This window comes from Sinohyriopsis cumingii, chromosome 2, assembly GCF_028554795.1.
Source record: "Sinohyriopsis cumingii isolate HCF-2022 chromosome 2, ASM2855479v2, whole genome shotgun sequence".
NCBI lineage: Eukaryota > Metazoa > Mollusca > Bivalvia > Unionida > Unionidae > Sinohyriopsis > Sinohyriopsis cumingii.
This window is the reverse complement of record NC_142962.1, coordinates 121,162,133-121,234,221: the sequence shown is the minus strand read 5'-3', so window position 1 is coordinate 121,234,221 and position 72,089 is coordinate 121,162,133. Positions and strand designations below refer to the sequence as shown.

Below are 72,089 nucleotides of genomic sequence, written 5' to 3'. Positions count from 1 at the left end.
TTATAACTATCGTTGTTCTGATGTGATCGTCACTTCCCAGGTAACACTCCCACAGACAGAAGGCTTGGTAAACATGTTTCTTCCTGCATATGTTGTCTTAATCATGTCCACAGGTTATATAACTAACGACGACTTCGTAAATTGTAAACTACATATAAGAAAATATTTTTTATGGAATCCTTGAACAATGTCAATTATCTATTTCGGGAAAAAAAATCTTTGTAAAACTGAAGCGTAAACAAACATTTTGGAAAATAAATTTATTTCGAAAATGACACTCTGAATTGTGCAACGAAACCGTAATTACCTAAGAGTATTCAGATTCAATGGATTACTTTAAAATGTGCGTAGTTTGAAAAGCTTCGTGTGTAACCAATTTATGTAAATGTATGATTTTCATTTCCTGTATTGGATATAAAGTTAGTTGTAAAAATGAATCAGTCTAATTAAGTACAACTTCAGAAAATCTGCGATCTCTTACGAAACAGGATCGTGACCTAGATCTGACAGTGGAAGAAAAAACGTCAAATTCGAATATATGTACAAATTAAAAGAACTAAAGTTATCAGGCTACATCGTTTGAAAAAAGTTTCAGATGCTGGCAAAGCTCAACACGGAAGACTAAAATAACACCCAGTACATTTATTTAAATTTTTTTAATATAATTTCTGGATATGTATTTAATCTCGTTTTCCTCAAAAAGACTGACTGACATACGTTCTTGAATATGTCTTTTCACCAGTTTCTTGTTTCTTTCTTTATATCTTTTTTTTGCGGGAGGGGGAGGGGTTACATAACAAAAATGCTGGATAAAGTGAACAGTCAGTCAGTGGATATATGGATTAGACTTCCTATTTAAAAAAGAGACGTAAAAATATCGAGAAAATATTTTCGAGAAAGTATTGTGATGAGTGCGATGTATACATAGGAACAATTATCAAAGCTAACGTTTCTTCCGGAAATGGCACTGGTTTTAATTAGTACCAGCTCACAGAAAATCATACAGATGATTACAGTCTGAAATGTCGTCATTTATGTCTGTCTGGTCAGCGTCAGACTAGTGGCGAGGACTGTAGTATGTATGTAAGGACAGTCTGGTCAGCGTCAGACTAGTGGCGAGGACTGTGTTATGTATGTAATTATATTGGTTGTTCGATGTCAGACTTGTTTCGAGGACTGTAGTGTGTATGTAAGTATACTGGTTTTAACATTGCAAAAAAAAAAAAAAATCAGCTGCTATCAATTCAATATATGCATGCTTAAGTAATGTCCTTCCGAATAAGTAAACCTTCACATTCTTCTTAAATAAATAAATAAAGTAAATAAAAGATATAAATAAATAAATATAAATAAAAGATATAAATAAATATAAATAAAAGATAAATAAATATAAATAAAATAAATAAATAAGTAAACACGTGCACAACTTAAGTAAATAAGGAAAAAAAGTTATTTTATAGTAGAACATGATATGCCAAGCTTACCTTATTTTATAGTAGAACATGATATGCCAAGCTTACCTCACATCTCATAATCTATATCAATAATAATATATCTAATCCTAAGAAATGAATAAAAACATTTACATTTCATCATCGAGATTGCCATTCTTTCATGGCAATTTGCTTTACTAGAAGACGCTGAGCAACTTTTATTTATTGAGGTGCAAGAGTACTTCTACCCAAAAGGGGCACAATGACTCGAGGTTTCTTAGGAAAAGGTTCATTAGTGGCGCCTCTTCTTTGTGTATAGAACAGTTTTATGTCAGTTACCACTCCCTCCTAAATATAAGTTTGTGAAGAATTTACCCCGTTTGACTACGACGAAGGTGAAATAGGATGAAAAGTGCAGCTGCAACACAACCCCACCACCACATAACACGACGGCACCATCCGCTTGTCTCTTTATTGAAATGTCGTTTTAAATTTTATCATCATGCAGGAAAAGTTTACAATAGGATCAGACTCGGGTACTTGGCACTTCGAAAGGCAGCCATGTGCCCGACAATACTGGATGTCATTCTAAGTTTGGAAAAGTAGAAAGGCATTCGTATGATCCTGCTTTTTTCTGCGATAAAAAAACATGCCTGCTATGTAAGTCGGAAATTTATTCGCCACCGAAATCTATTCGGGCTAGCTCGGCAATTTCTAGGATTTGATTGACCATAGGATTGACTGATAAGTTGCGAATGAAAAAATAGTTCGATACATTTGTAACATTTTTTTTTTTTGTTGTCAATTATTGTTTTGTAAATAACCGAGTTGGTCAGAACGGCAGCTAATACATACATTCTTGAACTATCGGAGCTAAGTAAGCTCGTCAGCAATTTGGCGATTTACTATTCCATTTTGGATATTATCCGTGGTGTACGTAGCTGTTGTACAGTGACAAGCTCTTCAGGTTAGAAGGAAAGTAAATCTTGCATGTAGTCTGCAATCATAATGTCTAAATTTGAATGATAGGAACTTATGATGATTGCAAATACATCCATTCGTGGCAATATCTGTAGGATTGATCTGGAAGTTGCGAATGAATGGGAATGTTGACTATTGTAAGAGATGGTGTACTCGACAAGCGTGATAAAAAGAGAATGGTTGTGCGCGACAGGAACCTATTTTATTGATAATATCATGTCCCTTTTCATATTTCTTTGCAAGCGTAATAAAAAAGGGGATGGGTGAGAATGGGATAGACTAAATAATGTTAAATATCGGTTTTTAAACATAATTAGCAAGAAAATAATAATTAGCTTCAATTAATTGATATTCGTTTCTCCTTGGGCACCCTTCTCTAGTCGTAACAGTTTTATCGTGCCAGTGCAGATACATAAACGAAATATAACTTTTAAACATATTGTAGTTACATTTGTCCAGCGATCATAAATGATGGCGCAAATAGCGTCAGAAACACTTGGGTGAAATTAGAGGACTGTGCCCACATTTTAAATCATCACGTGCTGGAAGTACATGTAGGTGAAAGAGAAATATATGTGCCTGGTGTGTTCCATTACTTATTTTCATTTTTTAAAATTTATATCCAGCCTAATTTCCATGACAATGCTGCATGGTCATAAAACTTGATGTGTGTACTCGCCTTTATCACTTATGATAAAAAAGAAAATTGTAGTTACTGACCTAATTATTTTGCTAACTCTAATGAATATGTTTCGGAGAAGCATACGAGAAATATCGTTCTAAAGAATTTACTATTGGTTCATTCTTAGCACACGCATTCGGTTTGTAACTATAATAGTGAAATAAACGAACTCTGGTATGTATAAAAGGTCCGGAGTGCATCCCCTCTCCAAAATCCTAAGAGGCAATCTGTTTTCCGATGGATGGTATGTTCCAAATGAAAGTGGTTGTTGATGAAATTTATTCGAAAAAGGACCTGACTTTGTCTTTTAATCGAGCATTTTTGCCCTTATCTTGTTGTCTTTGAGATAATGTTTGCAAAATTTTCATCTTCATCTTTCGTATCATGGTGCATATTTACATTTAAAGGGAAGAGTTTTTTCTTCCTGGGGATGCCGGCAGAGATTTTGCTTTTACCGTTATACCATTTCCCACCCTGCTTTTACTAGAATTCCGCTGATGCGCTGTTAAGTCATGTGTACACACACACACACACACACAGGCAGATAGAAATGAATAAATTAGGATGGGGATGAGCAGGTTGACCACATATTCGGGTTTCCTTTGAGTGATGAATATATGAACCAGTAATGCAGAAGTGACGATTTTGTTCATCTTCCAAATGTATATTTCTAAAATGACATTTTGAATCTCTGCATCTGCTGATTAAATATCTGTTGGAAAATATGTTTGGTATTTGAAATTATTTAAAGCTGGACAGATGAGTTCCTTAACCGCGGATAAGAGCAAGGATTTGTTTTAGCGACATTTGGGGCAGAAAGGTTGCTTGACATTCTTAGTGGAACTAAATCGATGACAAACACCATACGTCATGAAGTACATAAGTTTGTTAATGCGCAGGTCGACTGAGGATATCGTTAGTTCAAATAAGGTAAGCCGGGTTCAGCTAGCGGCCACTGTGTTATTTATAACCGCCTATCGAACAGTCAAGCAGTCCTTGCTCTCCAGCTGGCATGTCCCGATGACCAGTCAGTGACACGAAGTGTCAAACGTATAGGCCTAGGCTGTTACCATTAACTTGTTTGCTCAGCTATGCGTACAGGAGTATCGACTTTTCCCCCACTGTTAGTAATATAGCTGGAACTATTAGTAATATAGCTGGAACTAACATCTTAGCCCTAGCTAATATAATAAGTACACGATAATGGGGTGGCGAGGGATGACATACTAGCTTCGTTAGATGGTAAACTCTTGATTCAGATAAATTTTTTAAATCAGTTTTCGTTCAGTTACTTTCTCATTTTGTTTAAATCAAAGTTTGTTGAATACATGTTGCGGAGATTTTGGACATTTCTGCATCTGTTAGTCGCCTTTTGCGGCAGGGAGCGTATTCTAAATCATCCCGGAGCAGCACCGAATTTTATTTATGTAGGGCCTAACCCCTCCCCCAACCCCCCAACCCCCACCCCAATCGCATGTTGAGAATAGAAAGACGTTATTTACGCGTGAATATTTTGTTACATTTCGGGAAAGCATCTTTAAGAACCTACTACATTATAATTGCAATCGTTGAGAAAAAATTTAATTCTTGTTATAAATTTTACTCTGTTTAGTTTCTGAACAACGAATATTGTTAAACTATCGAACACGTTATCAAAAAATAAACAGTAATACGCATTATGCTTTATTAACAAAAAGTACTGACGGTTAAATTAGATGAGTGTGGCCATATTTTTAAATCATTACCTGTAGGTAGCAGTGAAATACATGTACCTAGTGTGTTTCATTAAATGAATTTAATTTTTTAAAAATTTACATCTAGTTTAGTTTCCTTGAATATGCTGCATGTATGGTCATAAAACTTGACCTAATTGTTTAAATACATATTATGATTATGCATCGGGAAGCAGACGAGAACTATCGTTCCAAAGATTTTTTGTGGTTATTCTTATTAAAATTAAGACTTTTACTCTATCGTTGGATTAAAATTGTGAAATCTACGTTAATGATCCAAATCAACGATACACACTCTATTATTGGAATCCTTTTGTATGTTTCTTAAAATTATTTTGTTAGAGGACAAAACTATTGAAATCGATATAATATTTTTTTTAAAAATTAAAAAAACGCACGCATATCCACACCATTTCTTTTAAGAAAACTTTCTGCTTTTTCACCTCTCACATGACTTTTCTATTCTGGTTATATATATTATCAAAAGTCGATTTTCATGGGTAAATGGTACACTGATAATTTATGATGAATGTATGAGTATTTTTAAATAGAGGTCTTGTTTTTAATGATTCCTCGTTAAATTTAATCATTTATATGCCTTAGTATAATTTATTAATGTAAATTTTAAATTTTGTAACTGTTAAATAGTATTTGTTTGTTCATTACACTCTTTTTTCATTCACTTCAAAATTATATCAAAGAAATTAGTCCGTGTACTGACAACTGTGCGAACCGAACATGCCCGTTATGTATCTATGTAACATTTTGTATGATTTAAGATTGCGCTTTAGAGTTTCGTCCTTTTTTACAGTGCTTAAGTTTTAAAGAAAAATAATTTCTTAGGCTTTCTTCACTGGTTATCCTGTCTATTTAAAAATACTTTCGATATCTTATGTGTTGTTTAAAAAAAAAAAAAAAACTTTTAATTTCTTTTATTTTGTTGGGTGTATGATTCATAGGTGTAATTTGGTTTATGGAGTATAGGGTTTGGCCCTACTTAAGATGTGCACCCCTCAAAAATCTGCTAGCTCCGCTTGGTCAGTTTCGCTTCCTAGACTCATTGGTAAATTGTATTTTTTTGAAAAGCGAGCCGATAACTTGTATTACATACTTTTTATAATATTTTGTGATACATCCGTTGCACTTTCAGAAGTTGGTTTTGCTTACACGGACAAAATTCGTTTTCAGAATTTTAATAAATGCTTAATTTAGTGTACTTTGGACTAGTTTCGGGTAGAATTTTCGAGCACATGGGGCCATCCATTTTGGTCACCTTTGTGCCCAGATCATGTAAAATTTCCACATGTACAATATGAAAAGAAATGTCAGCCACCCAGTTCATAAAATAACAATAAGGCATGCAACATTATCTCCACATTGCAATCTGTCAATATGTACAATCCGTAGGACACCACCTGAATGCACGTAAAAACGTTGTAGTTGTGACGTCATAATGTTTAACTATATTTCGTACACAATCGGAATGTCTTCTGCCTTTTTCATTATATGTTAGCAAAAGACTCAGATGTAAATAATAGCCCTTTGTAACTGCCCTCAAGCTCTTAGTCGCTTCAGGTCATAACAGCTTCATGCTGACGTACCATCACTAACAGGAACGTAGGCATACGTTTCAGATTTTGTAAACCGAAGATTTCTTTAATATTTCATTAAAAAGTTGCAGAAATAACATTAAAACATTTTACGTGCGGGTATTGTATCGATTCTTGAAACATCATTGAATATAATTTCCAACATTTGTTAATTCATAAAAGTCTTTTCTTCTCAAATCTAGTCGGATATTCGCTCGCTAAAAACTCGCAAACTTCGTAAGTATCTCTACGATTATCTCAGTCTCTTTCAACGAGCAAAAGTTATTCGACTCCATGGGAAAAGGATAATGATCTTCCAAATGACGTCTTACACCGAGCTTTTACGTAGATAGAATAAAAAAATTAGCTGAAATAGATAGGGAAAGACAAGCAAACAACACAGCACAGCAACAATGGTCGAAGTAAAATTCAATTTAAAGGAAATAAATGAAATCACTGAATTCTCATAAAATGCGAACAAAATCCTTTCACTGCAATAAAATACAATTTTTTAAAAGCAATGTGTGTATGTCTTTTAAATAAGAAAGGTATTAAAGGGGAGTAAATCTAGTTGGAATAAATGTATAAGGTATTATTAATAAAAAGGAATAGAAGAAAAAGAAAAGAAACGAAAAATACCAAGCAAAACACGACAAATAACAGAAACTACTAAACCAGGAAGACCGTTATGTGAATCAAGGTACTATTTATATGGAAGAAAAGGAACCGGTCTTGAAATGGGTTTATGTATATTTTTGTGTTTGGAGGGCTAGGACTGGTTGATAATAAAAAAAAATTAAAATCATCTTTAGTGAGTTTATCAAGTTTAAAATGAATAAGAAGATAAATGTTTTACTGATGGAATTTAAGTTCTTTTACAGACTTGAAATTAGTACCAGATTCTTATGGTGCAGAATATTGAAAAAACATGTTTCAGGCACACGAAACATGGTTTTCTCCACACGGATGCTTGCACCACTGATGGGCCGATAATAAGAAAAATAGGTTTGATCACGAGCGTTTAGAAACGTTAAAGCTTTTGAATTTTCAATATCATGGTGTTCCACAGGCATACTATAGGAGCCGGATTAGTACCGTTGGTTATATAATTTCATTCAGTCTCGTTCGAGTCACCCGTAATGATCTCTATTATGATGTGTGCACATGTCGTAATGAGAGTATTTGTGTCGTAAACTGCGTATCCTGTACTACTTTTCGAAGGCAGGACTTAGTTCAGCCACTTCCATACTAGTCTTATCCTGGCCTTGTACTTGGCATCCGTCCGTCAACGGGAGACAATAGTGTAGTTTCAGAGTAAGTTGTTTTTTCGCCTTCTTCCTGGTTCTATTTTCAGCGTGCTTTAATGTTCCTTTCTTCCTCGGCTTCTGGAACACCCTATCTGACAGCTAGGCGCCAGGTGGAGCGGTCGTTTGTACAGCTCTCCCAGTCGTTGACGTTGATGTTGGCCGTCTTCATGTCCTTCTTGCAGACATCTTTGTAACTCAGGCGTGGCCGTCTAGTTGTTCGTGCGCCTTCTGCTAACTCCCCGCATAGCAGATCCCTGGGAATGCGGCCTGGGTCGGTTCTCTTGACGTGGCGGAGCCAGTGAAGGCGCCTCTAACTGAAAATGGAGAACATGCTGTTTATGTTGGTGCGTTCCAGAATCTGTGTTGGGTACTTTGTCCTGCGACTGTATGTGTAGAATGCTCCGCAGGCATCTCAGGTGGAAGCTGTTGGGTTTCCCCTCGTGTCTCGCATAAGTGGTCTATGTTTCGCTGCTGTAGAGGAGTGTTCAGAGCACGCAGGCCTGATAGACGCGCATTTTGGTCTTCTCAGTGAGATTGGGGTTCTTCCAGACCCTCTGGTTCGGTCTGGCCATCACGGCTGTTGCCTTGGCAATTCTGCCGTTAACCTCAGAGTCAAAGGAGAGGGAGCTAGAGATGGTGGACCCGAGGTATGCAAAGTTCTCAATAACTTCCAAGTTGTACCCATCGACGGTGACGGAGGGAGAGGAGTCTGCGTCCTGCGCCATGGCGTTAGTTTTCTTCAAATTGATGTCAAGGCTGAATCGTCGGCGAAGAGCAATTCACGGACGAGGACATCTGTGACTTTAATACTAGCACGGAGACAGGCGATGTTGAATAGCTTGCCGTCAGCCCTGGTATGGATGTACGCTATCTCTCTGCACTCCTTGAAGGCGTACTGGCGAAGCATAGAGAAGAAGATGGCTAAGAGTGTCGGCGCTAGGTTGCAGACTTGCTTCACTCCGCTGCTAACTGGAAAGGCCTCCGAGGTTGCGTCACTGAAGCACACACCGTACTAGTCACAAGTTGAGAAGTAACGTCGGAAATAGCTGTATGAATGCACATAAATTTGATATGTTTGCTGATTTGCCTATGGCGAAGTTCACCACGTATGTGGGAATAGAAAAGACTGACAATGGCCAGAGCTTAACATTTGCCTCCTTCCGACGATATGTCGTGTCACATGAACACATGTAATCCGAAAAATAAATCTAAATGATGGCGAATTACAGCATGGTTTACAGCATGGTTTCTTATCGACTTAATTAAGGGAGAGAATGTTCCAACTAGTATTTACAATGTACATTTCTTGTCTTTGGCGTGTTACGATTGGTGAATAAGGTTTAGTCTAACGACCGTGTCTACTAATTGAATAAGTTTCATAAGCTAAACAGGTCAACAAAAATAGGTTGCTAGAGCTAATACATTCATATAAATTAGTTGTTGTTATGGGGTTTAACGCCATTTTCAGCACAAGATAGGCTATACATGGCGACCAGTGTAAATGGTGGAGGAAGAACCCGGGAAACCCCGGAAAGAACCACCGACCCACGAGAAGCTACTAGTAAGCTTTCTCACGTACCCACACTGGCTGAGCCGTAGACTCGAACCCATGCAGACAGAGGTGAGATGGCAGTGATCCGTAACGGTGAGCGCTTTAGACCACTCGGCCACTCATATATATTAGAATGATTTTTAAAAAAGTATACCGTAAAAAGGATACATAGTATTTTTCAATCATTTATTTTCAACAGATTATCAGGATTTACTGCTCATAAATTTGTAATTTCTACACGTAAGATGCATTTTTTTAATTGACATTTTTGGATATCATGTATCAATACGCACAATAAACACACCTGACCTGTCATTTTACGCAAAATATATGAAACAGATAAGCTTTAGATATACGAGTTGGTTCATATATGACCATCAGTGAAACGTTAACGGGGACAAACAAAAACATAATTTCGGGCTGAGATGAGGTATGTGGAAAAGGTTTTCCTGCTATTTTGATTGAATCCAAGACAGTCGGAGTTTTACGTATGTAAAAAGTCTTCATTATGTAGGGTACTAATTCTTGACACAAAATTAAGGCATTTGGCCAGAATGAGTTCAAGCGAAATTTCCATTGTGCTTTCATTATCGGAAGAAAATATATCGACGTCATATTTCTTCAGATTACAGTATTACTACATAAATAATAAAGAAGCTGATAACTAGAGTCACAATAAGGTCACAACCACGCCTTTTAGTGAATCAAATGTTTGTGTTTGTTTGACCGATCACACCGACATCCCGGTGAGGCGTATGAATAATAGTATTTACTTGACCGGACTTTTCGTTCGTCAATAATGATAATTCACTTTCCCACAAACTACAGACTTGACAAGCTGACCTGATGCAAGATACCTTGCTCAGATATACACGAGAGAACTGCACGAGAGAGAGGGCGTATGAGAATAGAGTCGAACTCTCAACCCATCAGCTACGAGTCGAAAGCTGTACCGACTTAACCATGTAGTCCCCCTTTTCGTTAACAATTATTTTCGATAAATCTGACTTTCATTGTTTCAAAGGATCATTAGCAGAATATATTATTTGAGGGAATCGTCAAACGAACATTATCGGACATGTGATTCAAGGGACTCGTTGTCAAACGAACATTAACTGACATGTGATTCAAGGGATTCTTGTTCAAAAGAACGTCAGTTGCAAAGCAGTTCGAGGGACTCTTGCTAAAAGGAACATCAGTTCAATACTTACTTACATGGACACTTGTTCAAAAGGTGCATAGCTGAAGATGTAATTTGGGGGACTCAAGCTGAAAGAATCATTACCTTAATATGTAATATAAATTCTGAAGAAAAAAAGTTACTTTATTTAATTTTTCAAGCCACTGTAGCACATTTCGTAGTGCGTCAGACTCGTAATCCATGGCTCGCTGGTTTGATAACCGCACAGGCCAGCCTAGGTTGGCTGTATTAATATATCTTTGGGTTAGGGTCTTAGCTCTCATTGCCACGGCATGATATGTCCAATACTATGTTAAAAGTGTCCTTATAACCAACAACCAGCTTACCAAAATGTTTAACGACCAATAAGATCGTTTAAAAATGTTGTTCACTAAAAATGCTGCTGTACAGTTTATACGAGACAATTCTTCAAAACTTTCCATGTCTCTCTCTCTCTCTCTCTCTCTCTCTCTCTCTCTCTCTCTCTCTCTCTCTCTCTATATATATATATATATATATATATATATATATATATATATATATATATATATATATATATATATATATATATATAAAAGCAGTTTTGCACCCCAAATATCTCATTATCTATACATTGTATGCGTATTTCCTCTCGTCTTCTTTCTTCATATTCATATATTCTGTATGTAAATAGTATATCCTGGAATCTGTCATGGAGGGTTGCGTACGTTTCAAGAAGTCGGAAGAACTATTGACAAGGCACCATGAACGCACAAACGTACTGAACAATTTGACCTTGTTCAGTGAGAACTTGGCTTCTTAGCGCGAAGAATTCGGTGAAAGACGAAATAATAACGAGACTGTAGAACTGTTCACGTGACACTGATTTCTATGCAAATGTTTAACACTTCTGGTTATTTGTTTATATATGTATTTATGATATACAAAACCAGAAGAATGTACTTTTGATAATCTCACAGTGACCAGGGAGGTAATCTATTGCATCTAACATGGAAAAGATTGCGAGAGTTGTTTATCTTAGACCACCCTATTAAAACTCTCGGCCATCCTTCGAGTAACCACCATAACTGATTGTCATTACACACACACAAAAAGACAAAACTGGTAAAGTAAATTTGCACAAAAAAATGTTCACATAGACACGCTTTAAACTATGTTATTCTATCTTTATCTTTTCTTTTCTGTCTTCACATTTTGTAAAGGAAATATTATAAAAATTATATTCGTGAGACAATTATGGAATTTTTTCTCACTCTTCTGTTTTTCGATGGTTCCTAAATGAATGAATAGTTTTCAGTAAATCATAGCCACTCAGACGCTTGAAAACGAGATATTGGAAAATGCTAATACATGCTCGTAATGTGAGCTTCAGTTTTAAAGGAAGTCACCACTACATTATTACAGACATAATTATGTATGGATATAACAAAAGCAAAACATGACCCAGAAAACTGAATTTCCTAATTAGTACTAAGGAAGAAATAACAAAAAATTGAATAACTATACCGTTGGAGGCATTACCTTATTACGACATGTAACCTGCTCCTTTGTTGAATTTCGTGACGTCAATTAACATTGCTAAACTAGTTTATTCGATAATTTTTTTTTAAAACCCATGCTTAAATGTTACTAGATAGAGTACGTCACGGCTTCGGTATAAACGTTTTCCCTAAATTAAATATACACATTTCTTAACACTTAGCAGAGAACAATTTCAATTTTCATTAGCATAATTTTGGCACTTTATGATAATAGTAATCGGGTATGTTCGTGATGACTACCTTGTTGTGTAACTCGGCTAAACACCTAAGAACCATGACCACCAAGTTGTTGTCTGACACTTTTAATTAGTTTCGAATAGTTAATCACCCCTGCAGTCGCTGTCAATAAAGTTTTTGTTTTTTTAAAAATAGGTAGCGGAGAACACTTTGTTTTGGAGACCCAGGAGTGACTGCTTCCGTTATTCTCAGTTAATCGGCTCATGGGTTTCATAAATATTTGAGAACATGGACGCAAAATTGTATATTAAGACAGTTTTTTCTCTCCAGTTGTTGCTGTTTTGTTTTTGTTTTTAATTAAAATCGTTTGTAGAAGTTTTATGGCATACTTTGGGTGATCATGACACCTTAGTTGCATTTCTCATTTACTTAATCGAGCAGCTAACCGACTGACTAACAAAGGTATGACTTTGTTGAGCAATGTGGCTTCTACGTACTGAACAAATTTCCTTATTGTTTGATGGAGTGAGTGACTGGATAATTGATTGACAATTGGATTGATTGATTGATAATGAGCAACGATCTATGAGTCGTTATTTGCCCAATACTTACACAGGTATGAAATAACTTCATTTTTTTAAAAGCTCAAATATTAATCTTGTCACTGGTTGATAATTTTAAAGTTAGCGGAATAAATACATGAAAATAACTAACTTTGCACATCTTTACGACTTTGGGGTAGGCAGAACACAACGAATTTTTCGCAATCCAATATCACTATTGAGAATCATGAGCTTATAATGGTAACATTTAATTGTTGTCGTTGCAAATTATTCATTGATCACCCTTTCGTTTTCTCCCGCACGACCTACACCTTCGAAAACTTATATAAAAACTACGACGGTTTCAGGGTATTTCAAATCTATCCATACATTATAGTGACATATATTTATTTTCCATCATTTATTTGCAGACATGATCCATGAGTGTTCTCCACTGGTACCTGATTAATATACCGACACTGAGAGTAAGATGCCTCCACCAAAGAAACCTAAAACAGGACGGACATCCTGGGAGCAGTTTCTTTCTGAGGAGGAGCTCCGTCGCTTGTCCGTTGGCCCGCAGAGATTGTCACCTACAGATGAATCTGAGAACGAAGAACCGCGAATGCACAGGAAGGACGAGTCGGGGGATCAGCTAGATGGCAACCGAAAAATTATAGAAAAACTGATCGCCTCCGCAAACACGGAGGACCAGCGCGTACCAGGGACATCGGATGGTGAGTCGCCTCCAAATAGTGCATCACCATCTGAACTTTCTGCCAGCAGTGAAAATTCATTCGATCTGGAAACGAACTCAAAATCTCATTCTCCTCTGTCTTCATCACCCCTGTCCGCGCAGGGTGAAATCTCTATTAAAACCAATGCTAATAGCCCTCCACCAGTGTCAGAAGACAATGAAACGCCCAGAGACAAAATTGTGGAGAGGCAAGTGTCAAGCCCTATAGAGACAGCCTTGTCAACAGGAGACCGCATATTTGACACTCTTGTGGCTTCGAGTTTGGCTAGTCGAATTCCCTGTAGTAGCATAACATCGTTAGTTACCTCTGTGCCCCCATTTATGTCTCATTATATGTTTCGTCACCCTTTAACACTGGGTCCCATCATGATGAAAGAATTTGATTCAGAGCCCCATGACCTTTCTAAACGACAGGAAGCGGTTCGTGTACTTCCCGGTTGCATGGACGGTATACAGCCGGGGGACACGTTCCCAGACTTTTCTAGTGGCTTGCGAACGAACAGACACTTGGACAACAAAAGTTTCTTAGATTCTCATAAGCATATTCTTGGCATTTTATCAGAAAAGGAACATGCACGAACCAGCCAAATGGACGTCCAAGCAATGCACATCCTTGAAAAGGAGAACATTCTCCATCCGTCTCCACGACTCCTTACAGGGCTTTACCCCGATGTAAATGGGCTCACAAGATCTGCAGACAGCGCATTTACCAGGTTTCAGGATGCCCATAGGTAAATTAATATCTGCAATGTGTTTTACTCTCTCTCTCTCTCTCTCTCTCAATAAACAGCAAATTGATGCAGAAATATCACGGTTCATATAAACTGTTATGCAGCGCCCATCTTAACGACATTCCATTCAATTTAAAAACCAAATGATGGTTGTGTTTCGGGATACGATATCACACACACACACACACAAATATATATGTGTGTGTGTGTGTCTTCAGCCAAAAGCATAATTAACAGTTATTTAAAAGAATATATTTTCATACCAAGCTAAGTGCTCTTTCATCGACTTCATGGGCGCCCGCACATAGAGGCAAGGGAAGGGAGAGCACTTGCCCACCCCACTCCCATTTCACCTCTTAACATGTTTTAAAAACACATCCGTAAAACTCAACAGCTGGCCACTACATGTTTGCCCCCACCCCAATAGTAATTCAGTGGGCGCTCCTGCTAAACTTTTCTGTCTATTCCTCCAAATGCTTTTCAAGCGTTTGTCGAGGTTGTCTGCGTAATGCATGACCGTAACATTTTAAAAGTCCTAGGTCGTTGGAACGAAACTTAAATGCATTTTGACTCCATACTGTCTAGTCTACCTTCAATATATTCACAGAGAGAGAGAGAGAGAGAGAGAGAGAGAGAGAGAGAGAGAGAGAGATGATTATAATAAACCCACGTTTTTGTGACAAAAACGCATCGTTTTGTTGGGTTAGGACGAAAGATTCACTTCTCGTGCGAATTAGACATTTGACTTATTTTTAAATCTGATGATGAGGATTATGAACGATGACGATCAATGCGGGTGTTTTAGAGAGAGAGAGAGAGAGAGTTTTGTGTGTAGGCTGCAAATAGTAAGGGACACAACTCTTCGGAGAGTAATTTCAGTTGCGCGGGGGGGGGGGATTATAATCTGATGGCGTGTGGCATGCAAATAAAATTATCATTAATTGCAAATATTATTTTTTTTATTTAGAAAAAAGAAAGATAAAATCCCACAAACTCAATGAGTGTTTGATGTCCATGATAAGCATAGATTAAAACTGAATTTATAACTCTTTAATAATGCTTATTTTTATTATGCAGCTGGCTTGATACTATTGGAACAACCTCCCGTTTGTTTGTACTCCCCACCTCCGATCTTAAAATTTAAAAGCATCAGAGATTACATTTTTTAAATACAAAACTTAGGGGCCCCGAGTGGCTGAGTGGACTACATCGCTCTCCGTTACGGATCACTGTCATCTCACCTTTGTCTGCGTGGGTTCGAGTCTCAGATTCGGCCAATGTGGGTATGTGAGAAAGCTTGTCAGTAGCTTCTCGTGGGTCGGTGGTTCTTTCCGGGGTTTTCCCGGGTTCTTCCGCCACCATTAATACTGGCTGCCATGTATTGCCTATCGTGTGCTGAAAAATGGCGTTAAACCCCAAAACAACAACAAAACTTAGTCGTATCATTCACCAGTTAATGTTTCTAACCTGACTGTAGCCATGGGTCTGCTTCACCGTCAGCTTATGGGGATATTTCTCCATGTATACAAGCTGACACTGTTCTCTGTCCTCTTCTGCCGAGTGGTCTAAAGCGCTCGCCGTTCCGGATCACTGCCATCTCACCTCTGTCTGCGTGGGTTCGAGTCCAAGTCTCGGCTAGCGTGGGTACGTGGGAAAGCCTGCCAGTAGCTTTTCGTGGGTCGGTGGTTCTTCCCTGGGTTTTCCAGGGTTCTTCCTCCACCAGTTATACTGGCCGCCATGTATAGCCTATCTTGTGCTGAAAAATGGCGAAAAAACCCTAGAACAACAACAACAACTGTCCTCTTCTGGTTTCTAGAACATTCCATTTAATTAAAAACTATTTCGTTTCTTGTATACATATATCCGTTGAGTTGTGGCTCCAGAATTTATGAAATTGTTGAAATGTTCAAAGATTGTGAAATAAATAAATCTGTTGCTTGAAAAACATCGACTAGTCCATGCAAATATGGCAACCGTATTTTCGAAGAAGCTCCAGTTTGATTGGAAACTGTAATAAAATTTAGTGTTTGAGACTCCTGGCGACAATCAATTTACAAAATTTAATTGCCGAATAGAACAACAATTTTTGTTTGTTTGTATTTTTAAGTATCTATTTTTAAACGATTTTGGAATACAAACAAACGGAGGGTGTGTGAATACTATATTGTACTCTCCCGTTTAATGCACAAAACCGTAGTTATTTCATTGATCGTTTCGGGGCCCCGAGTGGCCTAAAGCGCTCTCCGTTACAGATTAATGGCATCTCACCTTGTCTGCGCCGGTTCGAGTCTCGGGTTCAGCCAGTGTGGTTATGTGAGAAGGCTTGCCGGTAGCTTCTCATGGGTCGGTGGTTCTTACCAGGGTTCTTCCTTCACCATTAATACTGGCCGCCATGTATAGCCTATCGTGTGCTGAAAAATGGCGTTAAACCCCACAACAACATTCATCGTTTTAGAACTTTGATCGTCGTCAGGAGATCCTTAACACTGTCAATTTACTCGTGTTTCGAATGAAACGGAAACTGTGCAAACATGACGACAGACTGCTCACTGTACTTTTCTATAACTGGAAGAGTCTATATCAGTAAAACTGTCGCCTGCGTAAAATATTTGCGATGTCTGCTTGTAATATTTCGAAAACAAACTTGATAAATAAAACGCAGAGTTTCTTGTACATGTTTTCCAATATATTAACTCAAAAATGTACGGAATTATTGAGATTATTAAAGACCGTGAATAATGTCACATCTGTTGCTTGACAACATAGATCCGCCCATGCGAATATGGCGTCCATATTATTACAGAAACTCCCGTAGACAATGTTTGCGACCCCATGTCGACACTTAGAAATGAAAACTTGGCGAATGAAATTGCTAAGTTGTTTTGGGCACTTTTTATACTCTTGATACCGTACGATTTGTTTTGGGTTTTATTTTAAAATCGGTAGGGGTACAAACAAACGGAAAAGTGATGCAAATACTATAGTTACTCCAAGTTGACTATGTTACGTAATACTTGAAGGCCTATGATCTATAGCTGTTGGTGCATGTAACTCTTCCATCTCCGGATAAAGATGGAGACAATAACAGCGACGGTATACCAAAATTTTAAAATGTTAATTTCATTCTTAGATTTACAACCGTTTAGGAAAGAATGTTTTGGAGCTATTCGTCCACGATACTTCTCTTCCTTGTCTACGACATAGCCGTCTGCTTGTGTAACCTTAGACCGGTTGGTGTATGGTAATGGTCAGCAGTGGACACTGGTCAGTGTCACGTGACCTAGTGGCCAGACATTACTCTTCAGGCTATACGGAATAGTCAGTGGAGCGTTTCAACTGATGGTCAGTTGTATGGAACACATCGTGTACTTAATGGGTTTTATGTACATGTACAGCAGAACAATACACTGGCCACTGGACATTTATTAGGGATTGTTATGAAATTTATCAGCACATGTATATTGGCTATCAGCAGGATTTTGTGCTCAGAAACGAAGTGGATTGAACAATGTTGCCGTTAATAGAATAACTCGAGCGTGAGAATATTGCTGAAAAAACAATGTTTTGATGGCGTATATTTCCAGGATAACAACTTGTATGTTAATAGTGATAATGTTGACGTGCATTTGTTGCTACTTCGAGCAAACGAGGCCTTGATTTTTCATCCATCACAACTATTTTCGTGAATGGAGAACTATTATTGACAACATTCTGAATTCGTGTTTGTGATGGCTGAAGTAACAGCCATTCCGGATGAAGATATTGAAGATGCCATATCCATTCTTAGGCGTTTGACAGATGGCTGTCATAACAACGTTCTAACAAAAAAAATCCTTAGAGAAAACGGGAGTGCAACAAACATGTTTTCCACGGGGTAGGTAATCGATTGAAACATGGACCAATGATACGAGTGACCAATTTCGATCATTAAAACGGGGTATGGAGTCTACTTGCATAAATATATATGGTCTGGGTTTTTCGTATGGAAAGCCAAAATCAGTATATCTCTCCATCTGTCTTTCTTCCATTTCACTTAGTGATGCTCTCGTCTCAAACTCATTAGATATAAGTTGATTGCAGTTGGTGTAACTCTTATGTTACTGGTTATGCATAGGTGTACGTCTGCGGTCGTTCAGTGAATGCATCAGTTTACATGTGTGTCATATATTCGTTTTATTACGTAGCCATTTATATGTTACATATCCACCCTAACTCCATTTCTTTCAGAATTTACCAGTATTTATCTAGATACTTAGCAACATCCATGCTATTTCCCTACCGTATGTACTTGCTTATAAGGTAAGTCCAACTGCAAACTGCACAGTCCCAGATCTGCCATCGCAGAAGGTGCTGACAGATCTGGTTCTGTTCAGTTTGTTAGGAGTAATCAGTAGAACAATCAGCATAGACCCTTATATAGAGGTACAGTATGATATGGCAGATCAAGATCTTTGTTGTTTGCAGTTTGACTAGACTTATAAGTGAGTGATTGGTATTTGCTTACCTGTCAATCTTCCTTTGTAACTGTTCTTCTGACAGTTCTGGCCAGAATGAAGAAAAAAAAGGAGGAAATTTTGTAATCCCCAAAAAAAGTTTATCTTACAAGCCCAATTGTTGATCATGGCTGAATTTTCTTCAGTTTTGAATGCCCAATAGACAGGTGTCAAATGACACAAGGCTTTCAAAATTAACTCCCTTGAAAGTGTTGTCTGGGGTTTGAATTAAGGTACAATGTAATGGATTTGTAGGTACATTAGTACCATTCAGGTTATATTGTGCCAATAAAGTTTAGATAGTATCCACATAATGGCAAGCATAACAAAGTCAAATGGGTAAAATCTTCAAAATATAGTCAGATTTTTATTTAAAATAATAACAACACCCATTGAGAAAGTCTAGTATTTTCTCAGCTGAAATGTCATCATGAGATATTGCCTTTACTAATCAGCCTATTACATGCATGACAATACATTGGGTCAATACCATAGCCCACAGAGGACTTTGGTAATTACTGGCTAATGGAAAAACACTCCATTATCTGTTACTTCTATTTTCAGGCAACTGATACTTGGTGCATTAAAAATCAAATGGGGTGAAGCTAATGATTGGAAGGGAGAGAATCCTAATGTTACAATAATGTATGGTCCAATCCCATTGATAGTTTGTACAGGTAATTATATCATTAGTGGGCCCTAAACAACTTCCCATAATGAATAAAATGTTTTGGGAAATAAAATACAGCAAGAAGATACTGTGATATATGTGTCTTCATTCTGTCTGCTAGGTGTTTAGTATCAGACTTTTTACCACTTGTGCAAGTTTTTTTTTTATATTTACTTGATAAATAGGGATAGACTATATTGCTTCTGTTTTAAATGCAGTGAAAAAGACTGTGTTAATTATATCCTGAGGCAGTTTTCCACACAATTTCTTGAATAAAAACTCACAGGTTACTGCATACAAATCTATATGAAACGAAAATGAATCATATTTTCAAGAAATAACCTGGTTAAATAGTATTTTCTTTGTCTATGTAGATGGACAATTGGGTGCTCTTGTTTATTTTAAATGTGGGTCCAAGTAGTTTCTTCCCTTGAATCCTATGGGGTGACATTCAGAAAAGTCAGTCCAATAATTATGTCTTTTATTTACTTTCACAAGTCTTTTGTCACTATAATACTTTTGCACATTAAATGTCTTTTATCAAAACTTGAATATTTATTTTGTTTATTCTTAATTTAAAATGCAAAATTAAAAAAAAGACATTGATTTTAAATGTGCCAGAGATTCATTCAGAAAATAAATAATAAATACATAAAAAATAGTTTTGTCTTTTCAGGCAAAGCACTTTCATGCTTGTATAAATTGAGTACAAGTTCCTTTCTTCCTATTCTTTTAAAAAAAACTTATTTTTTTGTACATATGGGGAAGTTCTCGTACATGTATTGTTTGTCAAATATTGTTTTAATAGTCATTGTTAGATATTCTAATACCATGAAAGAACCTTTTTTATTAATAATTATTATTATTATTGTTCTTGTTGCTGCTGTTGATAATATTGGTATTATTTAGCTATTGTCACATTTGTGATGATGAAAGATTAGTAATGTTACCCACTAATTAACAAATATTTTCTTCTAATATAAACAGTATTAATGATTAGAGTGGGATGAGAAGGTATTCTTTCCATAATCTTTTAACTAATTAATGAAAAGGCATTCTTTCCATAACCTTTTAACTAATTAACGAGAACGTATTCTTTCCATAACCTTTTAACTAATTAACGAGAAGGTATTCTTTCCATAATCTTTTAACTAATTCACGAGAAGGTATTCTTTCCATAACCGTTTAACTAATTAATGAGAGGGTATTCTTTCCATAACCTTTTAAATAATTAACTAGAAGGTATTCTTTCCATAACCTTTCAGTGGGGCTTCAAAATCACACGTTGAAATAGTCATCAATCATGGTTAAGCTTAAACTTTTGTATTTTTAAATGAATTTCACATATAACAAAAGTTATATTTACATTTTTAAAAAATCTTATTTTTGTATAAAATCCCACAGAGCTATGCGATGTAAATTTATTCAATACATGGGTTAGATTTGATGCAAATAATTTAATCTTTTAGAATTAACTGACATTTTTTTTACAAGTGATAACGTAGGATAAATGAATTTTCTGAAACCACTTGTCCTAGGCAAGTCGGGGGGGGGGGGGGGGGGAATGAGGGAACTTTCATTGGCCCTGTAAAAAAGATAATTAGGAGATAATGTAAATGCTACAATTTCTAAGGCAATCCCATTTCTAAGTTACAAGAATATTATATAGAATAAGTTTAGAATTCAATATCAATATCACACTGCAGTTATGTGAAAATCAAACTTAGCATACTTCTAAGTACTCGCTTATATTAAATGTAAGTTGAGTCTTACTGTAAATAACATAGACTCTGATCTGCTGTCTCATATTGTGCGGGCAAATTAGGATCAGTCTTGTTTGTTCAACAGATTACTCCTAGAAAATGCACAGACCAAGATCTGCTGGCAGATTATGTGTTGACAGATCTGGGTTTATACAGATTGCAGTTTAACTTGACTGATAAGTGGGTATAATACAGTACATATAAAGAAAATTAAATATCTGAAATTACATTATTGATGACAGCAAATATTATTTGTAATGAGAATGTTGAATTAAAAAAATGTTCATTTAATTGCAAATGGAGTACAAATAAATAAAAGTGGCATGTGCCAATTCAGACTTAGAAGAATCTGAATTATAAAGACCAGCTTTTCCAGTAGCTCCATCTAGGTGTGAGGTAATTGAGCAGTGACAGCCTTTATGTTTTGGTGGTTCATTTGCTTTTGTCATGCATTTTTAAACTTCACCAAATTAACTGATGGGGTGATGAATGAAACATGAATTTCTCACTAGATTTGTACAGGTGTTTCATGAAATTTGTTTGGTTTTCATTCAAGAATGGTCACTCAAATTGATCAGATTGTCAGTATTTTATGTTGGAAACATTTACAATAAATTGGATTTTGTGTAGTGTCTACAGACCCTTGACTATACCAGCTGTGGTAGCATAATTGGTAGAACATAGGATTTGTAATCCAGGAGTCATGGTTCAATAACCCACCTGGGAGTCCAATTTGACTGTCTGGTGTGTCCTTGAGAAAGAGCTTTAGCTCACGTTTTCTCAAAATGATGTAGCCAATACTGTGTTCAAGTGTTGTTAGAAAGAAGAAAACAAACCCAGCCAATCACTGACTTTGAGCCTAACAATGCCATTATTTATTAAAACATCTGCCAGTGTAGCTGAGATGATATCAGTGACTGTGCATGATTTCTTGTTGACCCCATGACATATGTTATTCAGCATGTTTCATGAATTTCATATATTAAATAAACACTCATTTATATCATATCAAATAAATGCTCATTTATATAATATCAAATAAACACTCATTTATATCATATAAATTAAACATGCATTTATATCATATCAATTAAACATTCATTGATATCATATCAAATAAACACACATTTGTATTCATATCAAACAAACACTCATTTTTATTTATATCAAATATACACTCATGTATATGATATCAAATAAACACTTATTAATGTCATATCAAATTAAGACTTATTTATATCATAAATAAGCATTCATTTATATCATATCAAATAAAGACTCATTTATATCATATCAAATAAAGACTCATTTATATCATCATATGAACACTCATTTATATTATATCAAAAACAGTTTATATCATATCAAATAAAGATTCACCGCTCCGGTGGCCTAGTGGTTAGAGCATCCACCTCGGATGCGGGAGATCGTGGGTTCGATCCCAGGCCCAGTCATACCAAAGACTTACAAAAATGGTACTAACAGCTGCCTCACTTGGTGTTCAGCATTAAGAGGTTAGTGTTAGGTCTGGTCGGCCTGGTGTCAGGATAATGTGACTGGGTGGGACATCATGCTACATGTCTGCGCCATGATGCCCCAGTGCTAGACATCACTGTAAACTGCCACATTGCAGACATTGTAGCAATATGACTGAAAAATTGTTATAGCTACATTCAAAATCACATCACATCACATCAAATAAAGATTCATTTATATTATATAAAATAAATACTCATTTATATTATATCAACTAAACACTCATTTATATTATATCAATCAAATACTCATTTATATTATATCAAATACTCATTCATATTATATCAAAAACTTGTTTATATCATATCAGTTAAATACTTATTTATATCATATTAAATAAACTCATTTCTAGCTTATCAAATAAACACTAATTTATATAATATCAAATAAATACTTATTTATATCATGTCAAATAAGCCCTAATTTATATCTTATCAAATATAAACACTCATTTATATCATATTTAATAAACACTAATTTATATCATATCAAATAAATACTGATTTAATCCCTTTTCTTTATAGTGAAGTATTTTGTGCATAACATTACTAATACATAGTGAAATTAGATCCATGGCAATACCTATGTTCTATGTTTACGTCATCTCAAATAAAGACCACCTTGTCTGAGATACCTTATACAGAGGGAGTACTGTATTGCTGACCTTCATATACATTATACATGTATGTGTTGTGGGTGGGGTGGGGTGTAATTTCTTGTCTTCAAGTTTTACACTGGACCACTGCTGTGTATATCATTTTCCCAAGGGGGACAGGGAAGTGCAAATTGAAAATCAGTCTCATTTTCAGTGCTTTGGCTTTAATACTAGTCTAAGCAAGAAATTATTGGGGGACTTACTGACCTTGGATATCAGACCCATAAAAGGGGCCCCAGGTGGCCGAGTGGTCTAAGGCGCTTGACTCTGCAGATCACTGGAAGCTCACCTCTGTCCATGTGGGTTAAAGTCTTGGGCTTGGCCAATATGGGTATGTGAGAAAGCTTGCCAGTAGTTTCCTGTGGGTTGGTGGTTCTTCTCTCTTTTTCCTGGATTCTTCCCTCACCAGATATACTGGCTACAATATATATATATATATATATATATATATATATATATATATATATATATATATATATATATATATATATATCACTGTTTCCATTTGTGCATCAAGGACACAAGCTCGAGAAAATTGATGCACACTTTTGTTGCCATGCGTTTTTTTGATGCAAAGGATTCGCATGATGCGATCAGGATTTATTTAATATCCAATGCATTGGACGACAGATGGCATCATGTATACTTCGAGCATAGGCATTGACTGGTTCCCCACCTTGTTTGCTCCCTGCGTTGCGCTCCTCTATTTGTATAGCAGAGTGCAAGACAGGGAACATACGAAACAAGGAACCTGACTAGCATAGGCAATGTTATGATGTAGTAGCTTCCCCTAATATCGCGAGCTTTCACGCGATTTCCATCGAGCTAAGTAAGATGTCACTAGATGTGTAACCTCAATGCTTGTTGCACTAGAAAGTGATATCCAAATTAAAACATCGTGCACTAAGAATCATTAGCGAAAAAAGTGAAAGATGCAGAACAGAAAAGAGTAACTGTGGATCTAACTTTAATGAAAAATGGAGAAAATAATTCCCATGACTGGAATACGGCACATCCATTAGGATTACCAGTGTGACTTCTGATCACGTGATTGCAAAGACTGCAAAAGTGAATAATCCTTTCGTGACAGGGTTTAAAATTTTTTTAAAAACTCCCATCGTTCACCACAAGATGTCTGGAGAGCACATTATACCCCAATACATTCTTTCACAACAAAGAAATCAGTAAACTTGTAGAGACAAATGTGTTATTTGGATTACAATGTAGGGGGTGTTGCAGATTTTGTTGGTTTTTAACTTTGCTGCAGTAAAAGAAAGATCTTAAAGTTCAAGTGTAACTTATTAGAAAGAAGATGAATCATTAGCCTCCTTGATTTTTGGACAGAGTACAATGAAACCGATGATAGTACCCATTTTATGACAGGCAGTAAATTAACTGCCATTTGCTTAAAAAATTTATTAGGCTTTTGTATTGGCTTGTATGTAATGTGTTGGTCTGTAACATTGCTTCATAAAGATTATAAGGAGACTGTTAAAAGTACGACTTTAAAAGAAAAATGAAATCATAAAATTATTCTTTGAATGGACAATGCATTTGTTTGTAAATTGTGCATGTTGATTTATTTGTATGGAGAGAGAGAGAGAGAGAGAGAGAGAGAGAGAGAGAGAGAAAGTCGTGCAAGTTGCAGTATCCTATTGCAAGCTGAGAAAGTACGAGTCAGATGAAAATTTATCAGTACATTTTTGACCCCCACATTGACCCCCAGTTCTGACACCAAAGTTTTTTTTTTTAACCCTCAGTTTTATACCCCTGGGGATACACTGTTATATATATATATATATATATATATATATATATATATATATATATATATATATATATATATATATATATATATATATATATAGATATAGCTGTAATTGTGATGAAAAATGGGATTAAATCCATAACATCAGTAACATCATACATACAAAATGGTGGTTTGCATCAGTGGAGTCCTTGCATTAGTAGTAATATACTGTAGTTACTAGAACAGAAGAACACTGATGAAATCAGAATCATTTGCAATGACATTTGGAAATAGAAGCCATGTGGTGCCATGGTTGGTACTTCACATTCATTATTGGAAGTACTGGTTCGAGTCTTGGAAAGACAATTGGATTTTTGCCATTGTGGGTTATACTTTATCTGGGTCACACCCAGCTGTGAAAGCCAGCAATAGCTGCAAGCAGTCTGATGAGGATGTTGGTTTTGGTTGGTTGATTGGTTCTTTGACTGATTGGTGGTTTGTATGCTTAGAAGTAATATCATGCTAAACAGCAATGTTTGAAAATGTTAAAGATTGAACATAACTGCTGGAAAAGTTCCTAGAACCTTATGTCAACTAATGGACAACTTCTTTAGCAGGTTTAACTTGTAAGGACATTTCTTGACAGTGTATGTGTTTCTGATTCCCATTTTATAACTAAAAATTCAATAATATTTAATTACATGTATTACCCTGTGTATCTAATATATTGTCAGGTGTAAGGTGTACAGATATTTATTACATTGAATAAAATGCTGGGAATTCAAGTTCTCTTAGGAAGCACTTCCCACTTGTCAAGGTGGTCAGTGTGTTAGCTTGGACCATTAGTGTTCCAAAGCCATTCATCCTTTATAGCCTCATTATCCCTGGGACTTAAGTTATATGAAACTGGATCCTATGGGGGGAGAAAAAAAACTAAAATTTGCCAAAACCCCAGAAATAAGGACATGTTTCAAAAAGTATAGAGGAACAAGTGAAAATTTTAATGACATTTCATATGGTCATTAAGGTTTACTTTAATAAAGGATTCCTGATTTGCCTTAGACTCCCAGTTTTTAAAAAAATCATGAATCCCTATTTCTGGAAAATGATGGTCCCAGACTCTTGAGGTCAAAGGCATACGGAGAGCTCTGGACTCCGGAAAATGCTGGGGATATAACATGTACGTGTCTGGTTGGTTTGTTAACCTGTGGTGGACAGACATTTATATTGGAGGGGGGGGGGCAGTTGTACACTCAACTTGTAAGTCTCTTAACACTGATAAGGAAACTGTGATAAGGCTTATGAACTCATATCTAATTAACAATTAGCAGGAATGCTTTAACTGTAATTAAATATTAAATAAACAGGCTTTCAACAATTTCCAAAACAAACTTGGCTAACATACATGTACATAAATTATGATAATGTGCAGACTGATCGTTAAGCTGATCTTGCATGCTTGATCTAGCATTTGATACAACTGCTTAGTCCGTATTTCCATATAACACAGCCAGATTCAGTAGGTGCCTTTTTGGATGTCCATGTGTATATAATTTTTAGATTTGTATTTTATAAATCCCAGTTCTTTTTGAATTTTATTTAATATGTAAAACTGAAAATAGTTAGGTAGCGTAAAAATGGGGATATGTAATAAATACAAAACCTCATTCGTGTTTTGTACTGAGTTCGGGCAAAGAACTTTAATGTTTTCTTGTGCTGTATCGATCTTGCTCTTTCTGCCAACTGAGAACAAAATATGTATGCAGTTTTGTGTATGTATTTTTAGGAATTACTTTATCATTTTGAGGTGGAACATATATTTTGCAGTTAATGAAATGACCATGTTTTTGATGCTGAGTTGTCAGATTTTTATTTGGTAATTTGCATATTTTACTCTATTTGTAGCAAAACAGCCTAGGTTTCTTGATTCACTTTAATATGATGCTCGTTCAGACAGTTATTGCTTGAATACAAAGTTGTTCTGTACTATTGTTAATAGACCTTTTTTTTTAAATTTGACTTTTTTAATAGATTTTCTACTTATCAAGATGAATTGGTGTTCCTTAAAATAATATAGTTCCTTAACTTTTTTTCTGAACCAAGTTCGGGAAACTATTTAAGAATGGATTATTTGCCTTAGGAAAGGATGGAATTTAGGTTTGACCAAGAATCACACACTTAATTTTAGTCTCTCTTTTCACACAGATACACCTGTGTAAACTCCATGGATAAAGAGTAGTCTTGACAAATTGCTGTCTACCTATACAGGAATTTATAGCTTACTATGACTACATTATATAAGGGAAACTGGTTATAAGACTGACCCTTGGTTTGAGTTATTCAGAATGTCTTTGTCAATGAATGTATTTGAAGACAGTGTTTACACCTGTGCCTTAGGTGCAGGTTAATTACAGTGTATTGTATATTATAAATTACAATATTGTTTTTACTAAAAATCATAATAAAGCAAAATTATAATAATTGCAGTGTATTGTGTATTGTAAATCATAACAATAACAGTGTAATCTTATATTGTAAATCATAACAATTACAGTGTATTGTATATTGTAAATCATAATACATGTAATGCCAGTGTATTGTATATTGTAAATCATAATAATTACAGTGTATTGTATATTATTAATCATAACAATTACAGTGAATTGTATATTGTTAATCATAATATTTTTTTAGTGTTATTACACTTTGGTGAATTCAGTAAATCTAGATTACCACTAGCAAGTTACATTTGATGCTAAAATTACAAAAATAATCAAAATTTTAATTACCACACATGTCTCTTTAATTTACAATGGTCAAAATTATAATGCAGTTGCCAAATTAGATTACAAATACCTGTGGACAAGTTACTACTAGAGTTTGGGCTACTACTAATGGGAACATAATTTTTGTGGCATTCATTTATTATTTATTTATTTGCTTATTAATGATGGGTGGCATATATACTAGCTTATAAATTGACTGAATCTGCAAAGAACAAAAATCCCAATCAAGATTCAGATACGCTGCATACTGTAGCAAAGATAAAGATGAAAAAACTCTTGGTAAATAAGGCTTCTGGCATGCTGCTTGTCTCATAAAGGTGTTATGGTCAGTTACTGGCTTTCCAACCTTGTATACAGGTAGTTATCATTGTCTCACTCTTTAACTATCTAGTATGAGTCTCAGTAGCTCAGTAGTGGAGCACTGGACTCAAAATCCAAAGGTTTTGGGTTTGATACCCACCAAGGCAGCATAGGTTTGCTGCTTTGGTGTGTCTATGTGAAAAACACTTAGCTCACATTTCCTTTGCATGTTACAGGAATTAATGTTTCAGCTGCCGTTAAAAAACACCAACCAACCAACTCTTTGTCTCTTTGCTAGCCATGTTTTTACAATATATTTCTATCTGTAGTAGTTAGACATGAATTGGCATATTCACTACAAAGATATCTAGTGCCCATGATTTCCTTGTAATATTTTCCCAGTTAATATTATTTGTGTATCATTAATTACATTTGTTTTAGTTGCATCTCAAATTAAAATTAAAACTTATCGTAGGTATTTCAAAGGGTAATCAACATGAGTGGGGACAAAATCCACTGAATCACATACTACTGACAGTATTGCTGTATAAGATGCCTTATTTCATCTCAGCCTGATGCCCATGAGATATGAGATAGCTTTTTTGTCCCCAGTCATAGGTCCATGTAATAAGAGATAGTTTATTTCCTCTCAGCCAGAGGCCCATGTAATAACAAATACTTTATTTGCTCTCAGCCTGAGGTCCATTTAAAAAAAGATACCATTTTAACCCTCATCCAGAGGCCCATGTAATAAGAGATATCTTATTTGCTCCTGTCCTCAGGTCCATGTGAAAAGGATACCATTTTAACCCTCATCCAGATGCCCATGTAATAAGAGATATTTTATTTGCTCCCGTCCTCAGGTCCATGTAAAACAGATACCATTTTAACCCTCAGCCAGAGGCCCATGTAATAAGAGATATTTTATTTGCTCCCGTCCTCAGATCCATGTAAAAAAGATACCATTTTAACCCTCAGCCAGAGGCCCATGTAATAAGAGATATTTTATTTGCTCCCATCCTCAGGTCCATGTAAAAAAGATACCATTTTAACCCTCAGCCAGAAGCCCATGTAATAAGAGATATTTTATTTGCTCCCGTCCTCAGGTCCATTTAAAAAAAGATACCATTTTAACCCTCAGCCAGAGGCCCATGTAATAAGAGATATTTTATTTGCTCCCGTCCTCAGGTCCATGTAAAAAAGATACCATTTTAACCCTCAACCAGAGGTCCAAGTAATAAAAGGTATGTTGTTTGGCACACATGATAAGAGATACCAGATTTCCATTCTGCCACATCTCCATGTAATAATAAATATCATATTTCCCCTCTGTTTTATGTCTGTTTAATAGTAGAAAGCCCTCAGTCTGGGGTCCATGTTTTAATAAATACTGTTTTTGTCCTCAGCCTATTGTCCACTAAATAATAAATATCTTATTTTCCCTCAGTCTGATGACCATGTAATAGATATTGTGTTTGTCCTCTAACTGTAATAATGATCTGTATTACCCTCAACATAATGTCCATGTATTAATATACACCTATAATGTATTTGCCCTCAGTCTGATGTCCATAATAATAGATATCATATTTGCCCTCAGTCTGATGTCCATAATAATAGATATCATATTTGCCCTCAGTCTGATGTCCATAATAATAGATACTATATTTGCCCTCAATCTGATGTCCATTATAATAGATAACATATTTGCCCTCAGTCTGATGCCCATAATAATAGATACCATATTTGCCCTCAGTCTAATGTCCATACTAATATATACCATATTTGCCCTCAGTCTGATGTCCATACTAATAGATACTATATTTGCCTCCAGTATGATGTCCATAATAACATATACCATATTTGCCCTCAGTCTGATGTCCATAATAAGAGATATCATATTTGCCCTCGGTCTGATGTCCATGATAATAGATACCATATTTGCCCTTAGTCTGATGTCCATAATAATAGATACCATATTTGTCCTCAGTCTGATGTCCATAATAATAGATACCATATTTGTGCTCAGTTAGATGACCATATAATACTGTATATTTTTCAGTGCCCCAGGTGATTGAGTGGTCAAGGTACTCACCTTTACAGATCACTCACACATCTGACCTCTGTCCATGTGAGAACTTGAGTCTCATCCGGACAAAGTTAGTATGTGAGAAAGCTTGCCAGTAACTTCCCATGGGTTGTTTGTTTTTTGCAGGGTCTTCCTCCACCAAATATACTGTCATGTATAGCCTATCATGTGCTAAAAAATGGCTTTGAACCCAATAACAACAATGACAAATCTGCACTGACAGATTAAAGTCTGTGTTATTGGTTCTATTGATAATTCATAACAAATTGTATAGACCCAGATCTGCTGGCACATTATGTGACAGAAGATCTGGGTCTGTGTAGTTTGCAGTTGGACTTTGTTTATGAGTGAGTATATATGGTTATGAAGATGTTTGGGTTATATACATTTGCATAGTTGACAAGTACACTTAGTGTTTTGATACATTCTTATGTGTTCCTGATCACCAACTTTTATCTATTACAGGGAATCTCTAGAAAGACTGATCACAAAAACAGAAGAGCCAGGATCAATGGTGACCCAGTCTGGCTATATGCCAGTCCATGGGATGTTGTCAATGACAACGACCCAGGCACCCACCTCCACCACAATGGCACTTGGGGAGAGGGACAGATACCACTTAGCTATGATGGATCCACATTTGAGTGGATCCTTAGATTTCAGGCGGATGAAACAGCAAGCACCTCCAGGTATCACCATAGTCAAGTGTGTGTGTCTGTATATCTGAGTTTTTGGGATAAAGACTGATACCACATAACTGTAAAGGTCAGTTTACAGTGGTCACACAACCAGGCGAAGAGGGTGACTAAATTGCTGATAAAATGTAAACATCGATGCCTTCAATTAGGGAAGTGAAAATGATTTCACACTGTCATTTTTTTACGTGTACACCAAGTGACAGTGGCAGTACACTGAGTGTCATTAGTTAATGGTTCCCTCAACCTGGCCTTGCGGCTAGTGTTTTAGCCCCAGGCAAAATTATTAATGTATTAGGTATTAGCACATTCTTGTACATGTATTTTAATACCTGACTGACCATTAACTCTTCTCCTTGCTAGATATTGCTGCTTGAAGATTAGAATCAGTGAAAGCACTTTTAAAATTATATTTTGAAGATTTAACTACAGTGCTTGCATTATTTTGTTCATAAAATCAGTTTGAATCTTAGTGAACCTGCCAAGAGGTAATATTGGTGGACATCACTGTGTCTTGGAAGTTTATCTTCAATAGGCTGTCTGTTTTCGGAATTCATGGACACATAAATCCAACAATTCATAGAAAACAATGTCTAAATATTATGTGATAAAAGATTTAGCCTAAAAAGTTTTAAAAAATTAGGTCAAAATTGTATGGGAAAGTGTTATGGAATGGAATTTAATAACTGTTGTAAGGTCAAGGCTGTTGTCATACATCACTCATTTTTGTGAAAATACAAAAATGGCAGTAAGGCAGTTAGTATCTAGTCAATATATGTCATTATTACAAGTATGTAGACAGGTATTAAAACTTCTAATTTGCAAACCTATGTTGGCATTGTGGACAAGAAGCTAAAATCCATTTTTAAAAATTGATGCATTTTCAAGTATGAATATAATGTATAATGTGTATGATGCTTTCATACAAAATGTGTTTATAATTATACATACAATGAAAACTTTTCTACTGGAAGAGAACGTATTTCTTTACACATTAACCCCTGGTGACAAGTTTACGGGGCAGGAGGTAGTAGCCTACTGCTGAGCTCCGTAATGTCAAGGTCATGTATGATACACTAAAGTGGGTGGTATTATAGAAAGGTAGACAGATGTAGCTCTACAATAATACCAGATAATCTGGAATTTCTAGCTGCACTACAAAATACAGAGGGAAAAACCTCCTTTTTTGGACCTGATTTTTTTTCCACCCAAAATTCACCCATGGTCGGAATCTGATTTTGTGTCCAGATTTAAGGCAGACTGGTATGAATAATGAGTGAAAAACAAGGTTTCTAACACAACTAGGCATTATGTTATTGGAAGATCACCTGGAAGTTGATGTATTAGGATGTATTCAGAAAAGATTTCAAAATGTATTTCCAACTTGAATTTCAAGTGAAAACAGCAAAAACCTCCAGGGGTTAATGATTTAACCAATGCTGAATGTAAATATGCATAATGAGGAATGTCATACTTTTATAACTTTATTATAAGTCTGTTCAAATTAGGAATGATACTTCACAATGTTTAAATACTCTGTATAACTCATAATATTTACAGTTCAAGAGCCTGGCCTGAGGAAGGCATAGAACAGTGTTGTTTCTTACATCTTGCTTTAACTAAAGTGGCTTGTTTTAGTGTCTCCTTTTTTTGCGCCCTAGCCTTGTAAAGCTTATTTTAATGGCTCCATTTATTGTGCCATAGCCTAATAAACTCGTCCTTAGTGATTTTGCATTCTTAAAATCTCTGTATTTGATCTAATACTTCAAGGTAGGTCTTTGAGTGACTCTGCCTTTAAGAATACTGCTTATTGGTGATTCTTGGCAAAGCATCAAAAGTGAGGCCACATGCCCTGTTGATAAAGCCCTGATATTTAATTTTTTTTAAAAAGTAACCAATGTTCTATTGATAATATGTACAAATGAATAGAATCAATCACAACTAGATAATATGCCAACAAAATTAGTCTTGCCTACATGCATTTGGTTGCTAATATTTTGCCTTAAAAGCTGTCTCTTTTGTATGTTGCAAAAATTTCAGATTAGCCTATTGTCATCCGCAATCTGTGTTGAGTATTTTTTTACACCTCGCTTGGTCATGGGACATTTTCCTGGTCTTTGTCTCATGGATCAGCCTACTACAGTACAGTTCATGCTAACTGTAATTAATCAATTCTAGTGTGTGTCAGGAATTTAGCAGCTAAAACATATGTCCAGTTTTAAATAAAAATTTTTAAAATGTAAAATTTAAATTTGGGATTGTTTTTTTTAAAGGTATTTTGGGTTGGGTGGTTTTTGTTTACTTGGAAAAAAATGATGATATGAACGAAAGAAAATTTTTGGATTCTAGTATAATGAGGTTATATATAATTTATTTGCTTTGCTGCCTTTCCTCCCAGTTGTACTCTTACATTTCCCAATTCTGTGCAAAAGGAACAGTCACTTTTTCCTAAATTCGAGTTTAGCTTTACCCTTGACATTAATTTTTTTCAAATTAAGTTACTGGCTGTAGTATCTCAGTTATCTCTTGGTATCTATAATTAAAGTAATTTATATATCCATAGATTGTCAGGTTTGCATATTGTGGGTGGAAGGGTTGGTGGTGGGGGAACAGATTTCACTTGATTGTAATGGATCAATGTCTGAGTGGATCTGTATAGTTCAAATAGATGATGAAGTGGGGTTTTCTGGGTATCCTCACATTTTGTTACTTATCAGTTTCATTGTGGGAGAAGGACAGACACCACTTGTCTATCTTATTTTTATTAAGTTCTGATAACATCCATGCAGTTTGAACAGAAAGAACTTCACTTGGAAGTTGTATTTGTGTAATGGGGGATGAGGTGGGTTAAGTGGGTGCATGACTAGTGCAGTGTGGGAAATACCAAGAAATCAGAAATGAAGTGTTTAATTTTAGTTTCAGAAAACACTTTGATTGAGCTACTTCCACATTTTGCAACAGCAAATTTTTTATTTTGCCACAAAATTTGGATACTTTGATTAGCAAAGTTATTAATCTTTCTCTTTACCAGGTTCAGCAGCAAACAAGCTGTGTCAAGTATGCAGTGATAATGCTTCAGGATTCCATTATGGCGTCTGGTCATGTGAGGGATGTAAGGCATTCTTCAAACGCAGCATTCAAGGTTAGAAGACTTACTCTGTATAAAACTGAAGTTTAAAATGGTGAGAAAAAAACTGTATTTGTTTTCCTGTAAGAGGAGTCCAGCTGCAGACTGCACAGATCCAGACCTGCTCTTGCATAATACACTGGCAGATCTGGGTCTGTGCAGGTTGTTAGGAGTAATCAGTAGAACCAACATCATTGACTCAGATCTGCAGATGTGTTATGCTACAGCAGATCATGATCTTTGTTGCTTGCAGTTTGACTTGACTTAAAAAGTGAGTATCGGTATATACGGTAGTTTATGATGCAATCAAAGTATATATACGGTAGTTTATGATGCAATCAAAGTCCACAGACACTTGCTGCAAACTGATCTGTGGTGCTGGTTTCAACAATTTCAAACAGTAACCATAATCAATTTCTGGCATTCATTACAACACAGCATAATTTGTTTTAATCATTTTGATTTGGCAAATTGATAAAAAGAGAGGATTTCCTTTTATTATAACACTTCCATAAATCAACAAAACATAAATGAGAGTTAAGCATATCCTTACACAACTGTTTGATTCAGACTGTCTTATTTGTTTAAACACCTGGTGAATGGATATTAATTACCAGCCTGTGAATGGATATTAATCACCAGCCTGTGAATGGATATTAATTACCAGCCTGTGAATGGATATTAATTACCAGCCTGTGAATGGATATTAATTACCAGCCTGTATTTTGATATTTTGACTGCATAAGGCATTCTTTGTACCATTTCAACTTTGACTGTATTCAGTGGCTATATTCAATAATAATAATAATAATATTCATAATAATAGTCATTATTTTATGAGGGTGACACAGTTAGTACAAAAACTAATCTCCTATGTGCCCTCCATTACCTACATATGTACAGGCAAATATATAAAATACAGTTGGGAATCAAATGTCATTCAAAAATATATAATGGATTTGTGTGTCAAACATGCAAAAATATATAATGGACTGGTGTGTCAAACACCATACAAAAATGTATAATGGACTGGTGTGTCAAACATCATACAAAAATATATAATGGACTGGTGTGTCAAACATAAAAAAATATATAATGGACTGGTGTGTCAAACATACAAAAATATATAATGGACTGGTGTGTCAAACATCATGCAAACATATATAATGGATTGGCGTGTCAAACATCATACAAAAATATATAATGGACTGGTTTGTCAAATATCATACAAAAATATATAATGGACTGGTGTGTCAAACATTATACAAAAATATACAGTGGACTGGTATGTCAAACATCATACAGATATATATAATGGACTGGTTTGTCAAATATCATACAAAAATATATAATGAATTGGTGTGTCAAACATGCAAAAATATATAATGGATTGGTGTGTCAAACATCATACAAAAATATATAATGGACTGGTGTGTCAAACATCATACAAAATATATAATGGACTGGTGTGTCAAGCATCATACAAAATATATAATGGACTGGTGTGTCAGACATCATACAAAAAAGGTATAATATACTGGTGTACACATGAGCAGCTAAGTGTGGATTCAGCACACAAACCATTGTGTACACCACCATTTTGTTTGAAAACACACACACACACACACTTTATATGATATATACATATACCACAATGTACCACAAAGTTGGCCATAACCGGTTATAGATATTATATGGATTGCATCCATTTTTAAAATGTGATGAAAGGAAGTCAATGATAATGCTTCTTTAACATTTTTAGGCAGAGAGTTGCAAATGATTGGACCCTATGTAGACAGTTCCAAATGATTGGACCCTATGTAGACAGTTCAAAATGATTGGACCCTATGAAGACAGTTCCAAATGATTGGATCCTATGTAGACAGTTCCATATGATTGGATCCTATGTAGACAGTTCCTTATGATTGGACCCTAGATAAACAGTTCCAAATGATTGGACCCTAAGTAGACAGTTCCTTATGATTGGACCCTAGATAAACAGTTACAAATGATTGGACCCTAAGTAGACAGTTCCATATGATTGGACCCTAAATAGACAGTTCCAAATGATTGGACCCTAGATAGATAGTTCCAAATGATTGGACCTTAAGTAGACAGTTCGAAAAATGATTGGACCCAAGAAAGCCAAACTGTTTGTACTCAACTTAGGTTTGGGCTTAGGAAGAAAATTATCAGATGACATAGAGTGTAGCATTAATAGAGTAGAAAGTGTATTGTTATTATTTATCATTTTACTGAACATATCATTTATATAGTTGGGCATAGAACCATTAGAAACTTTATACCTAAATTTAGCCTTTCTTAAACATTCTTTTATAGATAGTCATAATTATCAACTCTTTCATACATTCATGGACATTATCCACTCAGTTGTCATGGATAATTCTGATGACCAGTTTTTGAAGTCATTTGACTTTAACAAAATTTGTTTTAGAAGCATTACCACATATGATGTTGCAGTAGTCCAGATGAGGTTGAATATAATTTTTGTAAAACATTATCCTGTGGTTAAGGTTAGAAATGTTTAAATTTTTTATCATAACCAGATATTCTTAGCTATCTTTTTGGTAATGTTACTGATATGCTCTGACCATAACATGTTGTTACCAGCTTGAACTCCTAAAAGTTTATCTTGCATTATATTTTTCAGTTCCACATCGTTAAAATGGATGTGGAGAATATTATATTTCATTTTGTTATATCTTTGTTGAGTGGTTATCAGCATCACTTTTGTTTTCTAAACTAGTGACTATTCCATCATGTTTACATCATTTAGAGAATTATGAGCATTATATAAGTTTCTTTTGATGGTAGTTTTAGATGAGCTAATATCAGCATAGAGATCAGTTTCAATATTTACTGCATGCAAATGGAGATCATTCATAAACATAATCAATAGTAGTGGCCCTAAAGTAGATCCCTGTGGTACTCCAAATGTCACAAGTTCTTTGCCTGACATGACACTGTTTGTTTCAACTTTTGCCTGACGTGACACTGTTTATTTCAACTTTTGCCTGACATGACACTGTTTATTTCAACTTTTGCCTGACATGAGTTTTTTTCAACTTTTGCCTGATATAACACTGTTTATTTCAACTTTTGCCAGACATGACACTGTTTATTTCAACTTTTGCCTGACGTGACACTGTTTATTTCGAGTCTTTGCTTTCTTCCTTTCAGATATGACTTAAACTAATTTAAAGACTTGCTGTTGAGCTTGTAAAGTTTTAATTTTTTTAAAGTAAAATATCATGATCAGCTACATCAAAAGCTTTTCTAGAACCAACCAGCACAATTCCCATTAGTTCTCCATGATCGGATGCTTACCCATTTTTCAACCATACTTGCAAGAGCAGTTTCACATGAATGATTTGGGCAAAAGCCTGATTGTCTATCCTACAACATATTGAGTTTATCATGAAATATCATCAGGGAGTCCAAGAATGTGTGTTGAAAATTTTTGATAAGACAGAAAGGATTGAGATGGACCTAAAATTATTTATTTTATCACAAGGACCAGATTTATGAAGAGGTTTCACTTTTGCCTCCATTTTGTCTGGAAATGTATTTGTTTTTATACTAAGAAGTTGCATATTTATGTTTTGTTTCAGAAATGAAAGGTGCTGCTGACTTTAATAATCTGGGTCCAATTAAAAAAGTCGGCACCTGTGAACTTTGTTATTTCTAAATTTTGCAGATATTTAGTGCTTTATCATCTATTATGAAGAATATTTCATAGAAAGTATTGTCAAGAATTTGTTCATTACAGATACGGGTGAAAGTTACTCAAACTTTAAGGATTAATTTGTTTTTAATATTCTCAGCAACAGTAACAAAAAAGTTATTGATTTGGCAATATCTGCTTTGTGATTGATGCATACATCTTTCCTTAAAGTACAGAAATTTTTAGAATGCGAATGAGAATGACTTTTACCAGCTCCAAATTCTTCAAAATATTTTCCAAATGTTTCCTGGTTTCTGTTTTGATTCATCAATCAGTTTTTGGTAATGAGACATTTTTGATAACCGTAAGAAACTGGTAACTTCATTTTTCTCACTTTTTTGTATTGGTTAGTGTTTTCTATTGCTTTATATTGATCACATGCTTTTAATGCTTGTATGGTTTCTGGTATATCCAGATTGGTTAAAATACACATTTAACTCTGTGTTTTCTCAAAGGACTGTGCCTATCAATAACATCTATAAAGAGTGAGTACCAGTGTTCTAGACCATCACTGACACCATCAAACATTTTAATAATATCCCATGGAACTAACTTTAATTCCTCTTTGAACCTCTTCTCATTAAAGTTTTTAAAAGATCTATATGAAATTGTATGGTTAGATGATTTGGGGGTGAAAGCACTGGTCTTGTATGTGGAGTAATGGTCACGCTGGCCAATGGAGGGGACATCAATACAAAGCACATTATTTTAGAAATTTGAATAAATGTGGTCAATTAGAGTGTGACATTTTCCTGCAGCAACCCTCGTAGATCCTGTCACATGCTGAACTGTTCCAAATGAGATCATGTAATTGAGCCAGTCATTTTTAATTTGAGTGTTTAGTAAATTCCTGTTAATGTCACCTTTAACCTTCGTTTTGATGATGCTTTTGAGTATGGATGGATAGACAGACAGATGGATGGATGAATGACTTGCTGGCTGCCTTCACACACAGACAGATATGTGGACAGACAGATAATATTCAAATCGACAAATGAAAGAGTGGATGGTAGACCTAAATAAATATACGGGTGAAATGATGGCTGGGCGTTTAGATTTATGGATTTTCAAAGTAGATTAAGCAATGGTGTTGAACCATAAATATCATGCAGTGATTTAACCACTTTAAGGTTGCTATTCACTGTTAAGATGTTATAAGTTTGTATTATTGTTGGAAGTTCTTGTAAAGTCATGAAACAAACATTATTACTTTACTAATTATGGTCAGAAACTGACTCCAGACAGAGATAAGATTCACGATACACAGCCTAATAAACAACTTATATCAGATTTCATAGTCTTTTCATCTTTAGAAGGTCTGTCATTGGTGTGGTGGTGCCATTTTGTGTGTTGCCATATTGGTTATATTTCTGGCAAGCTGCCCAAAAATAGATTTATCATCGGTTCATATGCCATTCTCATTCTTGGCAAGATGTAAAAATTAAAGTGACCAAAAAAGTAACATTAATGGCATGCATGTTTTTTCTCTTCCATGCACCAGGTCCAGTAGATTATGTGTGTCCTGCAACCAACACCTGCACTATTGACAAGCATCGCAGGAAAAGCTGTCAGGCCTGCCGACTGCGAAAATGTTATGAAGTTGGGATGAATAAAGGTACACTTTTTACCAGTACTCAAAATTTAATGTACTTCAGAAGTCTGTGTTCTCTCTTATTGTGATATAATGGACATTTTCTGTACAAGTAAGGTATGTTGGATTTGTACCTCTAATGGATGTCTAGCAACATACCAGTAGTTTATTAGAATTACTTATCTTATTTAACTAGTGTACAATGTGTATTCAGCTGAGACCAAGATCTGCCATTACAGAGTAGAGCAGGCTCTTTGAAATTTGCTTAAAAAGATTTGTAGACAGTACAGCATGGACCTGATTTGTCAGTACAGTGAGCAGTATAGAATCATTCACTGTTTAGTATAGTGTCAGTACAATAAATGCATTGAACCATTCAGTTTAGTTGAATGTCATTACACTAAACAGCACAGAATCATTCCATGTTCAGTACAATGTTAGCACAGTGAACAGCAAAGAACCATTCACAGATTAGTACAGCATGGAACCATTCACCGTTTAGTACAATGTCAGTTCAATAAACAGCATGGAACCAGTCACTGTTTAGTACAATGTCAGTACAATAAACAGCATGGAACCATTCACTGTTTAGTACAATGTCAGTACAACCATGCAAGAATTTAGCCCATTTATACATTTAACAATGACAGTGGAGGAGGCCTGGGTGGCCAAGTGGTCTAAGTTACATGCCTTTACCTTGCACTGCCATCCCACCTCTATCCACGTGGTTTTGAGTCTCAGGCTCAGCCAATGTGGGTATGTGAGAATGATTACCAGTAGCTTCCCCATGGGTTGATGTTTCTTACTAGGGTTTTCCTGGTTTCTTTCTCCACCATTGTAATGGTTGTCATGTATAACCAATCATGTGCTGAAAAATGCAATTAAACCCACAGCAAGAATAACAACTGATCACATTAATCTGATTTATGTAATATATATATTTATTTAGAATAATATAAAAATTGAAAAATAAATGAATTTTACTATAATGATTTAAGGGAGTCAAAGAAAGGAGAGGAAATCAGTTGGAAATATGCCCAAAACTCAGAAGAGATCGAGAGCTGACTCTTCAGAAACAACAGTCAACTCCACAAGTGCAAGTCCCATACCTCCCAAGGTAAGGTATTATTAGGTATCTCATTCCTGTGAAAACTGAGTCACTTTGATATGATGTGTGAAATATTCATCAGATTTATATCATGTGATATCACATATGAGATGTGTATGTACTACATTTGTCATTCAATAATAATTTGGCATGAATTTGACTAAATATATTGAACTATAGGTGAGAACAGATTGACATTTATATTTTTTGATTTAGCTGTCTGAGTAACAGACCTTAATTAAATGACAGTCTTGTTACAGCCAATACATTCAGTGGAAAATATTAAATTTGATTTAATATGTCTGATATTTTACCCTTGAGATTTCTTAGTTAAGAAAAATATGAATTGTTCATAAAGTCTTGAATTGTCCCCACAAAACCTACAAGTGTATATTTGCAGAATTTGGTATGAAATTACCACATTAAAAACTATTTAACTGTCAAATGGCTCCCTGATTTCATTATACAGTAAAGTCTGTATTAATATGAGACAGTCTTGTAACCATAAACATAAACTTGGTCCTTTTGGAGAGGTGTCCTTTATACATAGGTGAAAAAAGGAAATGGACTAAAGGAAACTCTTATAAAGTTTTTTCCATTATGAGCAGGCCTAAATTTCACTTAACTTAATAATAGATTAAACTTTAAATTTTGTAATCCAGTAATCTGGTTGGCAGAATTTTAAGTCACACTTAAAATGGACCAATCAAATGGCTCAAGTCTAGACTTAACTTTGCTGGTTGGTTGGTTTTAATGTCACTTTTAACACATTAATGACTATATCATGTGGAGAAAATGGTACAAAGTGTCATTCCCAGAGACACACTGAGGCTGCCAACTTGAGCTGGCCTGTGTAGGTATTGAACCCATGACCCATCAGTTATCACTTTAGTGCTGTACCAAATGAACTACCATTGCTCCTGGCATGTGTTGATGAAACTGAGGTCAGATGTCCATTGTATTGTAGCTAATTTAGGTTTCACCGTAATTATTATATTAAATATAATTATCTTTGATCCATGTGTTCAGTAAGATCTTTATATCCCAATAAGACTCAACAATATACATGCCTTGACAATAGACATGCCTTGACAATAGACACACCTTGACAAAATTGGAGGGTGTGTGTGTGCAAAATTGATGTTGACTACAATATAGAGTCAATCTCAAGGAAACAAACTCACTTAAAATGTACACAGTAGCCTCACATATTGACAGTTATTTTTCGGTCCCCACCAAGTTCTGCAACAATTTTTTGTTATTGTTGGTATAACTTTCATGGTCCCAGGGCAATGTCACAAATGAGGTATGCCTTAGTTGAACATCGTCATACAATAAGCATTAAACAATATCACCACATCATAGTGTGACAGTCCATGGATTTTACCAAAACAAATCTGACCCATCAGGTTGACCATCACATTTGATGTTGTAAGTATTCTTAATCAAATTTCTTTTTTTCAGATCCCCAGAAAGCCAAGGACTAGTGTTATCCTTGAAGCCTTGAATAAAGCAGACTTTCCCAATTTTGAAAGTTTTCATAATCATAATTTACCTCCAACAAAGGTGCATTTACTTACCTCACTTGTCAAACTGGCAGAGCGTGAACTTGTCTTTCTTATAAACTGGGCCAAAAATGTGCCAGGTAGGTGTATTCTTTAAGACAAAAAGATAACTTTAGATATTCTTTGTCGCTAATAAAAACATCAACACTTTCATACTGTAATGTCTTTGTCAATGTTATATCATCATCATCATCATCATCATCATCATCATAGAAACCATTATAGTAATATTACATTAGCATGTATGCTGTAGACAGTTTTTTTTCTTCTTCAAATTTGTTTAAAAATTTTGACATAATAAGCATATTCACATTTCCAGATTGAAAATTTCTTCAATAAGAAAATGAATAAAAATGTTAAATTTTGCCAAGTGTTGAAAACATTATGTTCATGCATGTCATATATACATATTAAATGTGCAAATATAATATGGTTTATTGAACTGAAGAAGTTATTTTTAAAAAATCACAATGACTGCACACATCTAGTACTAATCTCAGTGTGGAAATTAGGACATCAGGAGCAGCGATGTCCTTAATCCAGCAGGGCATTGCACCTTGTCTTCATAAAGTGGCAACCCTGCTGTCTCTGTAGTGCCCTCTGTCCATCCTTAAATTTCCATAGCTTGAATACATGGTATATGGTAGCATTTTACATATGCATTGTGGACATAAACTTGACATAGTTACCCTTGTTTTTCAAAATTGCAGCCCAGTTTATGTTACATGCACCAGTGGATTGCATAAGTGCCCTCTCTTCTTGATAGGCTGGCTTCAGAGTAGAACTTACTGCATTTAAAATGTCCTGACAGGCAACCAGCATCCTGTGCAGACTTTAGTTTTGGGGACAATGCTAAGAGACATTAATTTTAGGTCCTTTCTAGTATAACTTCCATGCTATATAAATTCTACATCTAGTAACTGGGTTCTTTGTGATAGCTTTGTAAATTGACATTGGAGGCCTTGGTAGCTGCATATATGGCCATTATAGTGTTAACCTGCTTGCTCTTTTGCTACTACTGTGGTCCTGTGTTCAGTTCTGGCTTCCATGGTTGCCCATCTACAGTGGTGGTTTTATGTAGATTCTCATGTTTTCTTCACTTCATGCTATGGTCTTAATAGTCAAATGTATGTTATATAAGTTATTAAACCTTGCTGTGTTTCAACATTATGAATACAGTTTACAAATTTGCTATGTGAAATGTATTTTTTCCCATGCAGGCTACACAGAGTTGTCATTAGGAGATCAGGTACACTTGATTGAGTGTTGCTGGATGGAGCTGCTGCTGCTTAACTGTGCCTTCCGCTCCATGGAGCATGAGGGAAGGAGACTGGTTTTTGCCCCAGATCTGCATCTTGATAGGTATTCTATTTTTCCCTTGCTGTCTCTTTCTCTTCACCTGCATTTGCCTCTCTCTCTCTCTCCCTCTCTCTCTCTCTCTCTCTCTCTCTCCCTTTACCTGCATTTGTCTCTTTCTCTATCTCTCCACCTGCATTTGCTTCTCTCTCTCCATCGTGGTCATCAACTGAGTTTCAATTTGCTATAAATGTTATTAATACAATGATAGTATTGACAAACTATCATTTAGAAGACGTTTTTGTTATTTATTTAATTTCACTGATTGATTTGTTTAATGAAATTCACAAAAGACAATGACAGTTTATTTACAATGATGTCTTGCACATACATTAATATAAGGCATCATTGGTATCCATGTGGAAAAAAAAATGACTAAGGGATGGATGTGTCATGCATTCTGGTTATTAAAGCCGCATATTTGAAATCCCACTCTTATATTAGAACCTTAAAAACTCTACACAGAAATAAGAAATCAAAATGACTAAAGGTGGGTTATTGACCAAAAAATTTAAATTAACCAATATTGGTTTTTAAAACCCATGTCTTTATATGCACAAAGAATAATGACACAGATTCTGTTTGGACACAGATTTTGTGTGAGCACAGATTCCATGTAGAAGGCATGAATTTTCTGTAGTAGGCATAATGGAATTCCTGTAAAATTTGCATATTTTGGACATATTGCCAACACAATAATTAAAGTTAATAATCTCCTATAACTGTTATCTTTAACTGATAGATTCAGCTATATTCATTTTCTTACGAAATTGTCAAGAGATGTCAAATAAACCTATACAGTACTTGTTTATTTTATTGTGTAAATGAAAACTGAATTGTAATGGTTTTGGGGGCCCCGAGTGGCAGAGTGGTCTAAAGCGCTCTCCATTACGGATCACTGCCATCTCACCTCTGTCTGCGTAGGTTCGTCTTGGATTCAGCCAGTGTGGGTATGCCAGTAGCTTCTCGAGGGTTGGTGGTTCTTTCTGGGGATTTCCCAGGTTCTTCCTCCACCATTAATACTGGCCGCCATGTATAGCCTATCGTGTGCTGAAAAATTGCATTAAACCCTACAACAACAACAACAAAAACAATGGTTTTATTTAATGGATATGTATTGAACATAATGACTCAGCATATATAAAAACGGTTCATTTGCATCATTAATTTTGCAGACTCTTTGTAACTATTTTCTTGCTATGTTGACTCTGTTATTGCATCATTTATTTCTGTGTCATCAGGGGCCTTCAAGTTCTTTATTTTTCAACTATATCTTACATATAGAATATTTTGCAATATACATGTAATCTTGGGTAGATTCACATGTACATGTATCATAAAAAGCATGTGCTAGTGAAAATGTGACTGTAATTTCACAGAAATTTTATTGAAAGATTTTGTCACAATCACAATAGTGTGATTTTACTGACATTTTGGGCAAAATCACAAGAAAATATCACTGAAATTTTGGTGAGATATCGTTAAAATTTCACTGTCGTTTTGTTGAGATTTCACGAATTTATGTACCAAAACCTTCACTTAAATTTCATTGAATTACCAAAGGAATTATATAACTTCCAAGTCTTTCTCATTTAACTCAGTACTGTAAAGTTGGTAATAGTTCAGATCATTATGACAAAAATTACACAATGCCAGTCCAGGTGCTTTGTTTTCTTATGCATTGACCAACTATGTTCCCATTGAATTTTCATTCAAGCATTTCTCATTTTCATGCATTTTTAAACATTTATTCATGTCAGTATCGCACTTAAAAATTTGAAACACCATGCTTGGCAAGCATGCTCTTTCCTATCAATTTCCATTGTGCAAAGATTCATTGGGCAAGTACAAATCTTTTGACCAATCAGAAAGCTCTTTAGTGATCATCTGTTAAATACTGTTTTGAACAAGTACTGTTATAAGGGCAGTTAAACCCAGTTCAAGTTATAAAATAAGGAAACATAAGAAAAATGTGTTAAAAAGGTATTGTTCCAGATATGAAATGGGAAAGCACGTTTTGCTGAAAATTGTTCAAAAAATGTGCAAGAAGCAAAAGTACATTTGATTAAAATTAAATAAATGTTAGATTTTTATACCAATGAATTACTATTGCCCATTGATATTTTCAGAAATTTTGGCAAAATGTTGGTGAAATTTCAATGAAATCTCAATCACAATTTTTCACTTATATTTTCAGAAATTTTGGAAATTTAGGAGAAGTTTCAGTGAAATCTCAATCACAAAATTTCATTTATGTTTTCAGAAATTTTAGCAAAATCTCCATCAAATTTAACTAAACTTTGGTGAAACATTATTTTGGTAAATAAGGACATTTCACTGTAATTTCAAGTCATGTTTTCACTGTGGGTTGTAATTAAGAATTTGCTTTTTCCTTGAAAATATTGAAATACAGTCACTATGACTCTGTTAAATTAAATTATACTCTACTGTAACAGAATAAACCATTAAATGTTTTCCTTTTTATTTCTTTTTCTTGTTGAATACACCTGCACATGTGTGTGTTTTCTTACAATGTGGTAAAGGCTTTGTTTTAAATCTTGTAAGTTTTACAATCTGACTCTAAAAAATTTAGGAACCTGTGTGACCATTCTACTTTAATGCATAAACTTGAAACTTTAACAATTCTAAGTTACAAATTTGTCTCGCTTCTTTCAGAAAATTTTGTAAGTTCACAATTCTGTGTTTTGATCAGGACTAAATTGCATTTTGCTTAAATTATGTGTCCTGGTCATGCACAAAAGTGGGTTTATTAATTTTTCTTAAAACTTGACATGGATTCCTTGTAAAAGCTGTGCCTTATCCAGGCAGATTCCTGTTCATGATTTTGTATAGATGGTGTCATCTTAGAGAGGGACTATTTTTATAAGGCATAATTGGCAGGATCATCTTCGAGAGGGACTATTTTCTATAAGGCATAATTGGTAGTTGGACTGTTTTCCATGCGGACCAATGTGAGCAAGGTGCAAAATCTTGATTTTATTTCAAAAGTATTAAAACAACAGAATAAATTTACATTTAAGTTATCCATGATCCATTGTTATCCTTAAAAGATGTTGTTCCTTCCACTTCGCCTTCATTACCTTTCAAAATTATAATGCACATTCCTTCCAGACCCCTGTGGAGCATGGTAGGCATGGGAGATGTCCTTGAACAGATAGCAGCAGTCTCTGAGCAGATGCGTCAGCACCAGCTTCACCGGGAAGAGATGCTTCTTCTCCAGGCCACAGTGCTAATCAATGCTGGTATGTTTTCACATATTACATGGGCCTTTCTCATCCCATTGTTGTTTTGGCTTAACATGCTACTGAACAGAATAAAGCTACTATACTCAAAATAACTAAGAATGATCAAGGTTATTTACACATTAAGTAAATTGTACAAGGTCCTTAACATTGTTATTGCAAAACTGTGAATGTTCAAAGCTTAAATTTGAAATTTGGTTTCATCACTATTGCATAATCTTTTTAACATATTAAAATTTGAATTTGGCTATTTCTGAATGAAGATTTAATAATATATTTCACTGGAATATCTTTTGACGAATGATGTTTTAATAAACTATCATTTCTCTTATTTGCAGAAGTGCGTCGAATGGTCAGCTGTAATCAACTGAATGAGTTACGACAGTCAACACTGGATGCTGTTGTAGACATTGCTCAAAAATACCATCCTGATAATTTGCGCCATGTTCCGTCCATACTTTTGCTACTTACCCACATTCGGCAGGCAGCAGAAAGGGCCATTCTGTATTTTCAAAAAGTCAAACAGGAAGGGACTGTTTCATTTTGTGATCTTCTCAAGGAAATGTTAGACGCTCAGGAGATGGATAAAAAGTCAAACTTGTCCTCAGGTCCAGAGTGAGAGCTAAGTGTTAATTAAGACATCGGATGTGTTGATTTTTATAATTGTCATTGAGTACATCCATATGAAGAAGTCATTCCCTATCAGATAGAAAGGTCATTGAGTACATCCATATGAAGAAGTCATTCCCTATCAGATAGAAAGGATGTTGTCCATTTGTGTAAAAATGGACTTACAGATTTGCTCTTTAGCTTCCAGAATGAGAAGAGCTTCACAAAGAATGACTGTTTAGAAGTGCCAAAAGATGGGCTGGCCAAGTCAGCATTCTGTTTCTTTAGATGGATGGAGTTTGTCTCATCATTCAGCTATTGTCAGCCTGCACATTAAAAAGTAAATAACAATCAGACCTGTGTATAAGATACACTAGAAACAGTTTTTATAACAGTTGCACCTGTGTATAAGATACCCTTGAAATGATCTTTATAACAATCAGACTTTTGTATAAGATACACTTGAAATGAACCTTATAACAGTCACACCTGTGTATAAGATACACTTGAAATGGTCATTATGAACAGCTTGCCTCTACATAATGTAAATTTGTATGAATTTATTTATTAATGAGATCAATGGAGCTTGGCTTTTATACATTGGTGGCCTTTTTTGCTAAAATAGGTTGGCTACACTGCCATCTTCTCAGCACATGGTAATACCATTGCTGCAGTTGTGATCTTCATTACCTATTTTCTGACCTATTTTCTGCCTTAGTTTTGTTACTCCTTTCTTATAAACCATAATAAAAGAAACTTATTGAAAGACTATTGTCAAAATCAAGATTATGATGTCATAAGACTACTGACATCAAGATTATGATGTCATAAGACTATTGACATCAAGATTGTGATGTCATAAGACTATTTACATCATTAAGATTATGATGTCATAAGACTATTGACATCAAGATTATGATGTCATAAGACTAGTGACATCATTAAGATTATGATGTCAAAAGACTTGACATCAAGATTATGATGTCATAAGACTACTGACATCATTAAGATTATGATGTCATAAGACTATTGACATCAAGATTATGATGTCATAAGACTACTGACATCATTAAGATTATGATGTCATAAGACTATTGACATCAAGATTATGATGTCATAAGACTACTGACATCTTTAAGATTATGATGTCTTAAGACTATTGACATCAAGATTATGATGTCATAAGACATCTGACATCATTAAGATTATGATGCCATAAGACTGCTGACATCAAGATTATGATGTCATAAGATTATCGACATCATGATTATGATGTCAAAAGACTATCGATATCATGATTATGATGTCAAAAGATTTTTGACATTATTAAGATTTTGATGTCATAAGACTATTGATATCAAGGTTATGATGTCATAAGACTTGACATCATCAAGATCATGATGTCATGAGACTTGACATCATCAAGATTATGATGTAGTTAGACTATTGACATCATCAAAGTTATCATGTCATAATGTACCTAACATAAAAAATGACAGAGGGCTAAAATACAGCTAATTTATAACATTTTTCTTGACAGATACATTGTTTGCTTATGTTACTTTAATTGTATGATTTGACATGGTTTGTTTTCTTTTGATAATATAATTTACCTTAGTGTTTACAGTTTCATCTAGTACTCCAAAATTTGGAGGGCCTTGTTTTCACTTTACTTGCTTGTTTTGTCCTAGTCCCTAGTTTGACTTTCCACTGCATAGCTAAAGTGGGTCACGTGACCCATGTTAGCCTTTCAAACACAGATAAGATGATATTAAATCAAACATAAAATACTCAATATTATGTTAACAGATTTCAAAGTAGCATTATGAATTTATGTTAAAATTTTCAAGGAAAACAATGGAGAAAATGGATAGTATTTGAGTAAAAATGGTTAGTAGAAAGTATCATGAGAAAAAAGAGCATATTTGCCAGGTTACTCAAGGGAAGAAATACATTGTACCAGTCTGCATTTTGAACATTAATGTACTCGGAAAGAATGCATTTGTTCCAATTTCTGAAGAATGTGCGCAGTTTAACCTGATTGTTTGTGATAGAACAAATGAGTGTGTTTCAAATATCTGAATGTTAACATGCATTTATTTGTATACTATTCTTTCAATTAACTGTTCAGGGTAAATAAAAAATAATGTCTTTGTCTGCCTTCCTGGGCAAATTCAGTTATTTCAGTGCTAGGATTTTTGTTCATTTGTGTTGGAACCTTAATATACTGATAGAATCATTTATCTTCAATGAAATCCTTACCATTTTTTGGCTCACATTCCTAATTTTCGGAAAATAGATAAATTATTATATCTTCATTTAATGTTTACCTGAAGCATCAATTCATTTGCTTTCACTTTCATCTGTCTATTTACTTACTTATTTGCCCCATGTTTTTTTAATATCTATCCACTGATTTACTTGTTTTTGCCAACTCATTCACTGTTATCATTCCAATCAGTTACAGTTATTTACATTTTCAGCAACCTATATAAGCCCATTTAATGGCTGTTTGATTTGTTACTTGCTTACTTCTGCCATGACAAATCTTAATCACTCATTGGGCATTGATTGTTTTCATATGACAGTTTAGATTGGTATTTTGTGAGGACTTGTCTAACTGTAATTAAGACAGACAAGTGTGTTGAAATTGTTCCAGCTCTTCCAGCATTTTCATATTTTGCCATCAGGAAATGTTTGTTTCAAATTACATTATACTGCACTTCCTCACTATAAGACTCATCATTACAACACAGTTCTTTTTATAAGGTGCATTATTACAACTGCTGTTATAAGGCCTATCTTTATAACACATTTCCTGTTATAAGACCCATCATTATAACAATTCTTGTTAAAAGGCTCATCATTATAACACATTTCCTGTTATAAGACCCATCATTATAACAATTCGTGTATAAAGGCTCATCATTATAACACATTTCCTGTTATAAGGCCTATCATTACAACCCAATTCATGCTATAAGGCACATAATTACAATACAATTCCTGTTATAAGGCCTGTCATTATGACACATTTCTTGTTATAAGACCAATTATTATAACAATTAGCAAAAATGGTTAAACCATATTTCACCACTGTAAAGCATATAGCAGTGAGAAATGATAATATGTAGATATATAAAATGCCTTTTCAATGGTTATTATATCTACAAGTAATCATATGCATTTTAGAAGATATTATATTTTCAAAGCACACGATGTGTATTACAAAGTCCAGTCTGTGCAGGTTTTTAACAAGCAGAATATACATTTTTGTTTCTATATTAGGAAATAAAAACCAGTAAACCATACAGAATATGAATTGTATGCAAGGTATACCTGTCATGTCTTTGGACTAGATGATTAGTCATTTTCATATCACTTGTGTTGGTATTGTGATGCCTAGGAGTATCTTTTTACCGAGGTAGTAATTGCATCATCAGGGTTACAGTTTTGCATTAAGTGTGGGGACTTCATCAGCACATTTGTGTAGGGGAACGGTGGGGACTTCATCAGTATATTTGTGTAGGTGAACGGTGGGACTTCATCAACACATTTGTGTAGGTGAACAGTGGGGACTTCATCAGCATATTTGTGTAGGTGAAATACATGATCCTGCATAACTCATGTTTCATTTGGACTTTAACTTTTGTTTGTGAGATATTTTTTTAAAAAATCTTTGTGGTATGTTGAATAAAAAATGAATTAGGTACAATTTCTTTTGGTTTTCCTGGGTATTTTTTTGGGCTCCAAAATATTGGCACTGAAACTTATTCACTGTTAGAATAACAAATAAAATATTTTGTTTATGCTTGGGTAATTTTTTTCAGTGAAATATCAAGAAAACAAGACGTACAAGATTAATTATACACATATTCTTATTTTTAATACATTTCATGAAAATAATATCAGTAATTCAGGGGCTAAAATGAATTTAGCAGAACATGTAAAAACCTACAGTTTAACATTCTCACATTATGTGCATTTAAAATTTCAAAATATTTGGTCTGGCATAAACCATTATTCATTTGCTTTTGATTGAAAAAAAATCATAAAATAATGAATGTAATTAACCATCAATATATTAATTTCTACATAATTAAGTTTCCTTAATTCATTGTAATCTGCTCTCAGTGTCAGCTTCTACTGTAAATCTATGGTTACTGGTTTAGGATTAGGGGAGTACTGTTTGAAAATTTCTGAAATGGCTGAGATTTAAAAAAAAATAATTATTAATTATGAACCATATGAAGATAAACAAAATTTGCAAGTTTGTTTCCCTGTTTCTTAAAATTGACAAATTTACAATGTGGTCACCTTTGACTTAAAATAAACAAATGTACAAGTTGGTCCCCCTTTATTTAAAATTTAAAAAAATACAAAGTGGTCCCCCTTAACTGTTGTGTAATCTTGGAAGGTACCCTAAACATGGTAGAAGATATTAATTCCTTTTTTCTGATATTATGCTAGTAAAAAGTCCTTTTGTTATTAAAGTATATATTTTTCTCATTGTAAATATATCATATTAAATATCTATTTATGGGTGTGTATGTTCTTTTCTGCAGTTATACTTTATTTTCTGTTATATGTCATTGGGTGTATATATTATAAGCTGTGTATATATATATATAAAGTACGAGCTGTCATGCATGTTTGAAAATATTTTTAATATTTGCTTGCCATGTGCTATTGATATAAGAGTGCTAAAATATAATTTGTCAAGCAAAAGGTGTTTAGCTCGTTAGGCTGGAAGACCAATCGAGTTTCGGCTATGGACATGTATTTTTCATACATGTATCAGCAGTCATTATTTTCAACTTCTTCTATAAAAAAACATTAGGCAGTTAGAGCCATAAATTTCCTGATGAATTCTGGCATGAAGGCCAATCAGATTTATACAATCCACAATCAAATATGGCCACTTTTACCAAAAATAGAAAATACTGGGAACAAAAGCATCCTGGCACTGTTTGGAATTTTATTCGTGGTTGATATACATGCAGACCATCCAAACATGAGGAATTTCTGTGATGTTCATTTGAATTCTTGCATCTACTGCTGTATTGTTTTCTTCCTCAAAATATCTCTGATGAGAGGAAATAGTGATCTGACTAATTTATGGCAAAATACAATGACAATGATAGACACATCAACCTTTCGTGATATTTGTGCTAATTTCTTATTGATTCCCTTTCAGTGTACTCTGAACTGTAGAACAAACAACGTATTTTTAGCAAAATCCACGTGGTCATCCTTTATTGTACATCATTTGGTTGTATTTTCTTTTATTAGTTATTTGAGTTCAACATGGAGATAAACTTTGGGTAAGTTTGACCTCAAACCTTTTTTTATAGGGCTTGTTATTGTTCAAACCTTAGAGGTTTATGAAACATTTTTCTTTGAAACCTTCCTTTTAAAATTGTTAAGTTTTTAACATTTTTATTGGTAATTACATGTCTATGTGTTTTACTGTTTTTATGTCCCCACTGCTATAGCAGAAGAGGGCATCTTGTTTTGTGCCATCCATCTGTATGTCATATCACAAATTCGTCTGAGTGCAATAGCATAAAAAATATTTAACTTACAACCATGAAATTTGATGGACATTAGTATGATTATAAGTAGATGATGTGATTAAATTTCAGACCATAACAGAAGTTTTAAAAAAAATTAACACTTTAAAAAAAAACTTCTTTTGACCAAATTTGTTTAAAATTTTAAACCTTGTTAGCTCAGTGAAGGAAAATCCAGTTGAAGTAGACAAATGATATTTGGTAGGAATATTTATATGTTGATGATCTGAATTGATTTTTTCAGGACATAACGTGTATTTTTTCAATATTTGTATGCATTTCATGACTTGCTTGACTTGACATGATTGAGCAAAAGCCACTCGAGGTAAATATGCATTCATATGTAGCAAACCTGGTTTGACTGGATAATATGCTTTGATTCTCAGATCATTATACAACTTATTTTCAAGTTCTTAAACATTTTACACAGTCTTTATTTGAAAAGTACTTGTTAGCACAATTAAGCAAATGTGATTTGGTATGCATATTAGTACTGCTTCTATTTTCATGTCACTCTAGATATTTGTAATTTTTTTATTATAAATGTTTTTAATTTTGGGGACTTTTTAGGTCTGCAGTGTTTTACAAATACAAATCTAGTTGCTTATCTGTCACTCAGAATTTGATTTAATTTACATCCTGTTACATATTCATAATGTCATAACCATTAAAATGAATAAAAATATTATATAATACACAATAGTTGTTTTTTTATAACAAACTTTACTTACATATTACCTTTGTTTGGTGTCCTTTGTAAAATATTTGAACTTTGTACAGTGTATACAGTGTATACATTTTTAATGATCTCTTAAGTTCTTAAGCGTTGCACTTGTTGCTTTTTAGCTAAAACACACCACACCCCAAGCAAGTCTGGATGGGGTGGGGTGGGTTTTTATATCATTTTCTCACTATAAAATAAAACATAAAAATTCATATAGTTTTTGGAAAGAGCAGTTCCTTAAATTCAGTCTTATGTTTATGTATCTACCAACCAACCAACCAACCCCCCCCAAAAAAAAAAAACCTACTGACCCCACTTACATGAACAAATTAATGAACATACTTCATGAGTTTACACAAGGCACAATGCTAGCTCAAATCCGGCAAAATGACAGCTGTTTTTTTAGAGGCATTTGTAGCATATTAAGGCACGTGTTAAATATGATATAAAATTGCATTCGCTATGAGAACATTTATTAAAAAGGGGTCAACGTGTAAGTCATATTATTTATTCTCATTTATGGGCCTGTCGCTTTTTGTCACGATCGGTGATTACTCGCTTCCTTGTCAGTAGAACTACTTCCATGGCATCAACTGGTCAGTGTCCGCCAAGTACGATTTGGTCATAACTTGTATTACTGGTGTGTTTAGTCTTTCTTATATGACTGATGTGGTGTTTAATACATATGTTCAATTGGTATTTCCTTATTGCACATCAGGTATTGTTATTCTTTTCTTTTCATATCTTTTCTTTCTTTCTTTCCTTTTGTTTCTTCTTTTTATGTCTGCGTGCCAATATTCTTAGACGCAACGAATTGTGAATTTCATGTACACTGTAAGATGAAATGCGTAAAAATGAGAGGGTTTATAATAAATGCAAAACGGCCTGCGTATTTAGCACCAAATAGGAGACAGCTGATGAGATATGGCTTATAAAAACGCCACGACCTCACGGTCTCTATGAGGCGCCATAGCGGACAAAAGTGGGTCCAATCAGAACGCTGCCATTGAAATTTTAATGTCATATGTCCATAATTCCAATATCACGTGTTGTATCAGAAATGCTTGTCTTTAAAGTTCCATTTTCTAGGTCGAGATTTTAGAATGTATCTGTTGAATTAAACAGTAGTGGTTGAAAGTTATATTTATATATCGAGGTTTTATATTGTGTTGTTTGAATTACACGGCAGTGGTTGAAATTTCAATGTCATAAATCGAGAATTCCTAATTTACGTATTGGTTCAGTGAGTTTATGTTGAGAGTTCCATTTCATATTTTGAGTATTTAGATTTCATCGGTTGAGTTACACAGCATAGGCTGAAAATTCGATGTCCAATGTCGAGTTTTTAGAATGTATCTTCTGAATTACAGGACGGATGTTGAAATTTTAATGTCATATGTCGAGAGTTTAAATTTAACATGTTGAATCACATTGATTGTGCTGAAAGTTCCATTTTGTATGTTGAGTTTTTAGATTGTATCTGTTGAATTACATAGCGGTGGTTGGACATTTTATTGTGCTTGTCAGAATTGCTATTTTTATGTGATGAAATGGTGTGTTGGTGTTAAAAGAAACATTACACAATGTCCACTTTAACAATTCAAGATAATATAGAGTATTAAGATACATCATTCGCGTATTCGGTTATGAGGCCCAATTACCTTTCATGCATTTACAGTTTGAAAGTTACCATTCACTGGTCGAGTGAATTAGGGATTCACGACATATGATATTGAAATTTCAACCACCGCAGTGTAATTCAAAATACACACTGTAAAACGTTGACAAAGAAAATAGAACTTTAAACCACCAGTGTATAATTCAACATATAAAATCTAAAATCTCGATCTTAAAAATGGAACTTTAAGAGCATGCAATTTGATCCAACACCTGATCTTGGATTTCTCGATATACGACATCGAAATTTCAACTGCAATTTTCTCATTGTACCAGCTTTTGTTCGCTACGGCGCCTCAGAGGTCTCGACGAATGCGTACGCCGTGTTAAACTTGCTCTTTCCATTGCCTCGAAAGAAAATTCTTGTGTAGTTTTGTGAGCACGGAATGAGCGCGTTTTATGTAACATTCGCATGAGTGTCTTAGCTAAGTCTAGACCTGACTGACATAGCCTACATAGTGACGTACAGACAACCAGAGGCGTAGCTATTATATTTTGCGCCCGGGGACGAACTATAAAATTGGCGCCCCAGCCCCCTCCCCGTTTAATCACATTTTTGAATATTACCCTTGTTTACTTATTATAATGTAACGTTGTAAGCCTCATTTTGGCGCCCCTGTACCTTGGCGCCCGGGGACATATGTACCCCCCTGCCCGCCCCCCCCCCGCTACGCCTCTGCAGACAACCCGTGTAGATAGCGAGGTAGCAATAGTACCAACAACCAGTCTTTGTCGAATTGCATTCAGACAAAAAGTGTGTGTGTGTGTGTGTGTGTGTGTGTGAGAGAGAGAGAGAGTGATTAGGATTAATTACGTACCTTTAAAAAAAAAATCAGCCATATCGCTACGATATCTGCAGTGTTGAAATTTATAGTAATGTCTAACTGTGAGGCATCATGCCGCAGACATGTAGCATGATGTCCCGCCCAGTCACATTATCCCGACACCAGGCCGACCAGTCATAACACTAACCTCTTAATGCTGCAACTGTTTGTAACATTTTTAAAAGTCTTTGGTATGACTCGGCCGGGGTATGAACCCGCGACCTCCTGCATCTGAGGCGGACTCTCTAACCACTAAGCCACTGGAGCTGTCCAGACAGAAAAAAGCATACAGTCAAACAGTGGATATATGTTTATTGTGTTTCTGTCTTTATTCATCTATTTTCTTTCTTTCATTCATTCTTTTATTTGTCTTTCTTTAAAATAAAAATAAACCGCGCTTAACAAAAAAAAAACAACAAAAAAAAAACGCGCTTCCCTTTGCTACCAAAAGTGCTTCTTTCCGTTTTTTAGTGATACGTGTTTGCGTCGAGGGACTGATAACTAGAGCACTGACCTTTGAAAGCATATATATATATATATATATATATATATATATATATATATATATATATATATATATATATATATAGTTTCTAGGAGGGAGGGGTGCAATAAGAATGAACGATCAATATAGAAAAGTTAAAGCTTTCTTTCACAGGCATTACATGCTAATATTGTTAGCATTTAGTACATATCCATTAATTGTGTTAAACCAGACACACCAGTAGTGGAGATGTGTATTTCATTTTATGAACAACTGAGATTATTTTTTCGTATATGTTGGAATGATATTTGGGGGTAAAAGTGTCACACTTGGATGAAGAAAGGATACGAATTTTGAACTTATCGATACCACTCAGTGACATATATAGAATCAACCTAACGAGAGAGAGAGCGAGAGAGAGAGAGAGAGAGAGAGAGAGAGAGAGATGGGGGTGTAGTGTGCTGTTCTTTATATTTTGTATATACAACATTCTGATGTGGTTAAACTATTCCAAGAGAAAGAACGATTGCTACTAAGTTGCTTAATATGTTTGGCATATTAATGCACGGAGATTTATTACACAACTTTTATGTGTGTGTGCTTAAATTAAATTAAAATTAATATCAACATGATTATTTCATTATTACAAGCTACAGCTAGTGCTTTCAGTCTTCTCGTATATAGCTCTATTGCTGGATTTCTTTTTCCTTTCTTGAAAAAGAAACGAACATGTATTTGAATATTCTATTAGTCGGAGATTCTGTTAATCTTCACCGTCCGTGAAGAAGACAGAAGTTTCTTTAGATACGTTGCAACCCTCAGTTAACTATGGAATCTGTTCACTGGTGGGAAGATCGGAGGAAACTTAAATTCACCTAACATCACTAATTTCCGGAATTTCGACTTTTTTAAAAATAAAAAGTCCCCCCTCCCCAACAAAACAAGAACAAAAACATATAAACAAGTACATTCACTCAAAACGCTACGTAAATGCTGTATTATCAGTAACGGCTCTTTCAGTATACGACTTAGCGCGGTCTAGTCATACCCTGTAGTTCCTCCAACATATTCAAACATTTTCGCAAACCTTTTGTTTTTTGATCACCAGCTAGTTTCAACAGATCCATACTCTGAAAATCAGTTCATGTAAATTTTGCTAGAAAATAAAGAAAAATATCTTTGAATTGAAATGTCTCTCACGAAATGGACCCATAAAACGAATCAAATTTCACTTCCTTAAAATCTGACACAGAGGCAATATTTAGGCGTTGGGGAGGAAATTTCTTTGTTCCTTTACTGAGACCGTTCCAGGCGCAATAAACTCTTGACAGCTTGACTGTCAGAATATCGTTGGTAAATGAATTGAGATATCGTATTTCATGCCCCTGCCTCAATAATTACCAGACTTGGTCCATGACCTTTTTATTTAATCCAATGAGAAAAAAAAATAATTCTTTGTTCGAAATTATAGATGGGATTTTTTAATATCATGTCCTTTCACGAATCTCCCCCAGGTCAGTGATGGATACATTTCCATGAAAATAGATCAAACACTCCCGTACTGCCCACTGATAATTTAGGACTGTTATTAGCCATTCAGTAGAAACGCAGGCACGCTAACTCCCAGGTTTATGGCAGTCTGCTAGTGACCTTTACGTGACCTTTATTGAAAATTGGGTCATGAACCTCATGCCAAGGAGCTTTTTTTGAGAAGGCGGTAAAGGTCACGTGACAAAGAAAAAATACAGCAAATCTCTGGAAATTGGACCGTTTCGCTTGGCAATATAAGGATGTATAAGGGGTCGACAACTAACTGGAGGAGAGAAGGAAAAAAAAAAACGATCGTGATGTAAAACTTTCTGACAATTAATTTTGATCTGAAAACGGAAAGAATGAGTAGTAAAATTTATTACAAAAGGAGAAAGTAGGAAGAATAAAAGGAAACACAGAGTATTATATTTTCTATTTTTTCATTATTCATTTGATTCGTTTGTTCGCATATGTTCATTCCGTTCATTCAATTTACACGCAGATTCATATCGAAAGTTTTTTTCAGACATAAATCCTTCCTGAAATTGTTTGTCTTTCAAGATTATATTGATTTCATCAGCAAGTGTACACAAAGTGTTAACAAGAAATGAAAGGAAAGCTTAGTCCCTGATGCCATTTCCCCCACTGTTTTAATGTATCTTACGCACACATCGCTAGCATCCTTGCTATATTACTAGCTAGTCAGAATTTGAAATTTGTTTTATAAATGATTATTGTTTTACTCAAAATAAAAGCCTCACACTTTGTAATACTAGTTCTAAATAGCATATTAGCGTGTGTAAAATCAATAAAATCACCAAAATTAGTGTTGTAAATGGTTATTGTTTTACTCAAAATAAAAGCCTCACAATTTGTAACACTAGTTCTAAATAGCATATTAGCGTGTGTAAAACAAATAAAATCACCAAAATTAGTTTTGTAAATAGTCTGATCTTAAGTTTCGATTTTGTTCTCAGTTTCCAACGTGTAAATTTTAGCAATGTAAGGCCCGTTTTATATTACCCACCCCACCTCCTCCCTACATATCTCACCTGCTGTATGCAATGCCTACATTGGGATTAAATTATCTCTTTTTCTCTCTGAGCAGCAGGGAGGGTGAACCCTACAAGGTTTAAAAGGGTCCGTTCGCGAAAAAAAGCTTCCTAATAAAATATAAAAATATGAGGTCAATAATACCAAACCGAAGTCTCTAACCGACAGAGTGGGTTAGCTCATTTTTGATACTTTATTTTTGACGTTTGTGTGTTAAAAATGTTATGCGTGTTTGTTTACCTACCCGGACACTCAAATTTTTTTTCCGTCACCTTCCCTGCTGCTGTCTCTCAACAAAACATTTTATCAAGACCTACACGATATCGCGATCGATGATCATGTAAATTTATCGTGATAAATCCGTGTGGGGTAGCTTGCGCACGTGAAAAAAGTTTTTGAACTTAATCATATCCATATCCCATGAACACCAAGTCTGGTGAATGTTTCACAGAGTATGTGTATCAACTCCATTAAACACAACTAAAATAGTGCAGTTATCTCTGATCACTTTAGGTATTTGTGTATATTATTTGTGTATATTGCTGAGTAACATAAATCACGTCTGTGTTTTTGTGCCTGCCTCGAACAAATATCCGAACTGGATTTGATTGTTTTTCCAGCATCACATCATCGTATACTACGAGAGTATTAATAAATCCATTGAAGTAATTCACAGATGGGGCTTCATCAATATCGGTGATAAAATAAATAATATCATTACCATTATCGTCCAACAAGTTTTGCATTTTCATAAAAATCTTTAAGATCATCTACAGAAGGTGCCACTAAATACAACTTATCCCACTTTAGCCCTCTCATTATCAGATTAAGTAATAATTGCGTCTTACCAGACCCAGATGGACCTATGATAATTGCTCTGATAGAATTTGGTAGCGCTGGACGATGCTTTACTGGCTCTTGCTTTTTTGTCGCTGAGAAATAAATGATATCCATGTTGTACAAATATAATAAATAATATGGATTTTTATTCTGTTCGATGCAGAGCACCCACCCCCACAAGTGGATTAACAGCAATAATAAAAAAGCGCTCACTTACAGGCAAGTATGTGAAATGTCGTACAAACAAAAAATACAAATTTACTTCGTCTCGTATGAAGATAGGTGGTGATATCGCTGCTTCACTGGGAAAATTACCAGGAGCTCCATGGGCAAAATACACATAAGAAAACATCTTCATGGATATAATTATTGTGGTCCTGGAACCCGACTTGATATCCGACTTGACGAACGAGACCAACCAAGACCTGGAGAGTATCCAATAAATGAAATTGATCAAGCGTGCTTTATTCATGATGTAGCGTATAAAAATAAAGATTTACAACAACGACATATTGCAGATGTGAAGTTGATTCACTCGTTAAATTCCAGAAAAAAATAAATCTCTCAGAGAAAAAATTGCTAGCTTCCTGGTAAAATCTGCAATGAAAGATAAACTTGTGTCAGGGGCAGGTAATTAATCAACCGGTTAATATGATAATCGTGGAATCTATTTATTATAGCCCAAGAGGATATTGGAGGGATAGTAAACTCGCTGGTGCAGCAAATGTCACACGTTCTGATACTGCAAATTGGTTAACACGACAGGCAATATGACACATTTTTAACTACCACCCCTAAAAAAATTAATTACGCACATTTTGATGTCAGTACTCCCAATGTAGTTCATCAAGCAGGTATTTGTTTTTACCACACGATAACGTTAAAACTGGTAGACGTCAATCACACACTTACAAATACGCGTTAACTGTTGTTGACGTTGCAAGTAGATATAAGGAAGCAGAACCACTATCAGCTAAAACAGCAACTAAGTTGCATCTGCTTTTGAACGAATTTATCAACGAGGACCCTTGCGATGGCCACAGCTGCTACATGTTGATCATGGCAAGAAATTTCTTTGTGCAATATCATCTATGATGAAGAAACCACGTCAAAATCAGACGAGGAAATACCGCAATTCATCGCGATCAGGCAATTGTTGAACGAACACTTGCTGAGTGGTTATTTGAATATCAGTATGAGCAGGAAATATCCCCGAACAAAGTTCAGACAGACAAGAGATCTCTTGAATGGATTGCAAGACTACCAAGTGTGATAGCTGCTTTAAATTACTCGTATAATTTCTATGAAACCTACCAATGCAATCACAAATATATATATATATATATATATATATATATATATATATATATATATATATATATATATATATATATATATATATATATATATATATATATATATATATATATATATATATATATATATTCAAAACAACCAGTACTAGGTAATGTGACTGTAAGATATTTATATGAACCTGGTGATCTTGAAGGGGGTAGAAAAAGAGCAACTGATCCTATTTGGAGTGTGACCACACATACAATTTCCAGTGAGGTAAGATCCACGGGTAGACCTGTCATATACATATTAGATTCAACTGCTCCTCAACGTGGATTTGTACGTGAACAATTACAAGTAATTCCTGAAGATACACAATTACCACCGCATTTACTTTTGTGAACAGGCGCCCCGACGTCGATATTTCTACAGCACAGGTCAGCATCACATTTTCGCGTGTGTGACCAAGACTACAATTCATTCTATCTACGGTAAACTGTCCTGGATTATTATTTGAATATTGCCACAACATTACTGTGTTACAGCTCGCATAATGACTATTCTGTCCTTCTTTCAGTGTCATGATAAATTCAGCATCGAGATCAAAGTCGCGCTTATTTTTTTTTTTTGTCACATTGTTTATAACTAGCTAAAAGAATCTTATTACATCGCCGCTATTGCTAGCAGACCGATTATTTTCTTTGAAGTCTATGATAACCCTCCGCAGCTGAGACATTCTTCTGACTCGAGATACTGCGAGATAAACTAAATTTGGCCATTCAATACGATCATCAACAATCCAAATATTAGTATCCCAAATAGCTGATCCTTGTGACGAATGACTATTTATAGTATATCATAGCGTCCATGGAGTTTTATCCATCGTTAAACGCCCGCAACAACACTCACAGGAAGTAAAACAATATCATTTAGCATAAGAGTTTGTCTACTACAGCAACCTGGAATTTCAACGTCGATATTTTGCCGTCGAGTATCCGTTGGGCGATAACACAATGTTACAGGTAGATTTGAAATTGTTACTTTATGTAACAGAAATAATTGTCCTTGAAGTGTATCACGAACTATCTTTCTACTTGCACTATCGAATCAGCAGGACACCATAAATTCCAAAAATCATTCATAGGAGGTTCTGGCATTGCTGCACGCAATATTTCACACTGATCTTTATCTGGTTGTAGTCTGATTAACAGTTGAAATTCTTTCAGTGTTTCAGCAATAGCTCTATGATCATCATTTATCTCCTCATAATTAATCTACTAACCTTTTCAATCATTCATGTGGGGATGATCCAACAAAAGGCGGTGGCTGACCATCATCGCCACACATGATAAAAGCAGTATTTTTTGTCAGTAACCAATCAAGAAATATTTTTAAGACTTCCAAAGACACTGTGCATATTTCATCACAGCTAATAATCTTTGGAATATATTTCTCACCCATTCGTTCAGGAGTCCATGCATCTCTATTCCATCTGAAGAAGCTGCGATAAGTATGATATTTAACTCCTCGTTTGTTCGTTTCTCTGTCGAGTCTATGTGTGGGTGTCAAAATAACCATTTCTGAACAGTTGTTCAGGAATAATTCAATCACACATGTTGTTTTACCAGAACTTCCAGTCCCATTGAAATAAATTGTTTTCTGTCTGATCACAGGATCATATAATAATAATAATAATAATAATAATAATAATGAGGGCTTTGTATAGCGCCTAATCTTTAGAAGCTTTAAGCGCTTTACAATATTAGACAACACCTATAAGATAAAAACATAATAATATTATTACAATAACAAACAACATGAAATTAGAAAACATAGAAAAAAACATGCTGAGAATATGTAAGGTAGGAAACATTATTAGGTCTTTAAGTTTATTCTTGCAGTCGAAATAAGTGAGTTTTGAGAGCACTCTTGAATGGGATCACTGTGTCTCTGTGTCTAAGTTCAATGGGCAATTCATTCCACGTTGCTGAGCCCTGGTATGCAAAAGAACGCTGTCTATATGACTTTGTTTTCATAGTGGGAATAATGAGTATATGATTGTCAGAAGAGGAGCGTAAGTATCTTGCTGGTGTGTACACATGGGTGAGGTCGGATAGGTACGTTGGACTAGAATCCGTCAGTGAAACGTAGCACAGAGAACAAATTTTGTGTTTGATTCTGGATCGAATGGATAACCAGTGTAGGGTACAGAGCAGCGGGGAGGTGTGCTCTGATCGTGGTACTCCAAGTATGATCCGAGCAGCTATGTTTTGAACTTTTTGAAGTTTTTGGAGTAGATATTGAGATGAACCAGACATAATTGAGTTACAATAGTCCAGTCTTGAAAGTACTAATTAAAACACAAGTGTTTTAGTGGCATCAACTAAAAGATTTTTGCTAATTGAGCTGATGCGTCAGCTCAAGATATGCAGCCTTGCATATGTTCATGACATGTTGGTGCAATGTGAGAGTACTGTCCAGAGTAACACCTAGGTTTCGTACTGATTGTGTGAATTTAATGTTTGTGTTGCTGATATTTATTGTTTGAAATAAAGGACGTGAATGAGAAAGTCTTTGTGTTGTAATCAGAATGGCTTCAGTTTTGTCATCATTCATCTGCAGCTTGTTACATGTCATCCATGATTTCACATGAGAAATGCACCTCTACACATTGGGTGGTAGCATCAACTTCAGTTGGGTGGTTAGATTTGTATATTTGGGTGTCATCAGCGTACACTTGGTGAGACACTGGATGATGATCTATGACACTTGAGAGCGACTGAGTGTATAGAATGAAGAAAACAGGTCCAAGAACAGACCCCTGTTGAACACAACAGCATAGATCAACTGGGCTGGAGTGTATTCCATTTGCAGACACAATTTGCGTCCTGTTGACAAAGTAGGACTTGAACCACAGTAAGGCTGCATCATGAATGCCAAATACATGCTCGAGGCGGTGAAGTAATATATCATGGTCCATTGTGACAAATGCTGCAGACAAATCAATGAGGGTGAGACGGTGCTGATGACAATTCTGACATCTGTTTATTTTTAAAATAAATATCCTTGATGTCAACGTCGGCATTTACAGAATAACTAAGTATTTTTACTCATTTTATTCTCCATTCGCCCCATGATGCATCAGCGTCTATATGTAGTTGTTCTATCAATCCTTATTGATATAAAATGAATCTGTGGCGATATATCATTGCCTCACTCACGGTTAACGATATTAATATTTTTACATCAAGCATGTACCGTAGAAATACTACTGGTGCCCACATTTTTTCTGAAAAGTGTTTACCAAATCGGATGAAGACCTTTAGCAAACTTAAAAGATGTAATTCGTCCGTACCCAGCTATAATAAATTCTGGTGGAAGTCCATTTAGTGCAACTCTGGTCGTCTCATGTGTTGGATGTCCAAATCGTTTAAAATATGCAGAACAATCTCCCATTCTAAGAAAACTTCCTGGACAACATACAACCATATCAATCGAGATAATATCCTTATCGTATTTAGTATTCCATAATCCACCGTATCCGTATTTCACACAATTGCGTTGCATTTTCAAGAAATCCTATCCGTGTTGGTTTACATGAATTTTCCTTCTGAGAAAAATGAGCAGCAATGGTAAAACAATTATTCAGTAATTGTTCAGCTTTAACAATGTCGTAGATGACGCTCCGGTATCTTCAACTTTTTCTGCACACTCACTTTTGTTTGCGTCGTAAATCCGTTCAACCGTTTCCACGCATCGCGTTTGTAAAGTGTTCTGTAATTCACTCAGCTACACATTTCAATCTTGACAGATTAACTGGTTTGAGATCATCAGTGCTACGTGTATCATTCAGCGAATATATCACATAAACGACTGCAGTCACAGGGCACGCTCGTTCATAATATGGTTTGTCGATACCAGTCAACATTCCTGGTTTGGAATTTTTATTTAACATAGCAATATTTCCAGTGTGATGAAGTCGAACACGGTCACGTTTCCACGGATAATCCAAGTATCGTCCACTTCCGCAATAAACTTTATTCTAAAAAAATATTCTTGTCTTGATTGTCGAGAAAATTAATAATCGTTACTGCTCGTTGGTCATTCATTGTAGCATCAACAATACCTGTCGGGCGTGTCGCGTGAATTGACTTTGAATCTTGACCACACATGAACCACGCCATCGTTGAGACATTTTTTCTTGGTGTTATGAATAGTTGTGTTGTTTTTTTCTTCGTCGGATCAACCAGAGCTCGCCTCGGCAAATCAAGGGATATTCTGTCTAGATCGAATCTAGCTTTAGAGGGTTTAATAGCAGATAAGTTCTCAAGCGCCTCCGTAGCAAAATTAAGACACATATATATTTAAATGGAAGTGATTGTGTGTGCGTGTGTGTGTGTATATATATATATATATATATATATATATATATATATATATATATATATATATATATATATATATATATATATATATATATATATATATATATATATATATATATATATATATATATATATATATATATATATATATATATATATATATATAATTATTCAAGCAAAGAATACATGCAAATGGTTAATGATTGGCTCTACAGTTCCTAGTAACAAAACCTGCGCAAATAAATTCTGTGGATATCACATGCAAAGCGTGAATCTAGGACCGAATCCCTGTTAAAAATGTAGCAAACAAATTAGACGAGAAACACATTTGTGTGTGCAATGTGGTGGTAACAAATACAGAGAGCTAAAACGATATTATGATATAAAAAAAATGCTGCTTGCAACAGTATAAGAAACGCCGAAACTATATAGCCAAATTCTCAAAATAATTCTTTTAGATAAACAATATCATTGTATAAATGTAGCAAAACGAATTTGCTAAACATACCATCATAAATATCATGAGGCATCTCGAGATGCTGTAATTAGGAACTGTCAATTAAAAAATCCAGTCGGTTCTGTCATTAAAACTATGTATCTCAAATTTAATACTGAGGAGAATAAAAATTATTACTCGCATAGGTTAGTGTACGAGTGTTTCTACGGGCTAATCGAAAACGGTCTTGTGATTAATCACATTAATTCAGATCCGATAGATAATTCTTTAAATAATTTACAAGATGTTACATAATGTCAGAATTGCAAATTTGGCAAAACTGGTAAGCACAATAAACGCACAAAAGTTGTTAAATCTGTGAATATATAAACAGGCGAAGAAATAATTTTTCAATCAATGAATACAGCTGGCAAATATTTTGATATCTGCATGCATTCGTTACAACGCCTCGCGGATAACATAACCAAATCAGCGTTTTCAGAGAAAAACAAACAAAAAATAACATTTAAGTATTGCACACAGCAAGAATTGTTAACTAAATAACTCTGTCAATGATACGTAGAGCGGTTAAAGAGTAACCTGGCTTGTATTTTACAATATTTTCTTATAAAGGAATTTTTTTTCTTCTTCTTCTTCTTTGGTACAATAAATCAAATCGGCGTTACAAACAACGAATATTTTACTATTTTACTCCTGAAGTAAAATAGGAAACACTTCTAACGTAAGACAGTAATTTTACGTTTTATGACTTTGTCGAGGACAAAGTCCTGATATCATTCCTGACATGGTAAAGGGAAATAACTCTGTCAGCGAAGGTATAGTGATTAGAGAGATTGTGTTTTACAATTATGTTTTATATTGTTGTTTTTTTTAAAAGAAACAATTTTTTTTATATGAATCTGTCAGGTTTCTTGTTTTCTCTAGATTTTGTCACGGATAATAATTAAGAAAAACAAAAAGAAAAATCCGAACAGCGAATAAATCATGCCCGTTGTGTGAGCTACTTTTGATTTCAAAGTATTGGTAAGTTATATAATATAGGTCCCTTATTATCATTGGGGTCCGCCCCATTTGCTCGAAGCTCAACAGAAAAAATTGCACCTTCCCAACATGTCACCACGTCGTGGGTGTTCTTTTGCACGATTGATCGTGGGAGGGTGTGCAGAAATATGTTGAACGTAGAGAAGACCCCCGTGTGTGTGTGTGTGTGTGTGTATACATGTTGCGTTAATAATCATAATAAATTTGAGTAATACCCATCAATCTGAAGAATGTGACCAATAATCATAACAATTACGGGTAATATACCTGTCAAATCTGATAACGATGATAAAATCATTAGGTCAGTAATCTAGAATATTAATAAAATCATTGAATCTGAAAATAATCCTGAAATAGAAATAATAATAACATTGATAAAATCATTGAATCTGAAATCGTAATAAATTTGGGTAATATACCCATCAAGTTGATGAAATTGTTTGATAATCTGATTTAATATGGGTAATATACCCATTAATTTGATGACATTGTTTGATAATCTGAAAAATTTTGGGTAATATACCCATCAGTTTGATAAAATTGCCATTATTTTTTAAATTCTGAATCAGATTATGATATTTTTTTTATCATAATTTGATCCCTATCACACACAATTGTAATAATATGTTCTCGTCGCAGTTCATTTAACGTTGTCGGGGGGGGGGGGTTTGCAGTGTCAGGATTGTTCTGACGGCACTTTCAAGTACCTCCTGTTATATACAGAAACTCTCACGTGTTGGTACACTACATAATATCACATAAATAATTGTTTGTAGAACTTCGAACAATTTTCATTTTATTTTATAAGATCATCTAGGACCTTGCATACTGATTATATTCAAAACTTGATGTCTCAAATAAAACAGTGTCTGATCTGGTCAGTAAACTTGAAATGTATCCGTGAAAAAAGTGGATTATGACATCGCAGATAAACAGGATCAATATGTTCTGATGCGATTAAAAATCAGGGAGGTACTTGAGGTGTAAATGTATATAGAATGTATCCCTGCTGTGCCTGACTGGATTTTGCAAGATCTAATTGAAAGCTGCCATCAATTGCATCACATACAAGATTAACTGCGATAGTTGATATGATCGCGACAACACCTGTCGAAATATGACGAACTCCACTGTATGAATCATAGTTGTGTTTGAGAGTATTCGGAAGAGAAGCTATTTTTCTCCATGCAGTAATAATTTTGGTGTAGTTTTCATCGATAATATCGTTGACTGACCTTTTTTATAGCTCGTCGGTGTTATATCCTTGTATTATAAATCTTGGAATTCTGATTCGGTTATTTTATAGTGTTCGTGAAATAGTTCCTTAGGTAATACCATTTTTAATATAAGTAACCAGCATTCCATGTCCGTAGAAAATTATTCTTTGAATGATTATTTTTTTAATAAATTTGAGATCTGATGAAACCTGGTTAAGATGTTGTATCATTTCAATGATCTGTTGTTTTGTGTCATAGTTGTAGTGCTGCGATATAGAAGGAAAGAGATTTAGTAGATCATCGTGTACTAGATTCGTGTATTCAGAATTAATTTCATTAGAGAATGAGTTAATATATTCTTCATCGATGTAATCAGTTTTATCTTTTCTAAAATTATATATAGATTTGATAAGTGGGAAGTCTTTCATGATCAGCTGAAGTAAAATAAGGCTTTTCACTGTGTACCCGTGATTCAATATTCAACAATGGTTTTCTTTTTCGATACTCTTTAAGTTTTAAATAAACTCGTTTAGATTCTGTTGATGCTACATATACAGGCGGAGGTTCCGGCCATTCTAACACAGTCCTCATCGACGACTGATATATATCTACGGTATAATGTAGCGAGTTTATTTCTTTCTCCGCTGATAATGTTGGTTCGTGAACAGTGATAGCTGTTTTAGATTCTTTTCCAATCATATATTTAATTCCGCGCTGGAATTCATCGTTGATCGGTTCGATTTGATAACTACTACTCACAACTTGCCAATATGTGGTTCCATCGGGTTTATTTTTTGTACGCAAATACCGGTGAATTATTTGCTTGCAACCCACTGAATGGCTTTGACCTAATATTTGGCCAACTATAATATACTCCTAATTGTGCTAGTGTTATTTCTTTTACTGGAATCGCAGTTGGAAAGTTAACAGTGAACGCAGGATTTGTTGAGCTTGCTGATGTCATCGTGGTTTTCTATGGTGTTGTATTAGTCACGATCTGTTGTAGCAATTATGATGACGACATTATTATTATTTGTTCAATTCTGATTCTAATTCATTCATAGATTCTGACCAGTTATTGCCTCGTGGTAAATGTTAATCATTTTCTTGAACTCAGTATCTAATATTATTCCATCGTTAAGGCCTGATGATATCAACGAAGATAATTTGGAGTATGCTAGCGTCGCTGTATTTAATTTTATTGTATACTCTTCTAATTTATCGACTGCGCACGTGGATATTATTTTTTGCGATAATATTAAGAATACCAGCAACTCCTGTTACAATTGCGACACCAATTCCTATCACTTGTGCTATCACGTACGACTCTGATAATGCGCCGATAAGCGTTGCTATTCCAGCAATGACCGGAGATGCAGAGTATACAATTATATCAGTAAGAACGACACGTCAGCGGTATACAAAAAAAAATTGTTTTACTGTATACTCGTTGATTACATTTTTCAGTTGTTTACGCCACGAACGCACTTGATCGTATTTGAAATGTTGAACGTCGATTGGTGAATTCATCATATTTTAAATAGGTGGTAGTTTAGCGACCAATTCAAGCCACCAATAGTACAACACGGGGTGCCTTTTTCTTCGGGTTCTACTACAAATATTACTTCGTTGTTTTGATCTAGTAATACTAACAATACAGAAGGTCCAGATTGTTGAAGAGGGTGTAAAATTGAAGTAAATGCCGTATTTTTTTTATATCTCCGATTACTGAGAACCTGTATATGCCGATAACCTTAGCACGATGTTAGATGGATTTATTGAGTGGTGACCATAATGCTGATCCAGACGCTACTGTATATACTACATAGTCGATTATCTTTTTGAGTTCGGAGAGTTAAATACTGATAACTGTTGGTTTTCCAAAGAAATCCTCAACGATTTCATTCGTTTTGTTTGCGAAGATTTACAGACGCATTTATGTTTAGAATATTCAGATCTAAAGGTGATTATTCCATCATTGATTGTCATTAACGATGTCATCATCGCAATGGTGCTATTGTCCACGTATTTCTTCGTTGCAGCATCATCGTTTTATTCTTGTTCCCTAAGACCAGAAATTTTATTATCAGACATATTGAGAGAGCCATTCATGATATCATCTGCGAAGAGTAAATGATCATCAATCTCAGTTCTGACAGTGGCGTTGTTACTGTCTATGTATCTTTTTTTTTTGCCACATCATCATGTGATTTTGGTTTTCTCGCATTACTACTTGTAATTTTACTCATGTTGAGATCGCCATATATAATATCTCCAATTCTTCTGATGCGTCCATCAATCTCTCCCATGAGTGCTAAGACTGATTCATGTGAATTTTTAATTTTACCGTTCTTAGTAAATACGGCTAAATTATCTTCAGTCGAATCTGGGACTTTCAGAATAATATCTGTCAACGGGATGTTGCTCGTCTTTAATCGTCCTTGTTTATCCTGAAAAACAACGACTTCATTTTGGTCTACATTTGCGAGACTCAAAAGATCAGCAAGTTCATTCTTGACTTCGTTAAGAGTTGCACATTTGGATAATTCGCCTTGCTGAGTTTTACTCAGGCGAGATCTTCCATAAATATCTACCATTGTATATTAACTAAAACCCGTTTAAAATGTTGGACAACTTGGTATACTCATGCACGACTTTATGAGATGGTGTTAGTGACTTTGACACAGCATCGAGTACAGCAATTACTTCACGGCAACATATTGGCGGATCGGTTATTGTCCGTAATAGTAATGTTGAATACCAGACGGGAGTTTGAAACCCGCCTATATATTTTAAAAATTAATTCGGTGGCGCCAACATATACGAATCGAAATAAGCAATTCCACGTGGATCAATTACGTATGCAACCCAATGAGTACCTGGACCAGAACTTCCATTGAGATTAATGTCACCAGCTTCAATATTGTTAGGTTAATTTGGTAATTGATCACGCATAAAAAAGACCTCTGAAGTTTTTAATGTTTAATCGCTTAGCAGCATCAATTGGGTCAAAATTGGACATGGATACAACCAACAAAATGTCCCAGGAAGTCTTAGACCTTTTATGTATCACGAATGGGGGAGTTCCTGGTAGTCTTAGACCCTTTTCCTTTTTTGAGGTTTTTATTCTTTGTCCTGTTGCTTTATTTAATGCGACCTCAGCAGCATTTCTAACAGCACCAAGTGCAGCTGCTTTTGCAACAGCTTGGGCTGAAGCGTCTATTAACACTGCTACAGCTGCAAGAAGCAAAGATTTACCACCCGTCTTGACTGCGTCTTTAATGGCACCCGCAGAAAGAATAAGTCGTACACCGGTCTTTTTGATCGGCTTGGCTTCATTGAAGTGCCTGAGTTGACGTTCTGACAAAGATAGTTTATTCGGACCGTCTTCGATATATGTTTTTTTTTTCAGTGATATTTTTATTCCACAGTCCCCCTTTGATACTGATTGTAACTTTTTAATCTGATCAGGAGTCAGAGTAACACTAACATGATGATATGGTATTATAATATCATGAGTGATTTAATTACTTATCGCCCGCGATCCAATTACATGTTTTCTACTGGGACATCAATTACTCTCATTCATATGGACCATGCAGTGGGAAAAGACAACAAACTACCAAGCTACGGTCGATAACACGAAGAGGCTAGAGGGATGGAGAGAAAAGGAAAAGAAATA

The 72,089-nt window shown here is 34.9% G+C and overlaps 1 protein-coding gene across 1 annotated transcript; it reads left to right on the top strand.

Moving 5' to 3' along the window:
- The first annotated feature begins 13,207 nt into the window (after window positions 1-13,207).
- LOC149805712 (uncharacterized) lies at window positions 13,208-48,042 on the top strand. The gene is made up of 12 exons (XM_089934664.1): window positions 13,208-14,205; window positions 19,263-19,375; window positions 30,221-30,317; window positions 30,713-30,936; window positions 31,955-31,972; window positions 33,983-34,084; window positions 39,316-39,429; window positions 40,404-40,522; window positions 41,978-42,158; window positions 43,299-43,440; window positions 46,567-46,697; window positions 47,036-48,042. Exons 1-12 carry the CDS (start codon window positions 13,208-13,210, stop codon window positions 47,314-47,316), a joined length of 2,520 nt encoding a protein of 839 aa, XP_089790790.1. The 3' UTR covers window positions 47,317-48,042.
- The last annotated feature ends 24,047 nt before the right edge of the window (window positions 48,043-72,089 follow it).

Excerpts from the sequence above, each read along its gene's own strand:
- LOC149805712 (XM_089934664.1), top strand. The coding sequence starts at position 13,208 with ATGCCTCCACCAAAGAAACCTAAAACAGGACGGACATCCTGGGAGCAG. Across the intron at positions 39,430-40,403 it reads TGAAGTTGGGATGAATAAAG|GGAGTCAAAGAAAGGAGAGG; the intron begins GTACACTTTTTA and ends TAATGATTTAAG. Across the intron at positions 46,698-47,035 it reads CACAGTGCTAATCAATGCTG|AAGTGCGTCGAATGGTCAGC; the intron begins GTATGTTTTCAC and ends TCTTATTTGCAG.